General features: G+C 37.6%; 4 protein-coding genes across 4 annotated transcripts; 1 reads left to right on the forward strand and 3 right to left on the reverse strand.

Moving 5' to 3' along the window:
- Window positions 1–8805: 8805 nt before the first annotated feature.
- On the reverse strand, window positions 8806–12108 carry LOC140753272 (uncharacterized). The gene is made up of 2 exons (XM_073087757.1): window positions 11307–12108; window positions 8806–10932 (listed from the first exon to the last, which is right to left on the reverse strand). The coding sequence occupies exons 1-2, from the start codon at window positions 11615–11617 to the stop codon at window positions 10368–10370; spliced, it is 876 nt and encodes a 291-aa protein (XP_072943858.1). The 5' UTR covers window positions 11618–12108; the 3' UTR covers window positions 8806–10367.
- A 1695-nt stretch (window positions 12109–13803) lies between these two features.
- Window positions 13804–16046, forward strand: LOC140753432 (ubiquitin-conjugating enzyme E2 S). The gene is made up of 2 exons (XM_073088020.1): window positions 13804–14270; window positions 15427–16046. Exons 1-2 carry the CDS (start codon window positions 14123–14125, stop codon window positions 15933–15935), a joined length of 657 nt encoding a protein of 218 aa, XP_072944121.1. The 5' UTR covers window positions 13804–14122; the 3' UTR covers window positions 15936–16046.
- A 5902-nt stretch (window positions 16047–21948) lies between these two features.
- Window positions 21949–39530, reverse strand: LOC140753289 (aquaporin). The gene is made up of 4 exons (XM_073087781.1): window positions 39287–39530; window positions 31516–32048; window positions 24509–24589; window positions 21949–23071 (listed from the first exon to the last, which is right to left on the reverse strand). Exons 1-4 carry the CDS (start codon window positions 39513–39515, stop codon window positions 22949–22951), a joined length of 966 nt encoding a protein of 321 aa, XP_072943882.1. The 5' UTR covers window positions 39516–39530; the 3' UTR covers window positions 21949–22948.
- Window positions 39531–48670: 9140 nt separating this feature from the next.
- Window positions 48671–53279, reverse strand: LOC140753005 (uncharacterized). Its single transcript, XM_073087352.1, has 6 exons — window positions 51903–53279; window positions 50958–51190; window positions 50406–50618; window positions 50124–50261; window positions 49544–49624; window positions 48671–48832 (listed from the first exon to the last, which is right to left on the reverse strand). Exons 2-6 carry the CDS (start codon window positions 51078–51080, stop codon window positions 48671–48673), a joined length of 717 nt encoding a protein of 238 aa, XP_072943453.1. The 5' UTR covers window positions 51081–51190; window positions 51903–53279.
- Between the last annotated feature and the right edge of the window lie 8871 nt (window positions 53280–62150).

Raw genomic sequence — 62150 nt, forward strand, 5'->3', positions numbered from 1 at the left:
AACCAACCAACCAACCAACCAACCAACCAACCAACCAACCAACCAACCAACCAACCAACCAACCAACCAACCAACCAACCAACCAACCAACCAACCAACCAACCAACCAACCAACCAACCAACCAACCAACCAACCAACCAACCAACCAACCAACCAACCAACCAACCAACCAACCAACCAACCAACCAACCAACCAACCAACCAACCAACCAACCAACCAACCAACCAACCAACCAACCAACCAACCAACCAACCAACCAACCAACCAACCAACCAACCAACCAACCAACCAACCAACCAACCAACCAACCAACCAACCAACCAACCAACCAACCAACCAACCAACCAACCAACCAACCAACCAACCAACCAACCAACCAACCAACCAACCAACCAACCAACCAACCAACCAACCAACCAACCAACCAACCAACCAACCAACCAACCAACCAACCAACCAACCAACCAACCAACCAACCAACCAACCAACCAACCAACCAACCAACCAACCAACCAACCAACCAACCAACCAACCAACCAACCAACCAACCAACCAACCAACCAACCAACCAACCAACCAACCAACCAACCAACCAACCAACCAACCAACCAACCAACCAACCAACCAACCAACCAACCAACCAACCAACCAACCAACCAACCAACCAACCAACCAACCAACCAACCAACCAACCAACCAACCAACCAACCAACCAACCAACCAACCAACCAACCAACCAACCAACCAACCAACCAACCAACCAACCAACCAACCAACCAACCAACCAACCAACCAACCAACCAACCAACCAACCAACCAACCAACCAACCAACCAACCAACCAACCAACCAACCAACCAACCAACCAACCAACCAACCAACCAACCAACCAACCAACCAACCAACCAACCAACCAACCAACCAACCAACCAACCAACCAACCAACCAACCAACCAACCAACCAACCAACCAACCAACCAACCAACCAACCAACCAACCAACCAACCAACCAACCAACCAACCAACCAACCAACCAACCAACCAACCAACCAACCAACCAACCAACCAACCAACCAACCAACCAACCAACCAACCAACCAACCAACCAACCAACCAACCAACCAACCAACCAACCAACCAACCAACCAACCAACCAACCAACCAACCAACCAACCAACCAACCAACCAACCAACCAACCAACCAACCAACCAACCAACCAACCAACCAACCAACCAACCAACCAACCAACCAACCAACCAACCAACCAACCAACCAACCAACCAACCAACCAACCAACCAACCAACCAACCAACCAACCAACCAACCAACCAACCAACCAACCAACCAACCAACCAACCAACCAACCAACCAACCAACCAACCAACCAACCAACCAACCAACCAACCAACCAACCAACCAACCAACCAACCAACCAACCAACCAACCAACCAACCAACCAACCAACCAACCAACCAACCAACCAACCAACCAACCAACCAACCAACCAACCAACCAACCAACCAACCAACCAACCAACCAACCAACCAACCAACCAACCAACCAACCAACCAACCAACCAACCAACCAACCAACCAACCAACCAACCAACCAACCAACCAACCAACCAACCAACCAACCAACCAACCAACCAACCAACCAACCAACCAACCAACCAACCAACCAACCAACCAACCAACCAACCAACCAACCAACCAACCAACCAACCAACCAACCAACCAACCAACCAACCAACCAACCAACCAACCAACCAACCAACCAACCAACCAACCAACCAACCAACCAACCAACCAACCAACCAACCAACCAACCAACCAACCAACCAACCAACCAACCAACCAACCAACCAACCAACCAACCAACCAACCAACCAACCAACCAACCAACCAACCAACCAACCAACCAACCAACCAACCAACCAACCAACCAACCAACCAACCAACCAACCAACCAACCAACCAACCAACCAACCAACCAACCAACCAACCAACCAACCAACCAACCAACCAACCAACCAACCAACCAACCAACCAACCAACCAACCAACCAACCAACCAACCAACCAACCAACCAACCAACCAACCAACCAACCAACCAACCAACCAACCAACCAACCAACCAACCAACCAACCAACCAACCAACCAACCAACCAACCAACCAACCAACCAACCAACCAACCAACCAACCAACCAACCAACCAACCAACCAACCAACCAACCAACCAACCAACCAACCAACCAACCAACCAACCAACCAACCAACCAACCAACCAACCAACCAACCAACCAACCAACCAACCAACCAACCAACCAACCAACCAACCAACCAACCAACCAACCAACCAACCAACCAACCAACCAACCAACCAACCAACCAACCAACCAACCAACCAACCAACCAACCAACCAACCAACCAACCAACCAACCAACCAACCAACCAACCAACCAACCAACCAACCAACCAACCAACCAACCAACCAACCAACCAACCAACCAACCAACCAACCAACCAACCAACCAACCAACCAACCAACCAACCAACCAACCAACCAACCAACCAACCAACCAACCAACCAACCAACCAACCAACCAACCAACCAACCAACCAACCAACCAACCAACCAACCAACCAACCAACCAACCAACCAACCAACCAACCAACCAACCAACCAACCAACCAACCAACCAACCAACCAACCAACCAACCAACCAACCAACCAACCAACCAACCAACCAACCAACCAACCAACCAACCAACCAACCAACCAACCAACCAACCAACCAACCAACCAACCAACCAACCAACCAACCAACCAACCAACCAACCAACCAACCAACCAACCAACCAACCAACCAACCAACCAACCAACCAACCAACCAACCAACCAACCAACCAACCAACCAACCAACCAACCAACCAACCAACCAACCAACCAACCAACCAACCAACCAACCAACCAACCAACCAACCAACCAACCAACCAACCAACCAACCAACCAACCAACCAACCAACCAACCAACCAACCAACCAACCAACCAACCAACCAACCAACCAACCAACCAACCAACCAACCAACCAACCAACCAACCAACCAACCAACCAACCAACCAACCAACCAACCAACCAACCAACCAACCAACCAACCAACCAACCAACCAACCAACCAACCAACCAACCAACCAACCAACCAACCAACCAACCAACCAACCAACCAACCAACCAACCAACCAACCAACCAACCAACCAACCAACCAACCAACCAACCAACCAACCAACCAACCAACCAACCAACCAACCAACCAACCAACCAACCAACCAACCAACCAACCAACCAACCAACCAACCAACCAACCAACCAACCAACCAACCAACCAACCAACCAACCAACCAACCAACCAACCAACCAACCAACCAACCAACCAACCAACCAACCAACCAACCAACCAACCAACCAACCAACCAACCAACCAACCAACCAACCAACCAACCAACCAACCAACCAACCAACCAACCAACCAACCAACCAACCAACCAACCAACCAACCAACCAACCAACCAACCAACCAACCAACCAACCAACCAACCAACCAACCAACCAACCAACCAACCAACCAACCAACCAACCAACCAACCAACCAACCAACCAACCAACCAACCAACCAACCAACCAACCAACCAACCAACCAACCAACCAACCAACCAACCAACCAACCAACCAACCAACCAACCAACCAACCAACCAACCAACCAACCAACCAACCAACCAACCAACCAACCAACCAACCAACCAACCAACCAACCAACCAACCAACCAACCAACCAACCAACCAACCAACCAACCAACCAACCAACCAACCAACCAACCAACCAACCAACCAACCAACCAACCAACCAACCAACCAACCAACCAACCAACCAACCAACCAACCAACCAACCAACCAACCAACCAACCAACCAACCAACCAACCAACCAACCAACCAACCAACCAACCAACCAACCAACCAACCAACCAACCAACCAACCAACCAACCAACCAACCAACCAACCAACCAACCAACCAACCAACCAACCAACCAACCAACCAACCAACCAACCAACCAACCAACCAACCAACCAACCAACCAACCAACCAACCAACCAACCAACCAACCAACCAACCAACCAACCAACCAACCAACCAACCAACCAACCAACCAACCAACCAACCAACCAACCAACCAACCAACCAACCAACCAACCAACCAACCAACCAACCAACCAACCAACCAACCAACCAACCAACCAACCAACCAACCAACCAACCAACCAACCAACCAACCAACCAACCAACCAACCAACCAACCAACCAACCAACCAACCAACCAACCAACCAACCAACCAACCAACCAACCAACCAACCAACCAACCAACCAACCAACCAACCAACCAACCAACCAACCAACCAACCAACCAACCAACCAACCAACCAACCAACCAACCAACCAACCAACCAACCAACCAACCAACCAACCAACCAACCAACCAACCAACCAACCAACCAACCAACCAACCAACCAACCAACCAACCAACCAACCAACCAACCAACCAACCAACCAACCAACCAACCAACCAACCAACCAACCAACCAACCAACCAACCAACCAACCAACCAACCAACCAACCAACCAACCAACCAACCAACCAACCAACCAACCAACCAACCAACCAACCAACCAACCAACCAACCAACCAACCAACCAACCAACCAACCAACCAACCAACCAACCAACCAACCAACCAACCAACCAACCAACCAACCAACCAACCAACCAACCAACCAACCAACCAACCAACCAACCAACCAACCAACCAACCAACCAACCAACCAACCAACCAACCAACCAACCAACCAACCAACCAACCAACCAACCAACCAACCAACCAACCAACCAACCAACCAACCAACCAACCAACCAACCAACCAACCAACCAACCAACCAACCAACCAACCAACCAACCAACCAACCAACCAACCAACCAACCAACCAACCAACCAACCAACCAACCAACCAACCAACCAACCAACCAACCAACCAACCAACCAACCAACCAACCAACCAACCAACCAACCAACCAACCAACCAACCAACCAACCAACCAACCAACCAACCAACCAACCAACCAACCAACCAACCAACCAACCAACCAACCAACCAACCAACCAACCAACCAACCAACCAACCAACCAACCAACCAACCAACCAACCAACCAACCAACCAACCAACCAACCAACCAACCAACCAACCAACCAACCAACCAACCAACCAACCAACCAACCAACCAACCAACCAACCAACCAACCAACCAACCAACCAACCAACCAACCAACCAACCAACCAACCAACCAACCAACCAACCAACCAACCAACCAACCAACCAACCAACCAACCAACCAACCAACCAACCAACCAACCAACCAACCAACCAACCAACCAACCAACCAACCAACCAACCAACCAACCAACCAACCAACCAACCAACCAACCAACCAACCAACCAACCAACCAACCAACCAACCAACCAACCAACCAACCAACCAACCAACCAACCAACCAACCAACCAACCAACCAACCAACCAACCAACCAACCAACCAACCAACCAACCAACCAACCAACCAACCAACCAACCAACCAACCAACCAACCAACCAACCAACCAACCAACCAACCAACCAACCAACCAACCAACCAACCAACCAACCAACCAACCAACCAACCAACCAACCAACCAACCAACCAACCAACCAACCAACCAACCAACCAACCAACCAACCAACCAACCAACCAACCAACCAACCAACCAACCAACCAACCAACCAACCAACCAACCAACCAACCAACCAACCAACCAACCAACCAACCAACCAACCAACCAACCAACCAACCAACCAACCAACCAACCAACCAACCAACCAACCAACCAACCAACCAACCAACCAACCAACCAACCAACCAACCAACCAACCAACCAACCAACCAACCAACCAACCAACCAACCAACCAACCAACCAACCAACCAACCAACCAACCAACCAACCAACCAACCAACCAACCAACCAACCAACCAACCAACCAACCAACCAACCAACCAACCAACCAACCAACCAACCAACCAACCAACCAACCAACCAACCAACCAACCAACCAACCAACCAACCAACCAACCAACCAACCAACCAACCAACCAACCAACCAACCAACCAACCAACCAACCAACCAACCAACCAACCAACCAACCAACCAACCAACCAACCAACCAACCAACCAACCAACCAACCAACCAACCAACCAACCAACCAACCAACCAACCAACCAACCAACCAACCAACCAACCAACCAACCAACCAACCAACCAACCAACCAACCAACCAACCAACCAACCAACCAACCAACCAACCAACCAACCAACCAACCAACCAACCAACCAACCAACCAACCAACCAACCAACCAACCAACCAACCAACCAACCAACCAACCAACCAACCAACCAACCAACCAACCAACCAACCAACCAACCAACCAACCAACCAACCAACCAACCAACCAACCAACCAACCAACCAACCAACCAACCAACCAACCAACCAACCAACCAACCAACCAACCAACCAACCAACCAACCAACCAACCAACCAACCAACCAACCAACCAACCAACCAACCACTTTGACTTTAGCGACATTTATGATTTTTTTATGAATAAAGCATTTTTTTATGAATAAGACCGTAAATATGTGCAGCGTTGTTTATAGTGTATTGACATTACGTCATTAAATGACACTTGACTGCATATTTTAGCGCGTCGTTCAAATGGAACAGAAAAAACAAGTGGAAGTGCGAAGTAGTCGTGGCGCGGCTTCCACTACTAGGCGTTGTTACTCTCACTTGCATTCAAACGAGTTTACTCATGTTTGAGCATCGGTTCGAGACAGATGTTTGTCGAGTTCAATAAAATAAATTATTAAGACATATTATGCTATTTTGGAATGTAAAAATGATAGCAGAAAGAATCAATTAAAAACGGAGGTGTTTCGTACCATCACTGACTACAATTTTATTTTATTTTTCCTAAAATCTTAAAAATATCAAATTTATAAATAATTTCCTCATAGTCATGCTAAAATCAACCTTACTGCTTTCAAATAAAGTTCATTTTTAATTGATTTCACCATACCAAAACGTCTAGAAAAATCCACGCTACTCAATAAGTGATAGGGGTATAAGCAAGTATAATTTTTCTTATCGATATTTTATAATATACATTATTGTAAAGGTAAAATATTTTAATTAGAAAATAAAATTATATAAATCTAAAATTAGGGTTTTGCGGCGAAAAGTATCGTAATACCTACTACGTAATAGCTACTGAGGTGTACTCACATATCTCTCATGATATATCTCAATATTTTTCCATAGCTTGGATTTATGAGTGCTACTAGTAAGGAGAAATAGACAGATACTATATAATTGTTAAGGATGCGGCCAATTACTAAATGTTTAACATTTATATATTTACTTTATCTCATTTACAAAATATATCTACTCATTTACAAAATTACAAAAATACGTAAATTACGTAATACGTAGTATTTAGAGTCTTGAACATTTTAACCTATTTTTTTATAATATATTTTTAAAACTTTCGTGTATTGATTTTTACGACTTCTACTCACGAAACGTACGATCTTGACACGTAACCTACCATTGTTGTACAGTATCTATGTTATTTTTATTACAGTTCTTAATAATTAAACCTTGTTTAATTTTAATCTTATCCCATAGATTTATTATTCACATTAGATTGATGAGTATCGATAATTTTATCGTAAATAAACTCTTTTGTCACTGCTCTATTCCAGTAGGAGAAATATTACGCAAGTTTGGTCCGTAAGTTTAATGAGCTTAGGGCTATAATTGCATTAAGCCCAATCACTGCCATCTATGGTCAAGTAGCGGAACTACATTTTCAAATACTAAATGACGTAAATGCTTTTAAATGTTGTAGCAAAATAAACCTTAATATTATTTGCGCCTAAGTTGTTTTTACATATTCATTCTGTATATTTTAGAATAGTTTCGGGTTAACTATAAACGACCAATAAAATGATATTTACTTTAGTAGTGTCATATGTAACAAGAAAAAAGCAAGTGTGAGTTTGGGGACAACGGTTCCGATACATTCGCTCATACTTACCACTTCTACTTGCTTTTCTTTTCTATGGTCGTTCCGTTCACCGTAAACAAATTATGTTTTTTATTAATAAATAGCCCTTTTTTCGAAACAAATATCAATGAAAGGCATATAAAATACGTACCTATATGAATTCATTAAAACAGTTTCCCAAAAAGTGTCAAGTAGCCAATTGGACAGAATTTTTTTAGTTTATCCAGACAGACAGAAATGTTTTAGTTTTTCCATGATTTAGTTACTGAACACTAATTGTATTCTCAATTTTAACCTTCTGTCTGCTAGAAGTGCCTTACACTTTTGATGATCGGTCAGTCAGTGACAAAATTAAGAAATTTAACTAATTATAACTTTTTAAGAACTGATACCAATTGAATGAATCCTGTTCCTGAAAATTCAGGCTTCTAACTTGATATACAACAAAGTTAAAGGGCGTCAAATATGGCCTGAATTGCTTCGAGATAAGTATGGTAAGGTCGTGCTTTCTTTTAGCTCGACTTGGCGGAGGCACCCCCGTGCCTCTAGATGGAGTTTTTTAAAATAAAAAAATCATTTGCAATGTATTTTATATATTTATATTGTATATTATTCACTACGTATACAATTTAAAATAATTATCCTTATTCGCTATTCTTAATTTTATGTTCAAGAATCATAACTAATATGTACCGCAAACTGGGGTGAATAACATCTTCGTAAAAATAAAAGGACAATCTAAATTTTACTCATTGCTAACCATTTTATATAAATGAGAATTTGCAAGAAGGCTAATTTTGATAAATATTTGATTTTATTTTTACTACGAGTATATCTTGGGTTAATTATAGCAGTAATGGAATGTACTCCCTCAGGACCGTGACATGGGGCTCTTCAAGAGGGGTGGAAAAAGAGCTCTCCTTCAAAGCCGGCGATGCATTGGCGACTCCTCTGGTATTGCGAATGTCCGTGTGAATAACTCAGTTATTTCAAACATTACTTTAAACATGCTACTCAAAATCTTCATATTGTTGGTATTCATCCCAGTTTAATAACATAAGTTATTAAAATGTTGGTACATAATATTATTATTATGTTGTAGAAGTCAAGTATACAATTCAAGTATGTGATAATAGGAATGCTTGACAGCCTCAATTAATGAATGAAGATTTTTTTTTGTAAAATAATTCGCGTGGCATTCTTATTAAATGTTGTTACTGTGGAACGTTAATCCAATGAATACATTACAAAAATATAAACTATGTAATACAAAAGGAGACTGATATAAGTAATACACCACCACATCTTCATTTCTGTAAATAGGTTACATAATATTTGCAAATAAAATTTTACACTTTCACATGCTCAGGTTAATTCCAAGTGTCATTTGGGGTCTTGAACTCCTGAGTTAGCATAAATTGCAAACATGAATTACTATATAAGATTAATAGTTAAACAAAAAAACCTAGATTGAGAAAATAGTAAAATTACCAATTATATTTTTGGTTTGTACGGCAAATAAACAATAGTAATATTTTCATTGTAAATTCGACGCCATTGCAATTTTACATAGTTCATTCATTGACCTGTCAGGAAATCCAGAATACATTATTTCAGCGGCCAGACTATAATATAATATACATCTTTGGTAAGCATGTTTCATGATTATATTAGTTTCATTCCTTATCATAATTTCGGATTTTTAAATCCGAACTTCATATTAATTACATAGGTTAGTAATCAATTTATTCACCATTCAATGTAGTGTCACATTATTACAATCTAATTGGGATCTGTTCGATGGCACCACATACAACACCAGTTTTCAGTCATTTACAAATTAGATTACAATTTTGAAGACCGAGTATTTTGTGCAAGCAATTTCCTACACTCCACTATAAGGTGTTTCAAATTAGAGATCGGAATACATATCTTTGTTTATCTTGCTACTAATTACAGATATATAGGATAAGAGAATTATGCAAGGATAAACATGTTTATTTTTTAAATTATACACATGTAGCCACTCGATGTATGGTGATGGTATTGTTTACATTTACGAAGCAATTACATCAACATTTTGTAAAAATCTGTGTAAGACACAATGTACACATCCGGGGCGCAAGCAGTCGCTGGCATCACACAGGTGACAGCGCCCGCACCAGGCGCGGCGGCCGCTCGCCCGCGCCGTTGCGCAGCACGACCGCGACGGCGCCGGGCGCGGCGGCAGGCGAGGGCGGCGCGCTGTCGGCGGCGGGCGAGGGCGGCGCGCTGTCGGCGGCGGGCGGCTGGCGGCGGCGGCGGCGGCGGCGCAGGCGCTTGGGCGCGCTCGCCTCGTGCAGAGCGTTACAGTGCTCGTCCAGCAGCTGCAGCGCGTGCCTCTTTAGGCGCAGCAACTCCTGCGGATCGTCTCCGTTCGGACTATCCGATGATTGGCCCCGAAGCCCTTCTGAATCTTGTCCAATGCTGAAACTGGCGATATTTTCATTATCTGCACGATTCTCTTGCTGACTGCTCGTCGGAAGCTGACTGACATTTTCTTGTTTGATGTTCATGGTAGAACTCGCACCTCGAGCGCTTTGCATGCGAGTAGTTTGTGTTGATGGTGTGGAGGGTGACTCGTTTGTGTTCTGTTGACGGCTGCTACCGCTAGGGATATCTTGGCTGTCATGTGCAGTGAATACATATGACATATTTACAACTCTGGAATATATAAAATGACAATAATTACATTACGCCTGCATGGGGCTCAACACATGTTTACCATTTATTTACACGCATTACAGGTGTATTGTATAATGTGCCACTACTTGTAACTAGAATGCTTAGAAGCACCACCACCAGAGCTATAAAAACGTTTTAAACCCTTTCTACACTCACAGCCCCACACTAGGATCCCCTGTTTCGTGGGTGCTATGGACACACACAAAGGCAAATTCACAAACACGCAGACAGATATCTAAATTCATGATTCAGATATCTTGTCTGGCCAGGAATCGAACTCGCGCGTCAGACTGGTATAGTGACCGCTCCGCCACGCGAGTCATCAAATATACATAAAGAACGAAACCTCTTACTCGACTGGGTCGTCGCGGTCGAGCATGAGCAGCGGCTCGATGACGGGCAGCATGTGTCCGCGGCTCATGAGCGCGATGTCGTTGGGTAGCCCGAACACGCGCGCCACGCGGCGGCCCAGCCACTGCACGCAGCGCCCGTACGGCGCCCACATGAAGGCGCGCGCCCGCTGGTCCGAGAAGAAGTGTCGTAGGTTCACGCTGACGCGCACGCCCTCCTTGGTTCGCGGCGCCGACTTTTTGGCGCAGTGTGAGCACTCCGAACAATCCGAACAGTTAGACCCCGGTCTCTCCGCCATACCGGCGCCCGGCATTATCCCTTTCGCTTGCTTCTACTGATTGTATTCACTTGGAAATATTTTCCGTTAATAAGTGAAACGCAGAAATAAACGTATCATAATAATAAATTGTAGGCTAGTGAACGTTATTCAGATACCGTTTTTATTTTTACATAAATAATTCAATTCTGTTTTACTTTACAATCTACATGCTTATTGCTTATAATAAAATATAACAGATAGCTGTCAATGTCAATGTGAAGGCGATCAGTGATCACAGACTAAAGCACATGAAACAGAGAATAAGATTTAGGGATGGATTCGTGATTTCGTGCCGAAAAAGGTCGATTCTTGAATCGATTTGAATCGAAGTGTAACACGGTATACAAATATCCTACCTTACACTAAAAAAAGGTATAGATCCTTATACTGTGCCAATAATCACCGAAATACGTATTCGTATTCCTAATACTAGATATAGTAGGAAAAAATCATTTGATACTTGTAATATTTTTAACTGATATATTATTACTTACTCCTTTCATGAATCTTATAGTATTGTGCAGTTATTAGAGCCACGTAACGAGTTACCCCGGAAGCTTCAAATTAAAATGGCGACGGAGTGACAGTTAATTGTCAAAATGATGTGTCTGCTGACAGATGTCCGCAATTTCGTTAATCGTTTCTAATTTCAAAAGTTGTTTTTGCACTTCAGAGAGACTCCGGTATGACAACTGTACATATTTGATGCCTCCCACGTAAGTTGTATCTTTAACATCGACTGTAAGGGAGCGTGAAACAAAGATTCACATTGTCACAAATTTTTGTATCGTTCTGAAATTTTGTTAAGTATGTAAATGTAGTTTTGTTTTTGTATCAAAATTGAGAAAGAAAAAAGTATAAGGTAAATGTGAATCTTTGGAACACAGTCATTTACAGTTCGTGTTTTGAAGATACAACTTATAATGTACCTAATTTTAATATACCTAGTGAATAACGAATATATCTATAGGTATGTATGTACAACCCATGAGTAGTTCTGGGGCAGGCCACTAGGGGCGCTTTAGGGGGGACCAAAAAATACGTAGAGTTGGCTACTTGACACTTTTTGGGAAACTGTTTTAATGAATTCATATACGTATTATATATGCCTTTCATTGATCATTTTTTCGAAAAAGGGCTATTTATTAATAAAAAACATATTTTTATTACGGTAAACGGAACGTTACGCCAAAACAGGCGGTCAAGTGTCATTTCGTAGCGTGACGTCAACACATTGAAAATATAGAAATAAACTTCGACGTTACACATACTTCAGGTTTCGATGTGATCGACAGGTTTCGATGTAGTGACGTCACATGACATTTGAGGCAGCACTGTCGCCGTTTTGGGATTTAAAATCCACAGATAAAAAATCGAAAATTTCTTTTTAAAAATTAAAATACTTAGAACATATTAAAAAATAAACGAAATACTGCATAATTTATGTTTACTTATAAGCTATCATATCCAACATATTTCATATTTTATTGTTATAACTGTCAAGTACCCAGTTGCCTCTTTATACCATGTATATAATAATACTCTATGCTATAATTTTTCGTGAATCCCAAAGGTGTATTCACCAACGGCATCCAATATGTTGTCATATAAGAAGCTTTAAAAAAATGACTATCATGTTTCGCTAGCATAACTCCAAAGAGTATAGTGACATAGCTCGATTATGTATATTGCCTTTGGTTAGACCATAGATTAGTAAAGATACTTCGCCGCCTTGAAATTGAATGAAGCCACAAATGGCTTATTTTAGTAAGTTCTTTTTTTGAATCCTTGACAAATAAAAACATTTTTGAAGAAAATTTTCGAATAATAATATATAACTATATACATAACTAATTTACGTAATAATTACGTAATTTACGTAATAAATAAATAATTATTTCATATATTTTAGGTACATTTTGACACGGAGACGTGGCAAAACTTTTTTACGCAACTATTTCAATTCTCAAAACTGGGTACATTTTCTTGTTAGGAGTGAGTAATCTTTACTAATCTATGGGTTAGACTATAATAATTTTATAATATTAAATGATAAGTCGATGGGGCATCTGAATATTATAAATAACTAAAAGACACTAAAATAGCAATAATATTAAAAATTATTCTGTTTTCATTTGTGAAAATACAGACATACTACAGACAGACTATAGACATACTACAGTGGCAATATTAAATCCAAGCAAGCCATCATTTTGAATTTTTGACTATTGACTTTGACTTGACAGTTAATCAAAGCGGAATCAAAATTCTATTAAAATAACGTACAATTTTTGTGTTTTATCTTTATTATACTTTGTTAAGATTTAACGAGCGATAACCTGATAAAACAAATAAGTAAATTGATTCGGTATTCGGCATAGTACAGCGGCGACTGGCGAGAAGGGCACAAGAGATCGGGCGGCGGGAGGCCGTGAGCCGAAGCGGCAGAGTGGCGAAGGATGAGCGCGCGGCGCTGAGCGGCGGAGCGAGTGCAGCGACATGTCCAACGTGGAGAACGTGTGCCCGCAGGTGCTGCGCGGCGTGGCGCGCGAGCTGCGGCGGCTGGCGGCCAGCCCGCCCGCCGGCGTCAAGCTGCTGCTGCGCGACGAGGACCTCACCGACGTCGTCGCGCTCATCGACGGACCCGGTGCGTACCGAGGTGGACTCTGACGAGGACCGATTAAACTGTCGTAGTAACGAGTACTAAAAATAACTTAAGCTTAGTCTACTATATTATACTATATATTACCTTATTACTGTGTCTGTAATCATTTTTAAGTTCAGAATGTTGTTGGAATTTTGGTTTGTCCCCATAGTACTATAGATCTCTTCCATACTTACAATAGTTTTTTCTTATACTATAAGATTAGTAAGCAAGCATGTAGTCCATCTAATAAAAGTAAGTCGGTAAGTATGTCTCTCTTACCACACTCTTCATGTTACTGCAGTGTTCCTGTTATTTTTAATTAGATACTTATATTTTTATATACAACTTTATACCAGTACTTAATTATATCATAGGAAAATAATTATTTTAATTTTAATTTTATTACTATTATGCAAGTCAAACTTATATGTATCAATATGACATATTTAGCACAACACAAAATAATTTTAAGAAATTGTAGAGTCCACACCAAACTGCTAGTCCACTCCAAATATAGAAATGAATCACGTCGCAATAGTCACTTGTCCGCTGCCTGCTCTCACTCGGGTACATAGCTGTGTTAGTATGCCCTTAGTTGCTACGGAGTATGTGCTTGTAGTTGTGTACAATTGCATTGACTTTCTGACTGAATTTTCTTTTTATATATTATAGGAGTAGCAGACAAGCATGCAGTCCACCTGTCGGTAAGTTGTTACTGCCGCACATGGACATATGCAATCAAGCCCAGATAGGATTAGATATTCCTACCTGAATTCGATCACAGGTGCGCCGCTACCCTTAAGGACTAAGCTGGAATGCCTTGGATACTTAACGTAAGAGAGACATACTTATGTCTCCCTTACCACTACCACTTTAATAGGAGGGATGGTTGTGGAGGTGGTGCTGCCGGAGTTGAACCACAAAGGGTTCTACTACCTTTGAAATTGGTATATAAAGGCCAATTAGTCACATTGGTCAGCAGTTCAGGTAATAGTAATTTGTTTTAAATTGGTTGCTTTCATATATTAGGTTTGTAATTTTAGTAGGCAGCATACAATACCAGCTGTGGTCGCAGTAGAGCCACATGGGTTTCTATTACATTTACATGTAATTATGTATGTGTCATGTTATAACACTCAATAATATGTGATTCCAGCGGACACGCCGTACGCGGGCGGCGTATTCCGCGTGCGGCTGGCGCTGGGCCGCGAGTTTCCCGCTTCGCCGCCGCGCGCCTACTTCCTCACCAAGATCTTCCACCCCAACGTGTCGGTGGCGGGCGAGGTGTGCGTCAACACGCTGAAGCGCGACTGGCGGCCCGAGCTGGGGCTGGCGCACGCGCTGCTGGCCGTGCGCTGCCTGCTCATCGCGCCCAACGCCGACTCCGCGCTCAACGCGGAGGCGGCGGCGCTGCTGCGCGACCGCTACGACGACTACTTCGCGCGCGCCAAGCTGTACACAGACATCCACGCGCGCGCGCCGCCGCACTCGCCGCCCGCCGCCCCGCGCTCGCCGCCCGCGGCCGGGCCGGGCCCGGGGGCCGCGCGCGCCGGGCCGGACGGGCCGCGCGCCGAGGCGGACGGGCCGCGCGCCAAGCGCGAGCGACGCGCGGGCGCGGGCGCGGGCGCGGGCCGGGACCGCCGCCGCATCCTCAAACGGTTATGAGAATAGCGCACCGTCGCATGAGATTCTAACGGTTTTGTTGTAATGTAAGAGATGTAAAAATGTACTGTTTAGTTTTATTTATTTCATAATAAAATAAAAATGTAATTTTAATTTGTATTTTTTTTACACATGACGTCACATAATAAATTAAGTACGTCGTAGTTAGAATTTATGTACTTACTGTGTATCCTTTCACTCGAGCCCTAGTCAGAGGATCTTAATGCACTCATCATAAATCCTTTACTGTCCCACTGCTGAGTACAAGAATCAATCTGGGTACAAGGTTATCTCCTTTACATAACTTGGAGATTTTTTTTAAAGGTAGTATACATTTTGGCGCATTTAAGAAAAAAGATCGAGAATGAATATACTGTTCTGTCTTACCTATTGCTTAATCTTATTTTATAGTCAAAGACGAAATATATAAATCTTAATTAAGTACGACATGGAAAAAGTTGTAAATGTATTAGTGGTCAAGAAGTCAATAATCAACCGGAAAAAATCAAATTAAACAACGCTAGGTGTACGGAACATTAATCCCACTCACTAATCGTGTGATCTTCAGTATAATTCGAACGACAAAAAATGTACCAAGAATATAATAGATGAATAAATAAATACACATACTTTTACACCTAGAACAGAAATGTTAATTCATGATGCAGATATCTATCTGATTAGGGATCACAACCAGAACCATCTGCATGTCAGACCGGTATGGTGTCCGTTTCGATACGCGGGTCGGCAAAAGCTACTGTAGTGTATGTATCTATTAAATAGATATGTATGAACATTGTCTCACGTATGCCAGTAGAGAGGGTAGCTGTCAAAGTCAGTCTGGTGACGTACGAGATACGGATCGGACGTGCAGCCCTGCTCGGAGCTGGTGTAGTGGTGAGCCAGTGCATGTTAAATAGCCCTTGAGGTTCTTACAAACATTACAAGTGGCGACGAGGATAAAGGTGAAAGGCGTGTTTAAAAAATAAAAATAAAAAGGTAAAGGAAGGTAGTGACCATTTCAATCTCGTGTTATATTGTGACGGAAACAATAAGGTATGTATGATAGGACTTATAGATTTTATTGCAACGCGGCAAAACATTATAATGAAAGAATGTATTTATAAATTCGTAATATAGATGGAAATTCATTTAAATTGTGAGACTAAAATATATAAATGAAAGTTTAAACTAGGTAGGTACTAGTTTTTGTTAACATATAGCGACCATTTATTGAATATAATACTTAGTGATTTAATGTTGTTATGGTACGGAACATACAGAAAATATGGTTCTTAAATTACGAAGCTCATTTTATAAAAAAAAATCAATAACAATAATTTTAAAGTACTTATACAAAGTAGTAAAATATAATTAAGTGCGTAGTTTGTTTTATTGCGCATTATCAATTGTCAATTGTTTTTTATGTTTATTAGGTCTTTATTATTCTTTTATTTATTGCGTTGCGTGCATTATTATTACATTATGCCAAGAATGTTGAAATACTAAATAAAAAATAAAAAAGTATAAAATTAAATTTTATAGATATTGCTATTTGCATTTATTACAATTATAATCATAAAATATTAAAACATAATACAGTATTTGCAAGTTTACTTGATATTCATTTATTTAATAATATTAGTACGAGATTGTACTAGAGATATATTTTTACTGTTTTTAAATTTACTTTGCTTAAAGTTTTATTTTATTATCATAATGGATTAGAATAGCAAATATAATAATTCATACATAAATAAATAAATTACATATACATTTGTGTACGTGCGGTACCTATACATATATATACATACATATACGTACATATACGTGCGATATATTAGAATGACAGAAAATAACGGTCTTAATTAATTAATTATGGATACCTATTGATTTCATTTTTATATTTCTAATAAAAATAGCTTGAGTATAAAGCTTATAATGTGTTAAAAGAAGTAACTTAGAAATCGATTGTGATGATAGATTAGAATTTCATATTTCGTTTTCGTTTAGCAAGTACCTACATTTAGATTTCCATTAAATTGGAATTGCTTCGGGATTCCATTAAATTTGAATTGCTTCGGGATTCCATTAAATTGGAATTGCTTCGGGATTCCATTAAATTGGAATTGCATCGGGATTCCATTAAATTGGAATTGCACCGGGATTCCATTAAATTGGAATTGTATTGAACTACGGGATTCCATTAAATTGGAATTGTATTGAACTACGGGATTCCATTAAATTGGAATTGTATTGAACTGCGGGATTCCATTAAATTGGAATTGTATTGAACTGCGGGATTCCATTAAATTGGAATTGTATTGAACTGCGGGATTCCATTAAATTGGAATTGTATTGAACTGCGGGATTCCATTAAATTGGAATTGTATTGAACTGCGGGATTCCATTAAATTGGAATTGTATTGAACTGCGGGATTCCATTAAATTGGAATTATATTGAACTACGGGATTCCATTAAATTGGAATTATATTGAACTACGGGATTCCATTAAATTGGAATTATATTGAATTACGGAATTCCATTAAATCGGAATTATATTAAATTACAGAATTGCATTAAATTTGAATTACTGACAAGACTTCTATTAAATTGGAAGTAAATTTAGTAAAAATACCTAATTGACTTCTTTTAAATGACAAGTCGTTTAATACAATCAATAATGACAAAACGCCTCTTGAGAAATTGAATCTTGAAGGCGATAATACGTCGGTGAACCTGAGATGGGAGAAATGGAAGCGATCACCGAGAATTTATTTCGAAACCGCTGATATCATGAATTCAGTCAATTCAGCCTAGTGTTTTTTAATTATATGTAAAAATGATGGCATTAAAAAAGGAATAATTATTGTTATGGAAAGAAGACAAACACATTGAGTTTCTTACCAGATCTTTGCTGAGAGCTAAGGTCGTGTTCTGATCCAGTAGTAATTTAAGAAAATATTTGTAACTGACAATTTGTAAGTACCACCGTAGGTTTACCTATACAAAATAAATATATTTAATTTCAAAGAAATGGGTTACATTTTTATTCTTAGGTGAAGCTGTCCTACAAGAGATATATCTTCCTGGAGCAAACGCTGAGTTAGCAGAGAATGTTGATAAAATTACACTTGAAAAAGTGATTACAGTAGCTTATACTCTAGAAATTATAAATTGTCAGGTAGAAAGTTATGAACAAAAGGAAAAAACGAATGTAAATTAAGTGAATTTAATCAAAAGATGCAAAGATAATTTAGAATTTTCTAAGAAAGGAGGAAAGTCTGACAAAGAGGAAGGAGCTTTCTGCAAAAGAAAAGAAATGTAGCGGTGGTGAAAATTTTGATCATTATCAAAGGAGTTAAAGGACTAAAATTTGTAAACAAAAACGTTAATTAGAACGAAAAGAAGAAGGGACAAACAATATTACAAGCGGCAACGAAATAAAAGAACAGTTAATTCTCTTCAACGTGAAAATGATGATGAAGCAGTTGAATACATATTTAATTTGAATTTGATAATGTAACAATTAAATAGGAGATAGGAGTAATAAATTTAGAAATGCTGATTGATTCAGATTCTAAATGAAACTTAATATCTAATAAAGCATGGGTGTATTTAAAGAAAAAAATAAGATAGTTTGTAACAAGCAAGTAAAAGGACTGAATAAAGTATTATTACTAGCATATAAAAATGAAACAGATTTAATGTTCATGGGTTTTTGAAGTGACTATAAGAGCCCAAGGTAAAATAGAACGCAGAACTATTTATATTATTGAAAATGGCTCTCGAAATTTAGTGGTTCACATCAATGCAATTGGGCGTATTAAAATTATATAAATAACATTGATCAGACACCCTAGATCAAATTAAAATAAATACTTCAATAAAACCAGTTATGTAATACTATCGAAGAATACCGATATCGAATATTAGAAGAAAGGACACAGGAAATTGAAAGAATTGCTAGATTTAGAGATAATAGGAGGAGTACATGAACTTCACCGTGGACTTCTCCAATAGTTCCGATTTTCAAGGACACTTCTTTACTAATAAGCGAAAGAGTTTTTTTATGTATGCGCTTATGTCTGGAAGTATTGGTTCAATTTCAATCAATATTTTAAAATAAGTTCTACTTTAAAATAGGCTCTACGCTATAAATAATTAGAATAGGTTTTTCTAAACGAAACGTCTTGCGCACCAATGTTACTTCTTCATTGACCTCCCTAAACCAGCAAGTCTCATAAATAAACGAAGTCTTTAAAGTGGTTCTTGGGGTGGTTCTAGGGCTAGTCATAGATGTTAACATTTATTTTGGAAACGACTGACCTGAACATGGAATATAATGAGGTTTCCACTCATAGAGAGTGTTTTTATCTGGAAACATTTCTTTATTGTAATTACAGTAGATTTTGTGAAATTAATTACTAAATATCGACTAAATTGAAAAAGGATAATTCATCATACTACCTTGGCGAACGCTGCAGTAATGGTTATAATTATGTAGAAGTCGTGTATGGCACTATTGAATATCACGAAAAGTTCTACAGGGTAGTCCGCGACAGCATATGTCTATCTTTTACGTGTAACCGCAATTACTCATTTTATGTTTTAAAAATTTTAACATTTTAAGTTGATGGTTCGAAGGGTTTAATAGATATCAAATACAATCTTTATTCAAATAAATTCTTTTAAAAACTCATGCATCTAAAATAGATAACATTTGCTCTTTATACTTAGTATGTAATTTGGATTAATAGTTTGGAAGGGATTATGAGTATAACCTGAGCAGGATCATTAAAATGAAGTATGCACGATAACATTTTTGTTTTTAATGGGCTGACTAAAATACAAACCATAGCTAAAATTTGTAGGTAGTTATTCTGTTTCTATGTCTGTTGTAATCATAGGATAACATATTCCATATTTTAATTTGAAATATTTGACAATAAAATACTAACTTGTGATCTTAACGGGGAAGGTGAACGAATATGATTAGATACTTGGATTTGTATAACAGACGAAAGCATAGAATGGGAAGAGTGGAGACGTGAAGTGGATGAGTGGAGATAGTGAGTTTCCTTGGTATATCATCAATCTTTTATCCACTATTTACCACTGTCGGAATTGAGTGTCAAAACCGAGATGTTTAAAACGACTTAAAATAATTTAGAAAAAAAGGGAAAGAATATGGAGACCGGAAAAGGAGAGCGTAAAAACCATAATTGGTGAAGGTAATAAAGTATAGCTAAAATAATAACACACCGCACATAATAAAATAATTTGTCGGACGGGATATAACAATAAGGAATAAAGAAACTGGCTAAAGACTTCGAGAAACATAAGTCAATAAAAGCGTGCGAAAGGGCAATGGAAAGCGGTTGAAGATGAAGACTTGTCAATCGAAGAATCGACAGTTAAAGAATAAAATAGACTTAAGTAATATTATTGATTTAATAAGATATTACTTAGATTGTAAATTATATATATATATATAAGTAAATAAAATTTGTTAAAAAGGAAGGGATGTAGTGTATGTATCTATTAAATAGATATGTATGAACATTGTCTCACGTATGCCAGTAGAGAGGGTAGCTGTCAAAGTCAGTCTGGTGACGTACGAGATACGGATCGGACGTGCAGCCCTGCTCGGAGCTGGTGTAGTGGTGAGCCAGTGCATGTTAAATAGCCCTTGAGGTTCTTACAAACATTACAGCTACGAAGTCGATTAGTTTAAAATTTTACTTTGTGATCCCTATTCTAATAGGAATAGTTAAATAAATAAATATTTAACACGAGCTAGAGCCGCTCCTGGCTACTCCTGAGGCCTAAGCTGGAACGTCTTGGAAAAGTATGTTTCCCTTACCACACCCTTCAAACCAAAACACAACACCGCTTAACACTGCTGTTATGAGGCAGAAATAGGTGTGATGGTGGCGCTGCCGGGGTCGAACCACAAACGGTTCGCCTTCCTTCAAAAGTGTATTTAAAAAGTTGTATTTAAAAAAAATTACATATTTATATAAATATTTAATATCAGATTTTTTTATGATATTGTAAATAACATACGTATATCTAAGTTCTTATCATAATAGGTAGGTACATATATTGTACCAATGACATTATAATGTTTGAAAAAATTGTTTTTCTTTTTATTGACAGATATCGGACTAGGTTTTTTAAACCAGCAGATTTTTTTACATAAAAAGTATCTATTTACAAAAATCTATTAATACAGTGGACCCCCGATAGTCCGGCCCCTGTCTAATCCGGCGCCCCCTGTAATCCGACATGACTTTAAATATGTATTACTATGTATTTGACAATCTTGATACATATGTATGTGCATTTATGCTTAATTTTATAATAAAACGTAAGCTCTCTATTGTTATTTAATTTACTAAATTCGACATACATAAATTAAGTATGATTTGTACTTTAAAGTATGTACATATGTACATGAATCTTATCATTGGATATGTAATTTGTCGGATTATAAGGTACTCTTTTGTAAAAAAAATCCGGACTATAGGGGGCAGTGCTCTATAATCCGACCAATTCGATAGTCCGACACTGCCCTGCATAATGTTTGTCGGATTACCGGAGGTCCACTGTATATTGATCAACTCTATAATAGACTAGCAGAGTGATGTACTACCGACGCTCAAGGCACCAAGGTTTTATATGGGGCTCTTATATGTACCTACGAGTCTTTGCCTAGTATCTATAAGTAGGAGTAGATATTAGGCTAAATACTACGGTACTACTTAGGTACTAATTTATGAAATGAAATAAAAATATATGGGTACTTTTACATCAGACCTTGTTTCAATGCCTTCGATAGAGAATAGGGAATTCATATTATTAAAATTCGAACACATATCAGTGGGACACTAACAAAAGTTAACAAGTTTCGTAGATGGTCTTCGGCCCTTCTCGAATCACGTCAAGAAAATAATTTTAGCTGAAATAGAAAGTCGCTAATACGGCTCGTCCACGATATCTTCGTCGTCGGTCAGTGGTCGGGCTTGTCGTGCAGCGGCAGCTCGACGTCGCGGCGCGGCGCGGGCGGCGCGCGCAGGCCGCGGTGCAGCGCCGTGGCCAGCGCCGCGCCGCCCAGCGGGCCCACCCAGTACACCTGGAACGTGCGATGCAAACATTCATCTACCAGCCTGCTTTTCAATGATAATAGAGCCGACGGGCTCGATTGGCGATGTATCACCGCCACACATATTTCGATGGGTCCTATGTATATGGGCCAAACTAACGATTTGGCCATTTTGACTTTTTTATGGTAAACGCATCTTATCGATATAATTAATCATATGAACTATTAAAAAAAAAGATTTCTGCATAGAAACACAATTTTTTATCACAGTATAACGGCATATGTAACATGAATTTAAACGTACAAGGTCCTAAGAGTAGCTAGAGACTTATACGCGGGGAATTCCCCCGCGTTTTTTTTATGGTTTGGACCAATCAGCTAATTTGACACTTATACGTTGAACGGAGTAACTGCCGCACTGTGACGAATACAAAATGTAATTGTTGTTTTTGGGTTACAATTTAGTTTAATAAGCAAAATATGTCATCCAATTATCGCTCTAAGTTGTGTAGAAGTCGGAATTTAGTGAATTTGGCATTGGGAAATGAAAATAACAGTGCACAGAAAAACTATTTAGGTTTTGAAAACGACGATGTTATAGAAAATAGCGATGATAACCTTTGTAATTTCTTCAAATTTTAAGGGTGAAAAAATAAAAAAAAATATATACTTTATGCTAATTAGAGTAATACGCGTATAAACGTCAATATGAGTCATTGGCCCTTTTAGGGTGCTTTTAAAGATAATTATAACAAAAACGAACGTACAAGGGCCAATGTGACGTAAAATAAACTAATAAATGTATATATAAAATACTATAGTATAAATGAGGAGGATAGTTCTCTTAGCAAACAAGCAAAGATTCTTAAATTTCAGTTTTATCAATCTGAAGTTATAGTAAATTTAAACTTTGGAAGCCTCTCCTGTAAAGTTGTAATTTTGCATTTTGGCCCATATACATAGGACCCATCGATTTCTAGCGTGAAGCAGTTCGGTGTTTCGGTGGAAGGGTGTGAATGCCGGTTTATGTGAGACATCCGTAGCCTCATATCTATTATTGTGTTACACGCTACTGAATCTATTTCTACTTTGAAGGGTGAGGCAAACGAAAGGTATTTACTTGAGGGGTGGCGAAGCACTCCATTGCTGCATGTTAAGGAAGTGGGCAAAATAAGGTTTACGTATTGTATGTATAATATGTATTTAATATACGAGCTTTAAAATTCAGTTTACACCCCGCTGGGCAACTGGAAGATATTTTTTGGGAGACTGGAAAATATTTAATGCGACCTTTCAATTTTCATAGGCAAATATCGCTTGTTTGCATTTCTGTGGTATTCTTTTACCTACACATTTCAGAAACTGTTTGGTTTTAAAAGTGTTTAATTAGGTAAGTGATGATGTGCTTGTGATGATGTCGTCGTTATTTGAAAATAATTATAAGATATATAGAGAAAATGGGCGTACCCAGTGGTCCTTCCAGAAGGTCTGCAGCATCGCGGGCGCCAGGCTGCGAGCCGGGTTGAGGCTAGCGCCAGTCATCGCTCCCTGCAATGAGACGATCAAATTATTTAGCCAGTGATTCCTTTGTAGACTTTATGTTACTAAATATTATGTAACGTATATATTTTCGTGTTAATCGAGACTGAATAGATAATTGTTATTTGTTATTTGCCTAGGAGTAAGACATGATAGATACTGATAGCTTCGGTAGCTACAAACTTATTTATTCTGAAATTGCGGGTGTCACGAGTCTCATTCATTACAAGTTTACACAATGGAACACAGTAAACAATTCATCATATAGTCAATAATAAATTAAGATAACACATTTAACTACAATAAATGGTAGGTACCTGAACTAGGAATCCATTGTCATCATTATTTAATTGAGATTACAGGTACCTCGGCATGCATTTGACTAAATACAACGGTATTACCTAATAGTCGTATCACGTATGCAAAAAATGAAATAAAGAGAAGGCTAGGTTTCTGACAGGGGAAATATGCAAAAGTTTCGATAAATTGAAAATAGTAGGTAGGAAATAAATAAATAATTAAATAAAGGAAATGGGATAAAGAATGCGATAAAGAAGAATGGTGGTTGGAACACTGAAATGAGTAATAGTAATGAGAGAATGAGGTAATGTAATAATTAAAGGAAAGTAAACCTAGTACGTATGATAGGAGTAAAAGAAAATGTGAAAAGAAATTAATACTGTCTTAAAATGTAATAAAGATGTAAGAAAATTGTATTGAAAAATATAAACGTAGGAAAGGAGAAAGACTGCGATAATTATGGAATTGAATTATATAACTGGAAATGATATAAGTAGCTACATATTAACTCGGATTTCACTATTGGTGCCTAAAAATAAATGTATATTTGATAAGACTAAATGCATAAAATGACAGCTTAACATAAATGTGTAAAAATGGATATGACTTATTTTTTGTTTTCGGATTTGAGTTTGACTTTATAACTAAGTTAGTAATGTAAGATCTACATGTAGTTTTAACGTAAATAATGTAATTTAGTTTATAAAAAATCTATTTTCTGGTTTATGTCTTTTTATATTAGTTGTCTTAATGTTTAATAATTGTGGTTTATGTCTTTTTATATTTGTAGTGTTAAAAAAAATTAAATCGTCATTTATTTATTTTTTTCAATAACCCGTGGAGGTGTAGTGTGTGTGCAGACTCATAGTTATATAAGTTAGGTTAAGCTTAGTATTAGAACAGTAACAATAAAGACTTCAAACTATAAACACGCCTCTTACTCGAACCTGACTACTCATTCACTACACAAGTATTAGTTAAATTCTAAAACGGTGGGTTCCATACAACCATTTTTTTTAATTTTAAGTAAGTAGTATATTTTAATTTTGTTATAATGACAGAAATCTTAATAATTGTGTTGCGGAAATTTAAACCGTTTAGTTAAATTGTCTTCCTATCACCACCGAATATTGCGGAAAAATACTCTTTTATTTTCAACTTTTTAAATGTCGGTATTTGTTGAAGTAGCGACGGTGGCAGTACGTGAAAATCCCGTGTTTATCGATTGCGTCTCAAAACACATTACACCAATTATATCTAAGTATAACAATTAAAGACAATTACACCTATAACAGACGAACAGAAAGCGGAGGCTTTAGTAATAGCGTTCCATATTACTAAAGTTCGCGAGTTCGCGCTCGCATTCGCACAAAGCGCACGTACTAAACAACGCTCCGTATTTATTTTTTCGTTACTGTGTAAAATAATACTTAACCAGGCTAATAATTGTTGTCATCCTTTGACTCAGTCTAAAAGTGTTCAATTAAAACAATAAAACTTATAAGAAACAATCTGCAAGTGTAAATAACTCATAACTTTTGTTTTAAATCGCAGTGAATTCGAAGAATAGTGTAGTGCACATTTAGTTGATGGTGACTCATCGCGCGCTGCTTGTGACTTGGACATTACCATATATGGTCACAAAAACTGTATCACCAACAATCCACCAAGCCACCAGATTAACAACATAACAACTGTCTACGAATTTCGCTTTATTTTGTAGAGCTCTCCGTAGTAGAAAGGATATAAAGTTCATAGACGCTCAACCGTGCCCGAGTTCAAATCCTGAGATCGAGAGATTTTTTTTTTTTTTGTTTTCTCAAATTGTGAAACATTTTTTCAATAATATATTGAAATTATTTTATAACACTTATAAGACCTAAAATACAAAAAAAAAAACAAAAAAAAAAAAAAATAAATAAATAAAAAAATATATATATCATATAAATTTATTGCACAAACATGGACCAATCCAAAGAATGCGCCGCTTGCTTAAAGAAGCTGAAACAAGACGTTCCCTTTCTGCATTGTGCACGCTGCAAAGCCAATTATCATCACGTGTGCATGAATTACACCTTAAAGGACTTTAATGCAATGTCTGACGAGCTCCGATCGAATTGGACCTGTATCCTGTGCAAAAGTAAAGAACGCAAGGGTGGAGACAACTCCAACACACCTGTCCGTGGCAACGCGCTACCGTCTCCACACTACGAGTACGTCACTCAACGAAGCAAAGCGCGCAGTGATTCTCATTGTTCCTGCTTATCTGCTAGCGGAATGCGTGACATCATCCGCGAAGAGCTACAAGCTTTATTTGGCTGTCAGATTCAGCCACAGATCTTAGAGGTTCGTAACCTGCTGTCATCCCTGGAAGCGTCAATGGTACACTTCAAGGAGGAGCTCGAGACGATAAAGTCCAACCAAGCGGCACAAAGCAGCGTAATCGAAGGCTTAAAAGCTGAAACGGAATCACTGCGGGCCACTAACCTATCATTGACGGAACGAGTTGGCCACATTGATCAATTATCACGCTCCTCCAACATTGAAATTCAATGCGTTCCTGAGAACAGGCAGGAGAACTTAATCAACACTGTGGTGCACCTAGGAAAAGTTATCAAATGCCCCGTAACTGAATCTCAGATCGACTACTGCTCTCGTTTGGCGAAGAGAAACAACTCAAGCCCTCGACCACGCTCCATATTAGTCAAATTCAATAATTCGCGGTTACGGGACGAGTTTCTCGCTGCTACTGCTAGATTCAACAAAAGAAATCGAGATGAGAAACTGAACAGCAGCCACTTAGGCATCGGCGGAGATAAAAAGAGCGCTATTTACGTAGTGGAACACCTTACCTTTGAAAATAAGTCTCTGCATGCTGCCGCACGAAGCAAAGCCAAAGAGTTGAAATACAAATTTGTCTGGGTACGTGACGGAAGAATTTACATGCGCAAGAATGAAGAATCCAGTTATGTCCACGTGAAAAACATAGACCTACTGAATCGTTTATCATAAGTGCGCTAAACTTGCTATAATTATTACTAAAGGGCACTCTTAGTTGTTATTACCAAAATGTTAGAGGGCTAAAGACAAAAACAATAGATCTTTTTAATAATGTTGTTTGTTGTAATTTAGATGTAATAGTTTTCACAGAAACATGGTTGGACAGCAGCATATCCGACAATGAGTTATTCGATGACCGATACGTGGTTTATAGACGAGATCGCGAAAGCAGCGGGTTTCATAGCAAAAAAATAGGAGGTGGTGTTCTGATCGCTGTTTCTAAACGCTTTAAGTCTTATCGTTTATTTGCACAAGAATCCGATTGCGAGGATTTATGGATTAAAGTAGAAACACGAGACGGCAAGGAAAAGAATGAAAGCTTGTACATTTGCGGTGTTTATATACCCCCGCCTGTTAAAAAAAATATCCTAGAGCACTTTATAATTAATTCCAATCGCATATTGGAAAAACACTGCGGAGACTCCATCATACTTGGTGACTTTAATCTTAGTAGCATTTGTTGGAACACGAACAACAACCATACTCTTACTGCCGCAACATCAAACAGTGTCCTTAATAATATGCTTATTGATTTTATGTCACTCAATAACTTGAATCAATATAATCCATGTACAAATAACAAAGATAGAATATTAGACCTAGTGATGAGTTCGATAGAAATCCCCGGCATCAGTGTATGTTCAGACCCACTTACGGTGATTGACCCCTTGCATCCTCCCATTGAATTTTTTATAGCTTCTGATCAACTCAAAAACCTCAAAACTAAATACGAAGCTAGATTCCTTTTTCATAAAGCAGATTATTTGAAGATCATTAGTGAATTAAACAATATTGCCTGGATAGATGAACTATCTCACTGCGCTACATTAGATGATATGGTTACACGCTTTTACGATTTACTGAGGGCTGCTATCGTCAAATATGTGCCAAAGTCTAAACCGCGCATAAATAAGAAATATCCGGTTTGGTTTTCTACGGCTTTAATTAAGGTCATTCGTGAAAAATTGAAATATAGAAACAAATACCGCAAGTACTCGAATCCTCGGGATCTACTAACGTTTGAGCTACTTAGAGAGAGATGCACAAAATTACATAGCTTAACTTACAAAATATATTTACAGCGTTTGGAGTCATCCTTGAAGTCGAATCCCAAATTACTTTGGAGCTTCATTAAACATAAAAGAGGTGGCTATAGTACCTTTCCCGCGCAAATGTCCTCCACTAATAAACTTGCATCTACAGGGCCGGATATCTGTGATCTCTTTGCGTCACATTTTTCCTCGGTTTACGTCTCTGGCAAAATATCTGTCCCAGATAATTCCTATCCATCCTTCGTTACCAATCAATTGACAAATATTTCCGTAACTGAAGACCAGGTCTTGGGGATATTAAAAAAGCTTGATCCCACAAAAGGTGCGGGTTCGGACGGTATACCATCATTGTTTGTAGTCAAATGCGCTAACATACTAGCACTACCTCTATGTCTTATATTTAACAAGTCCCTGAATTCTGGTACATTCCCAACTGCCTGGAAGGACTCACTCGTGATCCCTTTGCACAAAGGCGGCGATACAGGCTCGGTAAAAAATTATAGGCCGATATCAATCTTATCAGTGTTTGCAAAAGCGTTTGAAAAACTAATTTACCCAATAATCGCGTGGCATTTGCGGCAGTCAATCATTCCGCAACAACATGGGTTCATGAAATCACGCTCAACATCAACTAATTTGGTTTCCTTTGTTGGGGACCTTGCTGAGGGGGTCGATCATGGACAATCACTTGACGTTATATACACTGATTTCTGTAAGGCCTTCGACAAGGTAAATCATGATACGTTGTTGCACAAGCTTTCAGCGGTTGGAATTTCCGGGACTGTATTGCTTTGGTGCAAATCTTACCTGACAAATAGGCAATCTGTGGTTGTGGCCGGTGGATATCGGTCTAAGTCATTTACAGCATTGTCTGGTGTACCTCAGGGATCTCACTTGGGGCCCCTTCTCTTTAATATCTTTATTAACGATATAGGCAAGTGCTTCCAAAACTCTAAATTTTACATGTTCGCTGATGACTTAAAATTTTTTAGGGCTGTAAATACAACCGAAGATAGCTCACTTTTGAGCAAAGATCTGGATAGCCTTGTCTGCTGGTGCAAAATGAACGGTATGATTTTAAATGTTGATAAATGCCATGTGGTGCGTTTTACCAGAAAAAACATCTCTCTTCTCAGAACCTATAACATCAATGGTGTACCTCTAAATGAGTCGGATCACATTAAAGACTTAGGAATTATTCTTGACAGTAGACTGCGCTTTAATCTGCATATCGACAATGTCACTAAAAAGGCCTTCAAAATTTTGGGTTTTGTTTTACGTAACTGTAAAATATTTAAAAATCCGAGCACTAAAATAGCTATTTATTCTGCCCTTGTACGTAGCTGCTTGGAATATGGCAGTGTCGTGTGGAACCCGCACTACGATATACACAGCAAACGTTTAGAGAGTGTACAGAAGCGATTCTTGTGGCATCTATCTTATAGTTGCAACTTAGCCAAAATCTTACCGAGTTATGAGGACCGCCTGCAACATTTTCACCTTAAATCGCTCTTTCATCGTCGGAAGCTGCTGGACATCATGTTTCTGTACAAACTTATTAACGGTTATATCGACGCTCCATATATATTATCCCTACTACAAATATCTATTCCTAGGAGATTGCCGAGGTACACGAAATACACTCCATTTGTTCAAAAACTTGCGCGATCTAACTTAGGACATTATGCTCCATTGAATAGAATGTTAATAACCTACAACAGGATACACAATAAAATCATTGTCAGAGATAAGACATGCGACCAGAAAGAAACTGGACTGAAACCTAGCTCGGTGGATATCTTTTCAAACCCTTTAACACAATTTAAAAGGTTAATTTCTGAGACAATTTAATAAGCAAATTATTATCATACTGCAGTTTTAAGTTACCTTGATTATATTTTTTCTGTTTTGTAAATTGTAAATTGTATGAATTATGAATTAGTATATATTATGAAGTATTTAGGTATTATTTTAAATTATTATTTAAATTTTAATACAGATATATTTTTATAATTGAAACAACTTAACTTTTACACATAATATTTTATTCTTATTAGTACTATTATAATAATTTGAGTAATTTGGACATGAAATTTGAATTTTAAATCTTAGAGTTAATTAATGTTATTGTTTTAATTCCTAATTTTATTATTATTGTTCCTATCGTATTCTATATTGTTTTTTTAATTGTCAATCATTTTATTTAATGTTTAGTACGTAGTTATCAGAATGTAGTTTACACCTGTAATTGAGGTGACACTTAGATTTAAGTTCAATGTGACATGTCTAGACAATGTATAAGTGTTCACTTTGTTGGTGTAACCCAATGATAAATAAATAAATAAATAAATAAATAAATAAAGCCTCCGCTTCGTAGGTATCGTAGGTAATTTACAAAGGAGCTGCGTAATTTGGGTAAAATTAAAATAAAGATGAAATACGCGCCCAGCATTGGTGATTGATATTAAGTTATTAATCAATATTTGATAAAAGCGGATTTGCCATAAACAAATTAATGCATACCCCCGCGTAGACAAGACCGGCGACGGTGAGGCCGAACTTGAGCGGTACGGAGCGGTCCGGGCCCGAGGCGTCGTGCGCGCTCCACACGGCGCAGCACAGCAGCGCCAGCGTGCCCGTCAGCAGCGCCTCCACGCAAACGGCGGCCCAAACGCTCACGCCGGGCGCCGGCGCCGTGCAGCCGTTAAAGGGCAAGGGCGCCATCGCCTGGAGGGCCGCGAAGCCCAGCGCGGCGCCGAACACTTGTGCCACCACATACGCGACGGCCGCCAGTGGCGGCAGGCGCCGGTCCAGCAACGCCGTCAGCGTGACGGCCGGATTCATGTGCGCACCCGACACCGGTCCGAACACTTCCACGTTAACCAGCACCATGAATCCGAAGGCGAAGGCAGGGTGCACCAGTGGGGCGAATTCACCATGTTTCACTGGCACCACGGATGCCACGCCCAGCAGCACCAGCAGCGCCGTGGCCACCACCTCGCCCAGCAGCGGCCGCCACCAGCGTCGCAGCCACGCAACCACGCCGCGCCCTGAATCTGTTGGTCACCGGTTTAAGTATAATATTAATCGCGGTCAAAACGGCTATTAACTGCAAAAAATAAAATAAAAAGAAGTGTCACAACTTCTTCAATCTTTAAAATAGTATGTATACCTATACAGGGCCGATTCAAGGGAGGGCAACCGGGGCGGCAGCCCCGGGGCCTCCACAAAAGAGGGGCCCCCTCAATAGAGACGTCGGAATTTTTTTTTAATTACGACTAGTAAACACTAGTAAAAAAGATATATATATCTTTTCCTTTGATATTTTTTTCCCTGTTTTACCTTTATCTATAGTACTTTGTACAAACATGAATACTAGAAGAAGTCCTTAGTTTTAACACGCTTTTATGATAAAATCAACTAAATAGTAGAAAATGATTTTCAATCTAGGAATCAATTAAGGAACAGTAAATAGTATAATTGTGAGAAAAGCGTGGGGTGCTCCATTTTTTTCGAAAAGCCGAAATGATATTCGGATGATACCTATTAATTTTCTAAAAAAATACGGAAACATAATATTTCAAATACAATGAAGGGTTAATTCAAAATATATTTATAACTAGCAACCCGCCCGCGCTTCGCTCGGGCACAATAGAATAAGTGTCTATTTTTTTCGTAGTGAACTATCAGCTTTTTGAAGGTTGTAGAACCCTCCATGATTAGACTCCATCGGCACCACCGCCACACCTATTTCTGCCTAATAACAGCAGCGGCAGTAGCGGCGCATCAGTAGCTGAACTCAGGTAGGAATATCTAATCCTATCAGGGATTGATTACATATGTCCATGGGCGGGAGTTACTATCAGGTGGACTGCATGCTCGTCTGTTACTCCTATATTATAAAAAGCTATATTATATATAATTATCGTCACACTTAAGTCAATTTAAATTACTCTTTTACTTAAATTACTTTATTTTAATTTAAATCTTTCTCACGATTCACTTTTTCTATCGGTGAAGACCGCATATAAATCCATTCGGTACTCTGCATCATCAACTCAGAATGAAACGGCCCACGATCCTCATTTTGCATTAACCTCATTCACTCTCGCCCCACTTACAACACTGTTCTTTCTCTCCTCTGGTAAAAAAAATCAATCATCTTCCACGTAAGTTTACTACACGTGCTAAAGGCAACTCACTCAGCATTAATGCCATGGTGAGTTGCACCACGGCGCTGATTTTCAGTGAGCCCATAGAGTGACTCACGGATATGCGTAATTTGTTAAGATTTCACCTGAAGCTCTAGTAAGTATAATTTATACTTATTTCCTAAATATATTTACTGTTTGTAGACTACGAAGAGGTGGAGGGACATCGTTCCAACACTTGCTGCGTATCTAAAGCTACCAAGGAATGAGTGCGATGAAGAGGTACAACTAATGGATTCCTTCGAGAACGTGTATTGTACATCTTCTCATTAGCGGACCATACCAGTTTTCGAACAAGATAAGAAGGCATTTTATTGTTTATAATACCGAAAATAAGTGTGGCGAGGTGAAGCTTCCTGCGTGATTCCATTGAGGTGTCGGGTTCGTAATTAAAGAAGTTATGATTAGGACATGTGTTGATTGTATGCCGATTACGTTTTAGTTTTTGTGCATTGTTAATGAATGGTGTATGCCTTTGGTTACTGATCCTTATGGGCGGTATTGACCACTTTCCAGGTATACTGCGTCCTCGTTTCCTACTTTATATTTAAGGAAAACCATCGATACTATCACAATATAAGGATCTATAGATATTTGGATCGTGATACTATCTTCTACTCGTATGTTATGGTCAATTTCTATCAAACCGAACGAAACTCACCTGTATTGATAGCGCGTGCCTCCATATATTCATCCCGCAAAATGTTATACTCGTAGGATCTTATAAACTATAAGTCCAATGTACATGCTATAAGGAGCAAATTTTATCTACATTTTAATGTAGATAAAATTAGATATTTTTTTAAATTCAGATTGTTTCAAAAAATCAAGCGTAAAGGCTTGATTTTTTGAAACAATTTATTTCGATAAGGATTAATATTTGCTATCTATTAAAACCATTTTATTATGAACTTAATTTTTGTCCTCTTTTTAAATCATAAAAACAGTTATTGTGGAGTACGCAACAAAGATAGACATATGCCATCGCGGAATTATTTATAGATATTTTCAAGGTGTACAATACTGTAGAACATAATTTTAATTTATCTTGTAGGGTTCAGCCAGCGTTTGCAATGAAAGCCCAAAAAAAATTATTTATTTACGAAATCTGTAAAATTATCAGTGTTTTTCTATGTTGTTGTATGTTATGCTTGTATTATTCATAAAAACCTTTCTGTAGAATCACTCTATCTATTAAAAAAAACTGCATCAAAATCCGTTGTGTAGTTTAAAAGATTTAAGCATACATTGGGACAGAGAAAGCGACTTTGTTGTACTATGTAGTGAAGGTTACTTCTAATATTTTATAGTAGGTAGGTATATAGGTGTTTATTGCTTGTATTAACGTGTGAATGCTCAATGCTGAGGTTAACATCACTTTATTAGTATTGGTATATACGAGTAGATATATATATATATATATAAGTGACGCCCTCCCTGGGACCGCGCGTAAGAGATTGTTAAATGTTGTTCTATGGTAAGAGAGAGTAGAGAGAGTTCCGTATCACCAAAAGCCATGTAACAGACTGACACACGGACAATGCGGAGGCTTTGTAATAGACTTCCGTTTTTACCCTTTGGGTACCCGTTGAAACCCTAAAAATTAATAGAATAATTATGTATAAAGGGCGTTACTAAATCCACCTCGGTGGTGGATCATCATCATATCATACTCGGTTCAAAATCAAATTCTGTTTATCTTATTTGACGTAAGATTCGAATCCGCATGACCCGAATGTCACGGCCGCCTAGTTCTTATACATAATACAATACTATAGCATAGTACAATGCACAACTCGGTACTTAAAGCTATTTTATTTAGTTTTATATTTCACTACTAGCTATACGTATACTAACAACATAACAATATTATAATAATAGCAAAGGTGATGGAGCCTTTAGTTCTTCAACTCTGGAGGCACTACAGTCACATCTTTTTCTGCCTAAAAGTAGAGTCATGTGCTGGGATATTCCGCTTTGAAGGTAAGGGAGTCTTATCCGAGAATAGAGAATACTTACCCGAGGCATTCCAACTTAATCTTCAGGGGTATAGCGACCCCAATGGGAATTGAATATTGTATGGTTGTGATTAAGATGTCTATGGGCAGTAGTAGCCACTTACTATCGGATTTACTAACCGCTCGTTTGGTACGTCAATGTTATATCGTGTATATCTATATGAATGGTTTTTTCAAGTGGGCCTTGGTCGCTAAATTCGAATCTATAAGGAATTGTGAAAAACGTTAATAGTAGTAGTAGGTACTACGAAGGCAACTTTGGTAAACACTTAAACTTTATAATAAGATTTTTTTAGATAGAAATAGACAAGATAACTTTCAATTAACACTTACAAATTATAATTAATTTATTTATTGTTGCGGTGAAATTAAGTTACTCCGGGCGTATTTCTCATTTATATAAATACATATTATACTAGTGGTGCCCGCGGCTTCGCCCGCATTATAAAGAAATAATATGACATACACGGAAAATTTGTACTTGCATTGGAATGACAGTGGTGCCATCTATCGAAAATTGGTCTTACCAACTCCCAAACCCTCCCAAAAGAAGTACCTATAACTTCAATAACGGTATTTTTAAAGAAACTTTCTTTACTTTTAGTACTCTAATGGGGTTGATTGTTGAATAGCTAAAAATTCTGAAACAGGTGTGTAAATAGAAAGGCCGTTTATTACAGTCTTAAGGGTTGATCTTAAAAAACAAACAGCGTCTCAGATGCTTCATTATGTCTTATGATAATTTTCTTAGTGCTCCAAATTAACGGATTTTAAAATAAAATTCCAACCCCTATTTAACCAACTTAAGGGTTGATTTTCCAAATATCGTAAAATAGATATTTAATTACTTTCTATCGAAATCCCAAATATCAATTTTCATATAGTTTTGCATCAAAACTGGGGGACTTTAATACAAACTTTCAACTCTTATTTATTCACGGAAACGCGGTCGAACAGGATAAAAAGTATCCTATGTCCGTTTCCTGGTTCTAAGCTACCTCTCCATCAATTTTCAGCCAAATTGGTTCAGTCGTTCTTGATTTAGCAAAATGAATATATATAATATATATAATATTTATATAGATATTAATTCAGCACTTTTTTGAAGATAACTCAATGATAACAAAATATTTTTTTCAATTCGATCGCAGCGCCAACTGTTGGGAAAAAATATCATTAAAATATATTATTATTTAATATTTGAAACTGCGATGGTCGAAGCGAAGTCTGTCGAATCCAATGCCAACAACTACTTACGAATTAAAAATTAATTACGAACTAAAAAACCTTTTCCCACGGACTAAATTGTGAATCTAAACCATTCTCAAGTCCCCTTGAACACACACAACAAATTTCATCAAAATCAGTCCAGTCGTTTAGGAGGACTTCAGTGACATATACACGCACATAAGTAATAAATATATAAAGATAAATTATTATAAACTCTATTTCACAGAATTTTAGTTTTGCAATTGATTTAAATATTTTGTCAATACTATTGTCGAAGAGAACATTGAGTATTGAATACATAATTACGATAAAAATTAGAAATCAAAAAATCCAATTTTAAAATAATTATAATTGAATTATTATTTACAATTTTATTTCTATTTATGTTATTTCTAATAAGGGAACTGCCTACTGATAAAACACAAAATTGTTAACAATCCATATGTTACAGTCAAACTGATCAAATAGCTATTATACATAATGACTCGTTATTATGTATAACAACTAATTTGTCCAGACAATGACAAAAGCCCGAATTACGGTAAATTTTAAGATTAACTGAAATTATGTTGCATTACAGTAACTATTATTCATAAGTCTAGGTCCGAATTATCGTGAATCGGACCAACCCGCTCGCAGGCTTGCTGCCACCTTTTATGTTCCAAACTAACCTAAACAATACCAAGCCTTTTTTTGTTATCGAGGGGGAAATCTTCAAAAGGTACCCCGTGCTGTGGGAGCGACATAGGGTTATGTGGGATTCTTACCGCACTAAAACCCACCCGGTGGCCAACCTCGGCGTTGCCAAGAGGACTCCGGGATCTCCAACGGAACGCAACCGGAGTCCTCTGAACGCGTTGCCCATTCGGGCTCCGCTCAGGTGAGCTTCAGGACTCGCCACACCGTCTGGTGTGTACGATGGTATGCACCGTCGTCCACACATACCGTCGTCCTTCCCGGGGCCGCTGACCAACCAATACCAAGCCTGTGTGAAATGCTTTAGGATTGGTTAGGATAGGTTGGAACATAATGGAAAATATAAAACAATGCTAGCAGGGTGCGACAGAGCCCTGCGAGCGGGTGGATCCAAGTCATGTAAATTCAGTATGTACTTAAAATATAAAAAAGCGATCAGAGTCAATAGTAAGGCATATATTTTTATTAATCCACCCCATAGCTGATTTACGTACATCGTATACAGAGACTGGGCGTAAACATCTCAACATGCCTATTATTCGACCTGTGTATCATTATAAAATATAATTATGCTTAAGGAAAGTTTAAATAGAAACTTCTAATCTTCACCTATATTTGTTTTACTACTTTATCCAAGACTTTGAAAATATTACATATTATAGCTGGTTAATGTGATTAATTCCGTGTTACTTATAACTTTGACCAAATTGAGAAGATAATAATACATAATGGCTAGATATTATGTATAATACCCCCATTTGTCACTTTGGCTGTAACACATACATATTATGTAGATGAGGTAAAGTGTCGTACATAATACGTAAGTACATAAGCTGTTCATTTAGAATTTGTATAAGAAGGAAAGGGTGGAGATTTATGTTTAATTTTAGCTTTCTATTTTTAAACTTACGAGTAGTTTTAGGTTTAAGTACGTTTATGTTTTGGATTAGGTTTACGTTAATGATGAAGCTTGCATTTAGATTCACGTTGACGTTTATAATTGAGCTGTTACACTGAATTGAATATCTGAGAGTGGCAACTGGTGAGCGTGTCTGGGCCCCAGAGCCTGCCGGGGATGCGGGCAGGCGAGCGCCCGCGGCAGTCAGTGGGCGAGCTCATTACTACGGCTGCCGGTTGTACGCGCTTATAAACCTGTACGCGTATATTTGTCTTGCATACTAATAGTTTTGCTTGTATTATTAAATAATGCCTCCGGCGCTGGAATGTGGCTGCGCACAGGCAAGCGCACACCCACGCTGCCACCACATTTTCGTCGTATCTTAGCACATTTGTTTTGATCTAATGCGTAGGTACTTATTCTATATTTTATACAAGTATGATTCGGTAGGAGTTTTTTCATCAGTCTATTTTTGAATTAAACGCACTTAATCCCCATTAACCTATTATTAGTTTAGACATTTATTGTTCCTCTGTTTTATGATGTTTAATCATTGCATTATAATTTACATAATATGCAAATTAAAAGAATCGGTTGAATATCTTCTCTATGATAATTAAATACGTAAACGTTTTAATATTAGGAATATTAAGCGGATCCCACTATTTTCGTTATTGAATGGTCTGCGTTCACGATAAAAACTGTAATAAATATAAGTAATACTTAATGAGGATAAATGAGTAATATTATGGTGGCGATTTAACTAAATTCAGTAAATATTTAAGCAAATATTTCACGTGCATACATAATATTGTTGTTTCTAAATAAATTTTATTTACGGAGTATATATACCCGAGGGTCTAATAACCACTATATATATATATCTACATCTAAACCATTATCACCTATCAAGTGTGTATGTAAAGTAGATTATGCGGTTATCCCGGCGGCGTGTGCGGCGGTAACGAATACAACAAAGTGATTATCTGCTCAACGTATCACTAAAAATTAGAAGGCCAGAAGAAAAATTTCGCTCAGCGGGAATCATCTTATATCAATCGAAACGCAATTATTATATTATCCGTATCATTTTTTTCAACTATCACAGAAAATAAGTCTCAGACGGTGAAACGTGAGCTTTTCTATTTTCGAATGTTTGGACAGTTTCAGGCTTGTACGTAATATGTACGGAATTTAATCCCGTTTGACAAAACCATCGTACGAAAAGTTTTATTACTAACCCTCTTGAGGCATCGTGAAGTAAATTAAAAGGCGCGGCGCACGAGGTCTCCGAGCGAGCGAACGTGGACTGAAGGACGGTACGCAGTGCGCGGGCGCCGCGAGCGGACTGGCGTGCGGAGCGGCGGCGGCGCCCGCGGCCGGCCGGAGACACTTCCGTGTGGTGCTAGCGAGGCGCGCTACCACCACCTTGCCCTTCCACGGGAACCGACCTCTTGGTATCATCAACATTTGTGTAAGCAAATGTAACTGGCGATACACTGGTGATACCTACATGCTAAATAAGCAATTATTATTTCATAGTTTAACTAGTTATTTGACAAAAACAAAAAAAATGATAATTATTATGTAGTCCTTGTTGAAACTTGTTCAGGAAGTTATAACTACTTTTACTTTTAACTAGCTACAGTTAAATTGTTGTAAAACTGGGATCTTAACTAAAATCAAAGTTGCGTAGCACAATGCAGGTGAAATTAGCTTCAGGAGATGTAACCGTAGACATCCGTAGCGCGGCGCCCTTCTGCTACCGCTCTACGAAGGGCAAAAACTGGAAGCGGAATTTAAACAGGTACTACAACAATAGACTAGGATCTATGTTGCGTATATTCGGTCAGTAATTTCATAAAAATCGATAGTATTATTTGGAATTTAGAAAGTTACAAAATCTTAACTTCAATTTTTTTTTTGTATCCGTTAAAAACGCTGTCTGTCATGGTCGTTTTATGGATTATTTGTCTCATGACGTCACACAATGAATTAACATATTTCTGAGCTCAGTCCTGTATCATGTCAATCAGTAGATATGTGCTTTCTGCTTTCATAAGCCTACCGTCTATGATGAAAATAACAGGAGTAAATTCTGTCACCTTGTAAATAGCATGACAATGCCGTTTATTCGTATTTACATTATCTGAAGTCACAAATGGCGGAGGGCGTTGTCGGATTTTAAAGTTATAGCAATAAAAACCGCATTCAAATCCACCCATTTGAAAGCTACAATGCCACAGATACGCACGATAAATTTATAACACCTTTCTTTTTGCCTCGGGGGTTAAGAAAAATTAAAAGTGAATTTCTTTATCGTAAATAATATCGATATATAGGTTGTTTAGACCATTTTTTTTGTTCTCAAGGGGGAAACGTTCGAAAGGTACCCGGTGTCGTGGGAGTGACATGTGGGATTCTTACTGCACTAAAACCCCCCCGGTGGCTGTCCTCGGCGCTGCGTAGGTCCCCGGTATCTCAAAAGGAACGCAACCTGAGTCCTCTTAGCGCGTTGCCCCGTCGGGCTCCGCCCAGGTGAGCATGCCGCTCGCCACACCCTCTGGTGTACACGACGGTATGCGACCAAACATACCGCCGTACTTCCCGGGGTCGCCGGTCGGGCTGTCTGAGCTCCCACTCTTGCTGCCCGCAAATTTATATTCTAGTCTATTATTTTTGAACTTATCACTGTATTTAGAGGCGGATAAGGACTTTATTAGTATTTTTGTAAAACAAACTTATACAATAATTTAACCGCAATAGGTAAATTTTGATTGAACGTGTTCAATAATAATAATATAATTAGCATGCGTCGTGATGCAATATTATTGAACTGCAAAATTACAAAGAGTTCTTCTACAATTGTTCATGTCAAAATTGATCCAACCATAGACGTAGAAGCTCGAAAACGCAGAAAATCATATTATTTTTGGAAATAATTTTACAATCATGGCTTACCCTTACCTATTTATAATAGAATATAACTTTAATATAATAACGTTTGGCTATTGTTTAGGTAAAACTAAAGTCTAGAAGTGTAGTGTAAAAGTGTAACTTAAGTGTAGCAATAATCTAGTAGTCTCTATAAATAGGTGGTTACCCGTTGCTTAATTTAGGTCACAAGTTATAGCACTTACATACCTTGCAGCATAAGATGTTTATTGCATTATTTTCCTCGTGTGGCATGTTATGGCATGTTTTAAGTTTATTACCTATGAAGTATAAGGTTTTTCCGTAGGTTGATTTTATTATGAGCATTTAATGGAGGAATATACAAAGGTGTTTCAGAAAATCCACTAGCACTCGAGCGTTATATATTATTTCTTAATCTTGGCTACTACTCGTAAAACTATTTGTTATAACGAATATTATGTACTTTCATAGAAATTGAACTACATCTAAAATCGCTTCATCTTTTTATATTGCCTTCAAACATCACCAATGCTAAATTTTGTCTTATAAAAATAATATGCATTTAATTTTTTTCTGTTCGTTCTTTTACTAGCCAGCAAAAACTACCAATGTTAGGTATAGTACAAAATGAACTTTTTTTTTTCAAATATAAATTGGAAGAGTTTAATCTTGTGTCCGGTCAACGATAATATGTCTTGATAAAAGTGGTCAACGATATGAGCTTAGATACCGGCTTATCGGCAAAAAAAGATTTGATAATATCATAACAAGATACGTAGAGCTGATGTGTGTCTATAAATACCGGGGGCGTGGCGGGGGCTCGGGCGCGAGGCCACGGCCACCGCGGCTCTCTCCTCCAGCGGCCGCAGCAAACTACGTACTAAACAATTATTATGTTTTGTGATGTATTATTTATGTCACGTTAGAATGTAAGTGGCATACCCATTGCTTTGCAGCAGGTACTCGAAAAATATGTAGATGCAGCGGCAACAATTGTAGGTCACGTGACTCGTGCGTGGAACACCTACAATCGAGTGATATGAAATTATGTATTGACTATGAAGTTATTACGAGAACTATTTGATATTAATGAACTCTATAAGCACACACTCGTACCTACTACTACTATATTTAAAATTATGTCACGTTTCTATCTGTTTGTAATTAAAGCTCTACAATTACTCTGTAGGTAGATACAGTAGTAGCTTTATTTGTCCTAATATTCGTTCGTATTCGTTAATAAATTCATTGGGTAAGTACAATGTGAAGTATTAAAATAATACTTTCGCACCTAAATATTTCAAAATAATGTTTTAAACTATAAATGTTACTAGCTGTTTAAACTGTTTAAATATTATGAATGGAATATGTACCTATTACAGTAGTGCATATTTCTAACATAACATGTAAGTGTACTGTGTAGAAGATAGCCCAGTGCAGATCCGGCGCTAGGGTAGAGCGAGAGGACGGTCGCCGGGCACCAGGTGGCAAGGAGCGCAAACAAGCCAAACCCGAACAACAATTTCCAGCAAAAATAAAGTGTTATATTTTGTAGATAATTGAAATACAAATTGCTTACATGAAGTGAATATGTATCTCAAAGGTGTAGAAAAGGTCGCTCTACCTTGATCTAGGCCTAAAGCTTTCGCTGACTCAGTGGTGTGAATGCGAATGATCTCTATCCAAAGAATATAATAAGGTACAGGGGACACTTCAACTGAGCTCCTAGAAATAGGACTGCATCTGTGGTCGCCTTCAGTTTTCAGAACGGACTTTTCTGCTTTGGTGACAGATTTAGGTTCATGCGAGCAGTGAGACGAATATATATACTTTGAAGATCTTAAGGTTATACTAAATTTGAAAAAGTAACATTTTTATAGGCAAGAAGCGAGTACCTACGTAACGTAAACGAGCATACAATCCATCGTTAGGAGCTACTTTAATATTATACGAAAAAACGTGGAAAAAAATATAAAACACTTAGTTCTGTTACAACAAAATAGTGGCAATGCGTCCGTTTGCGTTGTTTGTCCGCTGATAGGCAGCCGCGGGCCGCGGCCCGGCGGCGGCGCTCCGAGAGCCGCTATCTGCGATGTTATCGGGCGACCCGAACTCCGCACTCTTGTCGCTGTATTTTTATTCGGCTGTTGAAAACGAAGCGAGCGCGCGTATGACGTAGGAGCGGTCACAAATACCCCGCGGCCGACATGTCCGCGCGCCGGCGCCGTGTCCGGCAACAACACATTGATGGACTACGTACTCACTATTACACATTCATTATCACATGCATGCATAATCGAAAATTCATTTGCGGATTAATGCGCGCAACTTTATCCGTCGACAGCATTGAAAAATAGTTTATTTTTGTGTCCCAGAGTCACGCTCACTCGCATAAACCTATATTATGTCTATGGTCACGATCCTTTTAATTATTATTCATAATATGCATGCACCGGTTAGTTCAGAAATATTAGTACAACTTCATAAATTATTCTTTCGCTTGATTAATGTTCAATTTACCTTAAAGCAGAAATATAACGCGTTAGGTATATTTATGATTACACCTTAGAAAGTATCGACTGTTAATGTGGACAAGGGACACAATTTATTGGGATACACGGAAAACGGAACGTCGACCTACTTACGAGGTACCACCTGTTCAATTAAGAATAGTGCACTCGGCAGAATGTGTCTCATATAAATTACGACGATTAAAACACGTACGTAAAAAAACATTAAATCTCGTAAATACTGAATAAACACAAAGGTATGCAAAATTAACTGCTTACAATAAGTAGTAGCAACTAAGAAATAAGTATATTACAAATGTATATTAGAAAAATGCATCAATAAATGCCTCTGCACCCTGTTCAAAATGTAGAGACGGTTTTACCCGAATGCGAGGCGCTGAGTAGGGTAATGAGTAGGTATATCAGCCTATGTATGTAGGTATGAGTGTATGTTCCGTAATGGTTATCGTCATATCCCTTAAAGACTCGTGGGCCTATTTTGATAATTCCATAATTATGTGCATATGTAGGTATATCATAAAACTTTTAACTTCTCTTCAGACTTCATTGAAGGCATTTAGCTTCTATGCATCTAATCATTTGTATTTTAATTATGGTAAGTATTGTACCGAGTCATCGTTCATCAAAATATTAAGTAAGTAATTTATGTGTTTCGCTTACTTTCAGTCAATGTCGGAACTGTGACGGCGAGCACCGAGCAAGCGCCTGCGTTGTTTGCTAGGAATAATTAATTACATTTATAAGTGACATAATGTATTCTGTCGCCTTCACTGTGGTAGTTAACACAATATTGAGGAAAAAAGTGTAATATACATGTATTATAACTAACTTCGTTCTGTTTTGGTGCCAATTGCCAAAGGGACCTACTTAAGATATTAATTGGTACCGCTATAGTATTTGTCCTCTATGCCTATTGAGGGTAGAGGTCCGGCGATATCAACTAATAAGATATGATGGAATTTGAAAACTATATTGAGTCGAATCGATAGAATTAGGTAGGTACTATAAGATTACAGAATAGATAATATTAATGTCTATTGTTCATTATAATAGACTACCTGATTTACGATTGTTTCAAGGATTTTATTTCGATTATAAACACTACTGTCACTTACATTCATGTACCTACCTATACGTTTGGTAGTATGCAATCGTGTAGGTATAATTATTAGAGAGCTAACACAAGCGGGAGCCCACTCCGGCCATGGCCACCGCTGCCGGACTAGCGATGCGCGATTGTTACTAAAAACAATCGAATCGAATCGAATTATTCGATTGTTATTGCGTTCGATTGTATTCGAATAACTATCGAACAATCGAAATTGTTCGATTGTTGGTCGATTGTTCGATTGTTTGGCGATTGTTCGATAGTTTGAATTGTTCGATAGTTCGATTGGTTGGTCGATTGTTTGATTGTTCGTCGATTATTCGATTACCGTTGACACGGCTCCCGTATGGGTCCCGTTTTTTTTTTGCTCGTCATGTTACTTCATGACACGTTTAGGGCAGGTCGATTTTTATTTGAACATCGATTGTTATTCGTACGTCGATTGTTATTCGATTGTTTTTTGTTACTACGAATAAATCGACAATCGATTGTTAATTCCGTCGATTGTCGATTTATTTGATTGTTTTTTTTTAGAACAATCGCCCATCGCTATGCCGGACTGTCGTCAGCGACTGCCGAAGTGCCGACTGATGACCGCCGGCGACTGTGACTTTCTGAAATTGCGTTGTAAAAGGCTTCGACTAACGTAGAATTTACCTAATACCGATATTAATTAGATATTCAAATTTTAAATACGTGGTATGTTTTATTTTCGTAGTTTTTCGATATTCTTGCTTAAAATATATTATATAACTACATGTCGCAGCCAACTAGCTTAACTAACGGTACAATTAATATCCGCATTAATTTAGCTATAGCGGTAAATAACTGGCTTTTTGTTGCTTAGGTCATTCATACAAAGATGGCTGTGAGATACATATGGTAGGTATATCAATTATAGGGTCGAGTAATAAAAATATACGTTTTGTTACAATTATCTCGGCAATGTCATTTACATACCTACATTTGAACTACTGAATTTACATTATGTTGACGTTTTGTTTGGCGTACGTTGGTTACCTTGGCCGCGGTGGCGCGAGCCCTGAGTAGGTGGTGTGCAGGTGGCAGACATTAAGTCTCAAGAGTTCTTTCTACACGTGCGGAGATCCATAAGTACAAAATGCATGAAAAACTATTATTAAATTGGCTGTCACCAGCTGCCGGTGGCTGTGGTCATTTGTTGATTACTTTTCTTTATGCCTTTGTCGTAGATATAGACAACGATCGTAAATGAGGAAATCGTGCTGGTTTAAATGGCTGACAATCCTATTTATGTCCCACTGATGATCACTAGTATTTGCCCACAACTGGATGTTAACAAATCTCCTATAAAGTCTCTAATAAAGTTTAATGACTGCTATCTAATGATAACAATCAGGGTCGATGGCTTAACGTCCTCTCCGAAGCACAAAAACGCGTGTGTTATGTTTAGCCATCTTAGATCGCTAGGATCTATGCATCGCTAACCACCAACTTATCTTATTAGAATTAGGAGGCAGAAGAATCTAAAAGTTTTATCTTTAACTGACGTCCTAACCGAATAAAAAAGGTAGCAATACCTACCTACTTTGTTTATCTTACTCTACCTACTTTAGTCACACAAGGACTTATATATAGATCTTATTATTAAATGATTTTACACTTATTTAGAGTTCACTAAATTACATTGTATTTAACTAAACGTACTGTTTTATTTTTTAATATCAAAATACCGGTACTAACCTATGCAAAATAGTAGGTTAGGTACACTTGAATTCATAGTAACCAATAGTAAGTAACATATTTTTAACCAATATATTGTGTTGAATGATTGAATGTGTGTGTACCTAACTATGTAAAGATTTTGAATATCTTTATATACCTAAATTTTCACAATTACATATACTTATTTACAAATAGAATATTTATATTAAGAAGTGTTATTTGTACAGTTGTAAGTTGGTACTTAATCAGTTGCTATTAAAACGTAATGTTTATTATTTTAAAATACTGATAACTTTTGGCATAAAGATAAAATCTCGATCCTCTTTATATAATATGTTATCGTCGGGTCGAAGGGCACGCATCGAAAACCACTAAATTAGTTTGAAAATTACTGATAACTTTTCACATAATATAGCTACAAACATGTTGTCATCATATCATCAGCAAAACTTAATTATGTGATCTTGTGTCTTGAGTCTAGCAGTCAAGCATTGATAAATATAAGAATATGGAATTTGGCCATGGTAGTATTTATACACCGGTGTGATAAGGGGTTAAATTCTTTTCCGAGACATTCCAACTTAGTCCTTAGTTGGAACGTAATCTTATCTGCAGCAGCCACTTACCACCTGGTGGACTACATGCTAGCTTGTTACTTCTATACCTACTAAAAATGCGTAGCTACGCATAAACACGTTACATTGTAAAATGTTGGTTGAAATATTGCACAAAATTATATTTACCACCTTTGTTTATAACGAAACATTGAAGTATTTATACTTAGTAGCATAAGACATAAAACATTAAAGGAGGATTTTCATGGGTAATTTTGAACAAGCTCGTGTTACAATTTTAAAAATATTTATTACTTACAACACTGAATATCTTAATAATGTAGGAACATACAATATAACGACACAATTCAAGAGGTAGTGTTATTGGTATAGCGGCGATCACAAAACCTACAGGGTATAGTATATTTCAGGACGTTCGAGAATTATGGAAATGGACAGCACGGATGACTGCTTTTAGTATATTTCAGCATATTTACAACTTTAAGCATTATAATTAGTAAAAGTTGAACAGTTCCTATATATTGTTAATTCGAGGCGTTTTTAATTGAAATTAGATATGTAAGTCGTACCTACTAATTTACTTTGCTGATTATACGTTATATATTGTGTCAAGAATAAATAATAAAGATTAGTTATAAGCTGAGTACTAATGAAGTATCTGCTTCAGATGCAAGAATTAGATGCATTGAGCATAGCAATTAACAAATTGCGTTGGACGGATGTCGGCCATGAGAGTGTCCCTTGCGGAAGACAGTATATTGTCTGGTCATCTTTATTTATGTATATTTACTGGACAGCACCATAATATAATGTCTTGATCCTCCTTCTACCATTAGACACGTACCACGTATATTATTTTCCAGGCATTCTGTGTCACAAATAGTTTATACTTGTGACATTGAATGCAAATGATTAAATAAAAATAAGAGACCTTCACGCTAAGGTATATAATTGCTATTATAATTGTATAGGCGGTCTGTAGCGACTTCCCGCCACTTGTCAAGAGATGGCGCTGCTGAATCACGCTATCGAAGTTTTCTAAACATCTGGCATATACAAGCTCCGAACTGAGACTGTTGGAGCGCGGCCGCTCCCCGGGCATGATCACCTAGCCCGGCGGGAGATCTCCTCTTGCCAAACTCTCTATGAAATTACTTTTAAATGTGTTTACATTTATAATAGAAAAGTCAAACATTCTAGTCGTTCAGGAGTATTGGAACTATACAGCATGAATTATTATTTTTAAAGCCTGCTCTACATTCTCGCGAGAATTTTGCGAGAACGCGAGAAAACCCGATTTGTATCGGCTCCACATTCTCGTTTCTCGTGATTTTCTCGCGTTTTGGCGAGGTTTTCGCTAGAATGTGGCGCAGGCTTAACAGTGAACAATTACAATGAAGTAGGTAACACCGGAATGGAGCTGGTTAAGGTCGTAGCAGACATGCTACTGTTAGTCTTTCAAACCTATGCGGGGTACCTATAACGTTCGATCGTTTCATCTGGCTTGTCCGAAACGCAGCTAAATCGTACGTTTTATCTTTTTTTTATACATTAATTTATCGTGAGTATTCATTACATGATATGTAAGTAAATTTTCCATCCATCCTAGGGTTAACCGAATGGTATTATTAGGCATAATTTTGCTCCGTTGTAACTGCTATATGTATTATCGAGATGCAATAAATAAATATATCGTGTAATAATCGTGGATCGCCGGTGCTAGAAGAATCATATCTGCTGGGGTTCTTAAAGGTATTGGAGATCGTCATGCGGGATATCGTGGGGGCGCGGTCAGGCGGCGGCGAGCGCGGCGGGCGGCTTGGCGGCGGCGGCGTCGCGGCGGCGCGCGGGCGGCGAGGCGGCGCGCGGCGCGGCGGCGGCCGGCGCGGCCCACAGCGCGCGGTACAGCGCCGAGCACAGTGCCGACCCGCTCAGCGGACCCACCCAGTAGATCTGCAGTAAAATGTATATTTATTAAAAGGAGAATGCCCATTCTTGGTACTGATTTTTCTCATGCGTCAAAATGAAAGTAATATTAAAATTATTTTTTGATTTTTTTTACATAATTTGACGATCAGAGTAGTTTCATTGAACAAGGGGGTTCCATTTAAGATAAAATAAGACGAAATGTTGATTGTTGTTATTAAAAATTAAAATGGCGGAATTTTATACTCGGAATTCAATAAGATCTATTAGTGTTTTGACTAATGATTTTTCTCATGCATCAAAATGAAAGTAACATTAAAAATATTTTTTTATTTTTTTACATAGTTTGTCAATCAGAATAGTTTCTTTGAACAAGGGGGTTCCATTTAAGATAAAATAAGACGAAATGTTGATTGTTGTTCCTAAAAATTAAAATGGCGGTATTTTATACTCGGTATTCATTATTTTAGGTTTTTAGGATTATTTTAGGTTTTTTTACCTACTACCTTTAAAAGTAAAAAAAAAATATATCTTTTTTCAACTCTGCGTAACTGGTCCTCTTCCAGTATAAGTACTTAACATAAGTAATATTTACTAAACATACGAAGAAAATGGGATCGGGACAGACTTTAAATAATCAATACAATTTTATTATATATATATTTTATTACATAATTAATTATATTATTAGCGACATATGAAAGCCATGTTGAGTGAGAAATAAGCTGTTTCACTCACCCAGTGGTGCGTCCAGTCGCCGGAGCAGAGCGCGGGCCCGAGCGAGCGCATCGGGTTCATGCTGGCGCCCGTCAGGTCGCCCTGCAACATTGCAAGAAAAACAATTTACAACCATACGTACCTATAGAATAATTAGAAATTACAAATCTACTAAATCACTCATGCCATGAGTAGATTAGGTAAGTCGTTACTGCACTCTATGCGCATCTCTATCGGGTACATGTGCCATGTGGGAGTTATGTCATGTGTGATATGAATATTATGAAATATGAATACCTATTAAATGTTTCTTTCTTTCTTTCTTTCTTTCTATTACTATAGTGTAAATATACTTTTATTTTTACGCACATTATTAATATAAGATTTCAAAATAATTTATTTAGGCGCCATCATTAATATTACTATATATGTATGTAACTGACATACAGACTCATATTCAGCGATCAGTTTTAAATTTGAAGCATTAAATACTTCAAACATCTGTGGCTACATCTGTTTTCTGTCTCACATATAGTAGCCACGTGTTCTTGTCACAAATTATGTGTAAGCCAGTCAGAGAGTGCAGAGAGTCGTCACGCACCCCCACGAGCGAGAGGCCGGCCACGGCGAGCCCGATGCGCAGCGGCCACGAGTCGAGCAGGCGGCGGTTGCGCGCGTCCCACGCCGCGCAGTTGGCCAGCGCCAGGCAGCCGCCCAGCGTCGCCTCGATACCCAGCGCCTGGTCATAAGAAACTTCGTACACTGTACTGATTCCTCGATTACATTATATTTTAGCAGAGGAACTTGACAATCAAAGTTAGCTTCTGTAGATTACTTAATACAACTATATCAGTTTGAGTGTCAAGTGCGTCGAGTAGCTCACCTGAAGCACGGGCAGGTCTGGCGCGGGCTTGGTGACGCAGGCGGGCGCGCTGCCGGGCGGGGCCAGCGCCGCCAGCGCCGCCGCGCCGGCCGCCGCGCCCAGCAGCTGCGCCGCCGCCAGCGCCGCCGCGCGCCACGCGCGGATCCGCCCCGCCACCGCCGCCGCCAGCGCCACCGTCGGGTTGAACATCGCGCCCGAGATGTGGTCGAAGCACTGCAATGCCGATCACATCACTGCACATCGCATTCCAAGATTCCACTCATTATAGTACGACTCCGGATGCACCTCTGCCGCACCTATTTCTGTCTTATAACAGTAGTGTTAAGCGCTGCTGTCCCGCTTTGAAAGGTGCGGAAACGTAGACATATCCGAGGCGTTCCTTAGAATCTTATCCTCAATTAATTCCTAGGCAATAACCTCAGGTAGGCATTAATCGTATTGAATACAGGTGTTCATGAGCGGCAGTAGGCACTTACCATCCGATGGACTGAATGCTCTTATTGCAAAAACAATATCGTGTTAACCTTAAAAGTTAATAAGAATTGTATGTACCTGGACGAGCACCGCGACGACCAGCCCAGCGGTGATGGCGCGCTGCAGCAGCGGGCCGTGTCCGGCGGCGGGCAGGCACGTGAGCAGCAGCAGCAGCACGGTGCCGAGCGCCTCGCTGAGCATCGCGCGGCCGAGCTCGCCGCACGCCGCGCGGCCGCACACGCGCCGCCGCCGCGCCGCCGCGCCGCCCGAGCCCGCGCTCACGCTGCCTCCGCGACGCACCTCGAACCCTCCTGCAAATTATAAAATCCGAATTTTTTAACGAGCTGGCAAACATGGCTGCCATGGTTTTTTCTTCTTTTATGAATGTTGCACCGAAAAATTGTAGACCTTCTACAATCAAGTTAAATCCGGTGAGCTATAAGTCTAATAAAAATAACAGAAACGATAGCACAGTCAGTGCGTAGGAGGCCTGTGCGGTCGGTAGGAGGCCTGTGTGACCAGCAGAAGCACGGGGGTCATTACCTTAGAAGTTCGCCTTCATTCGTTTGATCGTAAAAGCTGTTGGTTACTTGTGCTGCTGAGCAGTGGCGATCTAAGGTCGTTGGAGGCCCCCAGTGTAAAAAGTTCGCCGGTGATTCTGTTATCTTTTTTTTAGCTGACTGATACACATTTCATGGATTGTTTGGTTCTGACGACCTTTTTTTTAGCGACTGTGTTTGGAGGCCCCCAGGCTCCTTCCGCCCACCCCCTTAAGCCGCTAGAGTTGCAGAGATAAGCTTAATGCATGCATTATATTAACCTTGTATGAGGATTTTTATCTTTAAGGTAGGTATTGCCACGGTTGTCCCTGTAGTCTCGGGACTAGAATAGGGCTACGGTATCCCCTGCCTGTCGTAAGAGGCGACTTAAAGGGGGCTTCTGGGGTTGCGGGCGGCAAGGGTGGGAGCTCGAACCGTCCAGCAAGTAACCCCGGGAAGGACGACGGTGTGTGTGGCCGCATACCGTTGTAAACACTAGGTGTGTGGGAGGAGCGTAAACTGCTCCCCCAGGGAAGAGCCCGATTGGGGCATCGCGCTCGGAGGACTCCGGTTGTGTTCCATCGGAGATCCCAGAGTTCTCCACCAAGCGCCGAGGACGGCCACCGGGGGGGTTTTAGTGTGGTAAAAATCCCGCATAACCCGGTGTCGCTCCCACGTCGTCGGGTACCTTTTGAAGGTTTCCCCCTTCGAAAAAAAAAAAATAGGTATTGCCACGGTACAAATATCTATAGATCCTTATACTGTGGTATTGCTCTGGCCTTGCCCTTGCCATACATGAAGAAATGGAGGTGCAACAGATGAGGTTTTCTGTTAATGCCATGGCGGATGCATCTTCTTGGATAATGTCACACTTAACTATCTATCGCTTCCATGTCATTTTCATGTATTTTCTTGGTAGGTACCCAAGTACATCACTATTGAAAATTAATCAATGTTATTGATTTTTTAAATCTGCATTTTATTATATTTTTGTCATTTGTAACCAGCCTAGTAAAACTCTTCGCTTAGAAAAAATATGTGATTTCAAACATACTAAGTATTTCTCTTATGTTAGTTGTCGGTGACACCACAGTGACGCAAAACAAGTAAAGAATTTTAGTTTCACATAATCGTAAAACGAAAACTTTTAACTTTTAACATTTAACGTAGGAATGATGTAATGAAGTAAAAATATATTTTTTACTTTTTAATTTTAAAACAGAAATAAGTCGAATTCGATTATAGCACAGTATAAGGATAGAAAGCAACCAAAAACATCACAATATAGTCTATAACTTTTCTTCGCCATATTATTCTTGAAACAAAAAAATATACTTCTTAAAAAACCGTCACATCACCCGCTCGTCACTGTGGCACATTCACGACTGTTCGTATACTAAGTGAATACTTACTCGAGGCGAGTAGGCGTGGCTTGCGTTTCGTGCGTTTGTATGAAGATAAAATACTGTATACATCCTTATACTGTGATTATAGTGTGCGTTGTACCGGTTGTACGGTGTACGTACTCGTATCTGGGTACAAATAACATTTTGTTTTGATAATTTATTTATTCGTGAAAAACACGGTGCCGCAGCAGCGATCGATCAAGATCAAGAAAACGATATCAGATTCATGAGTTTGACAAGGACCTTGCTTTTGGGTTATCTGTATACTTTTGTATTAAAAGATAAAAAATAAATGTTATTTATATTTTAAGTGACGACTCCAATACTTCGTTTACAACTATTTGCGATGTGGCTATTGCGGCACGTGTAGCTTAATTCCAAAAATCAAAATGTACCTATACAAAAAATATAATCAGCCCTTTTTCTTTAACTAATATATTATTTATCTATGTTATTGTAACTGTTATCGTCGTTAATAAGAAGCTTGGATATTAACGATATCACATTTTTATAACGTTACATTAAAGTAATAAGTGACTCATTTGATACTACAGTTTAAAAACAGATGCGGGTAGGTGAAGTGGGGACGACACCTTGGCGGCGCTCGAATTAACAGAGAGCGACATTCTGGTCGGAGACTTCAGCAAGAGCAGTCGAATAACGGAGATACTTGTGTAGTTATAATACTTCTAATCACTAGTGTGAACTTACTTACGTATAATTGTTATATCGTTACTCTGTACCGTTTATGTGACTATATTATTACATGACTTCAAGACCTACAAGATGAGTTTGATTTCATCAGAAGTGTACAAGAACCAGCTCACAATCATGGACGGCGATTCGTAAGTACGAACATACTTGACACAGGAATAAAAACCGTGAGTTAAAACATTATTATGTCATATGTGAATTCATCTTGGTAGAATAAGTAAAAATGGGGGTAGATAAATGTCGTTGATGTAAGGGAAAACTCATTTGAATTAAGAAAATGGATAGATTGAGACTAGTAATTCAATGAAATGTTAATACCCTCTGAAAATGATATACTTAAATTTTGTGAACAAACTTTACTCTTATCAAATTACTTGTTAACATTGTAAACTGAGGTGTTTACTTCAAAATAAGTGCATTTTCTGTGAAGAAGTGTCTAAAAGTAATTTTGCAAGGCAGTTCTTGTGGTAAATCTGTCCATTTGGTTAAATTCTGTGGTGTAAAAAGTAAATCCTAATTGTTCTAAAGTTACACCTACTTTGAAATATATAGAAATACACGTACTTATGAAAATATTTTAAGGATCTTTAATCTTAAATGTCAGGCTTTATAGATATGGGAACCTAATGGTTGTTAATATAGGCTAATGTACGCCAGAAATTGCATACAGGTTAGATTTGAATTTATTTTTGATAACTTTTAATGTTTCAAACGGGGTTTACGTATATGCGTTTGTTTTTATTGTATGGAAGGGACTATGCGGTAGCAACAAACGCAGTTACAGAGTACAGTATACCTACTTGATATAAGTGACACGTTTATTAAGTTGCAAAATTTTGATTATTCATAATTGTACAGAAATGTATAATATCTACGTGGTACATATTTAACTGCCTGCAAAAAAGTATCACGACCACGGTATTGAGTGGCTGAGTGTACCCAGGAGGGAAATGGTAAATGAGTTTAAGGTTTATTGTTTTTTTTTTTGGATATTAATTGACTATATTTAAAAATAAACTTGCATTCACATCTACATTGTTCACATTTTCATTTTATAAATCAATGAAAGTTTCCTTTTGATTTCATATACTTGATACGTAATTGTTATGAAAGAAGCATACGTACGTTGCCAAATTTAGATTTCCATCAATTCTAGGCGAATTCACGCAGTACTGTGTACTACTGTGTTTTGACTCCCATAAAGTATAAATGCACATTAGTTAATGATCTATAAGAAAACTGAGAAACTTATGCGCAGCGGTCTTTGGAATATTATATATAAAAATATCTCTCTTATCTCCCATTCTACTTCAGACTGACTCACTTATACATAATATTAAATGTCTGTTTTAAATTTAGTATGCAACGTTTCGTTTTGTATTAATATTTCTTTACATCTCGTAATTTTAAATCTTTAAATTTCAATTTGAATTTGACACATTACACGTCCTTTTGGTTTGAAAATTGGGCACTATCAAGTACTGGTAAATGAAGTTTGTACCTTAAACGTTGAGACGCTTAGACTATCGATATTATTAATTATGTGAGCCATTTACGAAATGATAAACGGGATCCACTTTGTATGGGATTGAGAATAAATTATTTTAAGTAAAATAATAATAATAATAATAATAAATTGATGCTTTTATAACTTGAGCTTAGTTCTATTTACAAGTTACAGCAATTAAGTTATTATACGTATTAAGTGAGAAACGGTCACTGAAGCCTACATAAATTTAGATAGTCTCTTGTATACCATATTTAAAATGAGTCTTGCCTGCGACTTTGTTCATGTGGAGTCAGAATATAATTTGAATTGCATTTTTAAAACGAGTCTTGCCTGCGACTTTGTTCATGTGGATTCAAAATATAATTTGAATTGCATTTTTAAAACGAGTCTTGCCTGCGACTTTGTTCATGTGGATTCAAAATATAATTTGAATTGTACTTCACTGCATAGTCTCGAAATGATAATGTTGACATGTAGTACACCGCCAGTCGTCAGCCTTGTGTCACGTATATTCAGAGCTAAAAACCTCGAATTCAAATAATTTAAAACAATATCCAACCTACTTATAGCGCCCCCTACCGGTAAATGTCATTATCGTTTTTCGTGCAGCCTGTGTACATTTATGATTTTTCAAAATAAGAAATAAAATAAGTAATTTATAGTAAAAATTGTTAATTTATAACAAATATTTCAATTAATAATTTATAAAAGAAGTAGGTGTGATATATTGTGCAGAAAAGTTACAATGGAAAATAAAGAATTTTGACGAAATTATTCTGAAGACTTGTACTAGGCGGCCATTACGAATGCCGTCGCAAATTGAAAATGTATTATTTTCATTTATTAAAGATAAGATGATAATCTTATATATTCATGAGGAATGACAAGGTAAATTTTTACATATATATTTTTCCAAGCAAAGGATTTTTAGATTACCATATTGTTCTGTAGCAAGGAATTTGACGTCTTATGTTCATTAACTAAGCTTGTCACCTATTTAGGTGATCTCGCTTATTTAAATCCTTATATAAATCTCGCTTATATAAAGCTATGAACATAGAAATAGGGTGCTATTTAGCCCCGTGCATGGGTACTAACCCGTTTATACTGAGTATTTACTCACATAAAAGAATCTACTATTGAGTAGAATATACCTAATAGGTATTCACCCGTTCAAATAAGGTTATGACCCTTACATATTGGATATTTACCTACATTACAAGAAATAGGGTGCTATTTAGCCCCGTTCATGGGTACTAACCTGTTTATATTGAGTATTTACTCACATAAAATAATCTACTATTGAGTAGAATATACCTAATGGATATTCATCCGTTCAAATAAGGGACCCTTACATATTGGATATTTACCTATATAACAACTATAACAAGATACTACTATTAAGTAGACGGATACAACGGATATTCACCCATTCTAATAGGGTATTATGTCCTTCACATTGGGTAAATAACCCATATAACAAAATACTAATAATCAGTAGATAGACACAACTATTACCATCGAGTGGGTGTAATGATTTTAATGAATGAACATTTTATTGAAGAATCATTCAGATTAATAATGTACATGATACAGGATATAGAGATGACAATTTATATCCTTTTGTAATACTCTAGAAGAACCTAAATTTGGTTTAACCTTTCATAAGAATTTGGTATCTAGGTAGATCAGCATATTAAAGAGTAATTTACTAAAGGAACTATCCATCTATCTAGATGGTGATAGATAGACTAAAGGAAAAAATAGTTTAAAGGAAGAACACTAGCCTCTAGGAAACTGTGGGACGGATAACACATGATTAGGCTTTAAAAGTTGCACAAGTCGCAGTTACTATTGTAGCTGTAAAGAGTCAAAAGCCATGCCACATCAGGCGAATGCTTACTGCTCTCGAGCATTTGACATGATTGTTTCTTAATAATTTTAAATTATTTGCCTTTATAAAGATAATTTGCTATCAATTATCTTATTACTGGTGCTGGTCATTTATTATGTATAATAAATAATAAGAAGAAATTTCATAGTACAAGTACTGGAACAAATAATCAGCAAAATGGTTTAAGAAACAATGATTGTTCAATTCATATATATATAGTACAATATTTTATAATAACAAATATAACGAAGATATTTACACTTCATCCTATGATAAACTTCATCCAAAAGCTTGAGATACTCATACCAAATAGGGTCATTATCTGACTTACAACAAGCCTCATGCACAAATACCTGTGTCACAGAAAGGCTTGATCGAAGTTTCCTTTGGAATAAATCTTCAATCACAACAGATTTTTAGGTGAGTGGTTAATAATGTGGTCGATTATAATTATAATTTTAAAGACCAGTTGTAACAAATAACTATTGACCCAAGCTTTGCAAGTGGTTAGCTTTAAGAGTATTTGTATAAACACTTAAACTCATTATTCTCAAGGAATGAAGATTTTGTCAAAATATACTCGGTATGTATGTAGAAAGACTTCTCACATCAGTGGTAACATATTGTTTACTCTTAACCAATTTTTTACAATATTTTTACTTTACCAACACCTGATGATGGTGATGTTGGTTTATATTGAATATCTTGGTCTTAATCTTGAGCTTTAAATAAAGCCTGGCATTCCACTCACTACTTACTATTGTTTTCAAGAATGCATATTTGGATACTAATTCATGATTACCTTAAACAGTGTTTACATGTCTATGGTTAAATGGAAATTATATGCATTTCAAGTTCTTTCCTTTGGTTTGAGCAGAACACTATATTTATGTTAATACTAACCTTTTAAACATATACAAGACCATACATAACTGATTAAGATCTAGGGACATTGTGTCAGTTATATATTTATATAACATAGTTCCTATTTGAAATGTCATAATAATGGACAAGGAACAATAACGACACTTAGTAATTTAGGATCATAGACATAACAAGCTATATCATTCTTTAGGATTTAATGGTTACTTAAAAGATAGTTCGATAATTGGAAATAATACAACTGTTAAGGTTGTTAATTGTATTATACAAGCAATAAATAAATAAAAAATCAAATTGCTTTACCATTAGATAAAAGATTAAAAATCAACACAAGGGTGAAATAAAAAGAAAAATATATATAACAATAATATTAAAAAATAAAAATTATAATAAATGCAAAGATATGTATATATATATATATAACAATTTTAATAATGTTTATCAAAATACTATCCCTCTTACAGATAGATATAATTACAGGTGGTAGTTGTCATATTATTTTTATTATCGGGACACAATCAGTTATGTAACATATGGTCATTATTCTCGGTATTTTTGTTATTCGATTTAAATAACAAATCCGATCAACTATTTAAAGTTAAATGCAGCGTTACTTGTGCTTAAAGATATTTTTTCAATAAGCATCTTCAACACGGTGAAACCCTAATTAATACGTGTAGGCAACTCCACAGTTATTTCATATAGAAACAGCATGGTGTTTAATACCCACATTTAACCGTAATATCAAGGCACATATTGGATTTATTGAATACCCAAAAAATGTTTTTATTTCCCTAATACATTCAATAATTTCAGAATGAATTTGCTATCACTAAATCAAGATTATACATTGCGAATTAACACTCTGAAGGTTTTTAAATAGATTTATTTACTAGGAAACCTACAAGAAGTATGACTTACATGTCATGACTAAGGTTATACTATTTAAATGGAAATATTCATTTTATTTCTAATAAAATAATTGTTGTTAAAGATTATCTCTGAACGGTTGGGGAGTTTGTGGTAGTACCAGACTGGTCCAGACAGTCCTAAAAAATAGTGTTAAAAAAAAAAAAAAAAAAATTAATAAATAAATAAACCTTTCATTTTGGAAGGGTTGTTTTTTGGGTCTCATATGAATTAAAAAAAAAAAAAAGAAAAAAAAAAAGAAAGATCTAAATCCATTTGTTTTTCGTCAACGCTTTACCCTGTATGTTACTCGCTTCCTCGAGGAGCGTTTCGTTTCTATACACGAATCTCAAGATTTTGTTGCTCTACAAGCAATGTTAGACGCAATAATGAAAACGTGATGCTGGTGCTTATAATATTTTGGCCTAAACAGTGTAAATAACTAGATCTATCTGTAGACTGGTTACAATATTCTTTTCATTTTGATATATATATATCTAGAATTATTTTTGTTCTTAAAATGCATATTTAGGTTTTCTATCCTCCATATCCCAAGTATGCTATTACTTGGGATAGTTACATCTGATGTATAAATATTTTGAGCGAGTTAAGTGTAAAATATTATATATTATTTAATGGAGATGAAGAAAAAATACTATTTACTTTTTTTGGTTATTGTAATTACTCATATAGTAAAAAGAAAAAAAAAAAAAAAACATTAATAATATATAAGTAATATATATATAAGTAATATATAAAAACAATAGATATCGTATATATTATGACGTTCACTTGGTGTAAGCCCGTGAATGCCATTATTACTACCGATTCGCCTACATCTGAGTCGAGACTTCTAAAAAGTATACATAAACATAATAATAACATTATTGTATATTAACCAAATTGCTTGGCGGAAGATATTGTATATTAAATTGCCACATGAATTTAAACCTTACTATAACCAGTGTTCAAACAATCTAGTATTACCATTATTTCATAGTAATCATAGTATTTGTCCAGCACATCCTTAATAAAATTACCTAGATAGGCCTAGTAACACTTGAGAGTTACAAGAATAAGTTTATTTCCTTTATGTAATCTTATAATACAGTGACCTCCCAGACGACAGTTTCTAGATTTTATCAACCACGGAGGATGATGGCATTGATATATCATTTTTTACAATACATACCATTAGAGAGCACGCATTACCACGCTGCTACGCTGACGTCTAAACATATGAGTGTCAGTTAAGACCCTCTTAGAAGGATAGCTGAATGGATCAGATCTAAGTTCAATTTTGTAGTAGAGACGTTACATCAAACGTATACTTGATAACTGTAATTAATATTTAAATAGATATATTAAATTAGGAATTTTAAAAATAATAGGATTTAAATGTTTTTGTATTTTGTTTAATAGGCTCGTTATTTTACAAATCTCTAAACATCTACATGTCAACATTATCATTGAAGAGACTATGCAGTGAAGTACAATTAGAAATTAAACGAACTTACCTAAGTGAAGTTCCAATTTCAATTGTACGAACTGCATAGTCTCGAAATGATATTATAACCCACCCACCCATACTTATATACGATAAGTATTACCCATAATATCATCTATGTTGTAAAATAATCGAGCTAATGAACTTACATCTTGACCCCAGGATCTCTAAACTTAATGACATTTACCGGTAGGGGGCGCTATAAGTAGGTTGGATATTGTTTTAAATTATTTGAATTCGAGGTTTTTAGCTCTGAATATACGTGACACAAGGCTGACGACTGGCGGTGTACTACATGTCAACATTATCATTTCGAGACTATGCAGTTCGTACAATTGAAATTGGAACTTCACTTAGGTAAGTTCGTTTAATTTCTAATTATACAATGCCCTCTGTCAAGATCACGGAGTACGTTAGTAATTTGGAATTGTCCATTACCTGGTCATGTAATGTTTTTTTAAAAAAAATGTATACTTTTGACATCGACTTCGTAGTTTTGGTTTTAATGCATTTTCAAATATACAAACCGACAGACAATTTTTCTTTTTCAAATATATTCGATGTAAACACGTGAAGATTTCATTCTTATTATATGTATATCATAGCCAAATGAATAATAATGTAATCAAATAAAAGCATAGGTACATTTCGATGGGATTTTCTTATACAATAATTTACTTTTCATATAAATTTCATACGGTTCACAATTGCGTCATGTCTAGGTTTTCTCTATAGAAACATCGAGCATCTCCTTGAGAGTGTTGGTTGTAAATGATACATATTATATTAATATAATCTATATAGATATTACGCACTAATATAATTTTTATTACAAACTATATAAAAGTCAGGTGAAGCCGAGGCGTTTGAAATATATATAATAAATATGAATTGTTCGGTAATAAGGTGTATCATAAGATAGTTTGACTAACTGTTTGTTTGGCTGGCTGGTATAAAATCATGATCAACTTTAATAGACCTTTTTCAGGTCATAGAAATTTTAGGTTGTGATTGATAAGGAGCCACATGTTATGTAAAACAGTTATAGTTTTAAATCTGACGATCGTGATGAGACAAAATTAGAATCGGACAAGATTATTAAAATCATGTCATGTCATAGGTATTTCAAAATTTTTAAATAAATCTGACCGTTCAAAGTAGGTAAAAATCGAATTCAAATATTCCGTTACATACATACAGGTCAAGTTAATAAAAGCGTGGCAAAAATAAAAGCGTGTTTAAAAAAAATCTTTTATCAGTTGTAGACACAAATAAGTATAGTTAAATAATGGCCGGTTTCTGAAGTCATTTTTCTTGGTAGGTAGTTTACGAGTGTGTATTCAATAACACTATCCGTTTGATAACTACCTACGGAAAAAAAAATCCGCTTCCGAGGAACTCAATGTAAGACAAGGTCTGTTTAAACTCCGTTTAGATTAACGGACCATTTTAATGTGTTTATTCTTTCCATAACATTATTTGATTTTTTTTTAAAAACGACGTTTGCGTAAAGTCTAGCAAATCTTCCTTAGTATAATGCATAACTTTTACAGTAAAATAGCCCAAACTATAACTTCCTTATGGGAATCTTAATTTAAAACTTTTGGTGAAATAAAAAAAAAAAAAAAAAGTTAAGTAGTTAAGCCATACACAATTGACAAGTATGTCGCTGACGTGAACGCATGGGTCCTTTGCTTTGTTAATTAAATTTTGAAATTCATGTAATAGTATGTATTATTATAACTGAATATAAATTCAATTTAATGTAATGAAATTTCTTTCTGACTTTCAAAAGTGGGTTATGTGGCCCTACTTTGAAAGAAATAATTTGAATTTGTGATAAATAACGTAAAAAAATTGGGTTCATACAACTTATACGTGTTATATTGTGTGAAATTCATGGTTAGTTT

Source organism: Epargyreus clarus, unplaced genomic scaffold (assembly GCF_041222505.1).
Source record: "Epargyreus clarus isolate Ecla_fem2 unplaced genomic scaffold, WU_Ecla_fem_2.2 ptg000026l, whole genome shotgun sequence".
NCBI lineage: Eukaryota > Metazoa > Arthropoda > Insecta > Lepidoptera > Hesperiidae > Epargyreus > Epargyreus clarus.

Coding starts and splice junctions, on each gene's coding strand:
- LOC140753289 (XM_073087781.1), bottom strand. CDS start 39,515: ATGTTGATGATACCAAGAGGTCGGTTCCCGTGGAAGGGCAAGGTGGTG. Junction 32,049..39,286: donor CTTCACGATGCCTCAAGAGG/GTTAGTAATAAA, acceptor GGTGACCAACAG/ATTCAGGGCGCGGCGTGGTT. Junction 24,590..31,515: donor CCGGTCTTGTCTACGCGGGG/GTATGCATTAAT, acceptor GTCTCATTGCAG/GGAGCGATGACTGGCGCTAG.
- LOC140753005 (XM_073087352.1), bottom strand. CDS start 51,080: ATGCTCAGCGAGGCGCTCGGCACCGTGCTGCTGCTGCTGCTCACGTGC. Junction 50,262..50,405: donor CAGACCTGCCCGTGCTTCAG/GTGAGCTACTCG, acceptor TCTTATGACCAG/GCGCTGGGTATCGAGGCGAC. Junction 48,833..49,543: donor GCGACTGGACGCACCACTGG/GTGAGTGAAACA, acceptor ATTTTACTGCAG/ATCTACTGGGTGGGTCCGCT.
- LOC140753432 (XM_073088020.1), top strand. CDS start 14,123: ATGTCCAACGTGGAGAACGTGTGCCCGCAGGTGCTGCGCGGCGTGGCG. Junction 14,271..15,426: donor CGCGCTCATCGACGGACCCG/GTGCGTACCGAG, acceptor ATGTGATTCCAG/CGGACACGCCGTACGCGGGC.
- LOC140753272 (XM_073087757.1), bottom strand. CDS start 11,617: ATGCCGGGCGCCGGTATGGCGGAGAGACCGGGGTCTAACTGTTCGGAT. Junction 10,933..11,306: donor GACCGCGACGACCCAGTCGA/GTAAGAGGTTTC, acceptor TATATATTCCAG/AGTTGTAAATATGTCATATG.